At 41.7% G+C, this 59,738-nt stretch overlaps 1 long non-coding RNA gene across 1 annotated transcript; it reads right to left on the bottom strand.

The window, feature by feature from the left end:
- Positions 1-12,692: 12,692 nt before the first annotated feature.
- LOC109892716 (uncharacterized) lies at positions 12,693-39,125 on the bottom strand. The gene is made up of 4 exons (XR_004210285.1): positions 38,004-39,125; positions 37,167-37,218; positions 15,489-15,544; positions 12,693-14,916 (listed from the first exon to the last, which is right to left on the bottom strand). It is a non-coding gene; the product is annotated as an uncharacterized LOC109892716 (long non-coding RNA).
- Positions 39,126-59,738: the final 20,613 nt, after the last annotated feature.

Raw genomic sequence — 59,738 nt, 5'->3', positions numbered from 1 at the left:
CGCTACAAAGTATTAATTTAAAGGGGCTGAATAATTTTGCACGCCCAATTTTTCAGTTTTTGATTTGTTAAAAAAGTTTGAAATATCCAATAAATGTCGTTCCACTTCATGATTGTGTCCCACTTGTTGTTGATTCTTCACAAAAAAATACAGTTTTATATCTTTATGTTTGAAGCCTGAAATGTGGCAAAAGGTCGCAAAGTTCAAGGGGGCCGAATACTTTCGCAAGGCACTGTACATGGTTGGAGATGTTGGTGCAGGAGGCTGCCACACTGGGCACCCATGGAGCAGTTGTTCTGGGGGGTTAAGTGCCTTGCTCAAGGGCACAACAGCAGGCAATGGCATCTAAGATTTGATACCAGCAACCCTGCAGTTTTCCAGCTCACTTCCAGACAAGTATTTCTTGTCAGACCCTGCATTCAAACTGGCAACCCTCTCTAACCGCTAGGCTACCTGCTGCCTTGTAGGCCTATACTTTATCTCAATGAGAATAACCCGTATTACTTTCAATGAAAGAAAAGTGCTTGTCTTATATATTTGGGGTTCTATACAGTCTCAGAAAAACATTTATGTTAGGCAATTGTGTGCATTGTGTGGAATTCAAATGCCAAGAGTTTGTCAAAACATGTTGAGTGTAATATATTTAACTTGCACAAGATGGCGCCAGAGCTCTTTCTTAAAGTGAAAGTTATGCATAGCGCACTGCACCAAAAACCAGCACAACTGTATTCATCACAACTAATTGGGAAGATCCCAACTTTCTTCTGAAGTTATTATCCTGACATATTTTCAACAGTGAATTAACCCTCTGACCACTAACTCATTTCCGTGCCATTATACCCCTTTATCCACTCATGCCACTGTCTTTTAGGGAATTATGCTTGGGCCTTTTGTTCAAAACATTATAAATCATGATGTGTGTCAAAGGCATCACTTAAACACATTTGAATGCATCATCCTATGTGTCAATATACATCCAGTCCCGCCAGCACAAGCACTTGGCGTATTAAAAAAAAACTGCTATACACTACAGTAATAATCTGCTCTGAACCGTACAGTACGTTGTATGAACAGTACTGCTGCTTTGTCTTATCTCCAGTAGCACTGACTGGATGTACAGTAGGCCTCAGTGAGCCTGTGAAGGACAGAGACATCTGTATATCCAACTATTCTGTTCCTACAAGCTGCTGCGCACAGCGCATGGTAAGAGCACAACAAATGCACACACACACAAGCCACAAGTACGTGGCAAACCGTGTCCATCAAATAAAGTTTAAAAAAATTTGCCACATGCTTCGTAAACAGGTGTAGACTAACAGTGAAATGCTTACTTATGGGCCCTTCCCAACAATGCAGAGAGAAAGAATGTAGGGAAATATTAGAAAAGTAAAACATGTTATATAGAAGTAATAATAAATACACAATGGGTAATGATAAATGTAACATATATTTGACATACAACTAGGAATAAGGGACAGATAATAAACAGTAGCAGCTGGTTACGTGATGAGTCAAAAACGTTAGTGCAAAAAAAGGTCAACACAGATAGTCTGACAGATTGTCTGGGTGGCTATTTGGTTAACCTCTACGGTACAGGACGGTTGAATTAACATGCACTAATGTGATTAGCATGATGTTGTAAGCAACAAGAACACTTCCCAGATCATAGACATATCTTATATGGGCAGAAAGCTTAAATTCGTGTTGATCTAACTGCACTGTCCAATTAACAGTAGCTATTACAGTGAAAAAATACCATGCTATTGTTTGAGGAGAGTGCACAACAACAAACTTTTATTACGGCAACTGGTTTGAAACATTCACCTCTGAAGGTAAATCATGTAAATAATGTACTCAAATCATGAATCTTGCTCTGATTTGTCATCCTGAGGGTCCAATAGATAAAATGTAGCATCGTTTTGTTTGATAAAATCTATTTTTATTTTCAAATGTAGGAACTGGGTTCTACAGTTTGATCCCCTGCCAAGCAGTTGCCATAACAAGCGGTGATGCAGCCAGTCAAGATGCTCTCAATAGTGCATCTGTAAAACTTTTTGAGGATCTGGGGGCCCATGCAAAATCTTTTCAGACTCCTGAAGGGGAAGGGGTGTTGTTGTGCCCTCTTCGCAACTGTGTTGGTGTGTGTGGACCATGATAGATCCTTAGTGATGTGGACACCGAGGAACTTGAAGCTCTCAACCCGCTCCACTATAACCCTATCGATGTAAATGGGGCTCCGTTTCATGTAGTCCATGATCAGCTCCTTTGTCTTGCTGTCATTGAGTTGCAGAGGGAGGTGTTCAGTCCCAGGGTCCTTGGCTTAGTGATGAGTTTAAAGGGCACTATGGTGTTGAACACTGAGCTGTAGTCAATGAACAGCATTCTCACATAGGTGTTCCAGTTGGGAAAGGGCAGTGGGGAGTGCAATAGAGATTGCATCATCTGTGGATCTGTGGGGCGGTATACGAATTGGAGTCATTTAGACAGATTATCTTTGTGTTCTTGGGCACAGGAACTATGGTGGTCTGCTTTAAACAGTGGAGGATCCTTAGAGGAGGAAGGGAAGGACCATCCTCAGTGAATTTCATAAAAATGTAAATAGTGAAACATTAAAAAAGTTATCCTTTTTAGATAACACTATATTAATATAATCACATCACCAAATAATTGATTAAAGCATACTGTTCAGCAAATAAGGTCTACAGTAGCCAACCTCTCTGGGATATGTGGGACGGTATGTGGGACCTTGCCAACAGCCAGTGAAATTGCAGGGAGCCAAATTCAAAACAACAGAAATCCCATAATTAACATTCCTCAAACATACAAGTATTTTACACCATTTTAAAGATAAACTTTTTGTAAATCCAGCCAGTGTCCAAATTCAAAAAGGCTTTATGGCGAAAGCACACCAAACGATTATGTTAGGTCAGCACCTAGTCACAGAAAACCATAAAGCCATTTTACAGCCAAGGAGAGCCCTCACAAAAGTCAGAAATAGCGACTAAATTAATAACTAACCTTTGATGATCTTCATCAGATGGCACTCCCAGGACTCCATGTTACACAATAAATGTGTGTTTTGTTCGATAAAGTTAACAGCACTCTGTAGGGTAGCACCTCGGTGTAGCCGGAGGACAGCTAGATCCCATCCTCTTCTGGATACACTGACTTCAATACAAAACCTAGGAGGCTCATCGTTCTCACCCACATCCATTGACTTACACAGTAATTATGACAACTCCCGGAGGAAGTCCTCCAACCTATGAGAGCTCTTGCAGCCTGAACTGACATGTTGTCCACCCAATCAAAGGATCAGATAGTTAATCTAGTACTGAAAGCATAAGCTACAGCTAGCTAGCACTCTAGTGCATAATATTTGGTGAGTATTTGACTCAAAGAGACGAAATACAATAGATGAACAGTTTGGAATAAAATTAAGGAGAAGCAAGAGAGATAGCGAGAGTGAGAATATTTTGTATCTTTAATTTAGCTAGTGAATGCTGCTATCTAGTCCAACGCTCTAACCACCTGATTACATTGCACTCCACGAGGAGACTGCCTGTTACGCGAATGCAGTAAGAAGCCAAGGTAAGTTGCTAGCCAGCATTAAACTTACCTTATAAAAAACAATCAATCAATCATAATCCCTAGTTAACTACACATGGTTGATGATATTCCTAGTTTATCTAGCGTGTCCTGCGTTGCATATAATCGGTGCGGTGCGTATTTGCGAAAAAAGGACTGTCTTGCTCCAATTTGTACAGAACCATAAACATCAATGCCTTTCTTAAAATCAATACACAAGTATATATTTTTAAACCTGCATATTTAGTTAATATTGCCTGCTAACCTGGCTGCTAACCTGCTAACCTAACATAAGTCTAACCTATTTAGACTTATGGATGCCACCCGTTAGATAAAATACTGGACGGTTCCGTATTTCACTAAAAGAACAAACGTCTTGTTTTCGAGATGATAGTTTCCGGATTCGACCATATTAATGACCTACGGCTCGTATTTCTGTGTGTTATTATGGTATAATTAAGTCTATGATTTGATAGAGCAGTTTGACTGAGCGATGGTAGGCACCAGCAGGCTCGTAAGCATTCATTAAAACAGCACTTTCGTGCGTTTTGACAGCAGCTCGTCGCTGTGCTTCAGGCATTGAGCTGTTTATGACTTCAAGCCTATCAACTTCCAAGATTAGGCTGGTGTAACCGATGTGAAATGGCTTGCTAGTTAGCGTGATGCGCGCTAATAGCGTTTCAAATGTCACTCTCTCTGAGATTTGGAGTGGTTGTTCCCCTTGCTCTACAAGGGCCGCGGCTTTTGTGGAGCGATGGGTAACGCTGCTTCGAGGGTGGCTGTTGTCGATGTGTTCCTGGTTCGAGCCCAGGTAGGGGCAAGGAGAGGGACGGAAGCTATATACACTGGCAATACTATAGTGCCTATAAGAACATCCAATAGTCTAAGGTATATGAAATACAAATCTATAGAGAGAAAATGCCCTATAATTCCTATAATAACTATAACCTAAAGCTTCTTACCTGGGAATATCAAAGACTCCTGTTAAAAGGAACCACCAGCTTTCATATGTTCTCATCTTCTGAGCAAGGAACTTAAACCTTAGCTTTTTTACATGGCACATACTGCACTTTTACTTTCTTCTCCAACAATTTGTTTTTGCATTATTTAAACCAAATTGAACATGTTTCATTTTATTTGAGGCTAAATTGATATTATTGATGTAATATGTTAAGTTAAAATACATGTTAATTCAGTATTGTTGTAATTGTCATTATTACAAATGGTAAAAAATTATATTGGCCGATTAATCGGTATCAGCTTTTTTTGGTCCTCCAATAATCCTCCAAGTCCTCCAATCCTCCAAGTATCCTCCAAGTATGCAAGTTCCCTCCAAGTATCGGTATCGGCGTTGAAAAATCATAATCGGTCAACTTCTAATTACCACTACACACAGTCTACATTGTTATCACCATATTAGCTAACGTCAAAGTCAACATAGCTTAAAGAACTAATGTGTTAGTAAACCTGATACAATCATGCAGAATAGTTAGCAAGCAGTTTAGCAGTTACAGAGGCGGGCTCCGGTGGTAGTAAATTAATAAAACCAAAAGCTTACCTTGACTTGGAAGAGTTCCAGTGTTGGATAGCCAGCTAGTTAACACAACATCCCTTTATGTTTGAGCTGGTTGTTTGAGTAGGCTTAACTAGCTATTAACTGTAAGGTTGCAAGATTGAATCCCCGAGCTGACAAGGTAAAAATCTGTCATTCTGCCCCTGAACAAGACAGTTAACCAACCGTTCCTAGGCTGTTATTGAAAATAAGAATGTGTACCTAACTGACTTGCCTCGTTAAATAAAGGATTTTTAAAAAAGGTGTACATTTTTTATTATTTTATTTTTAAAAATCTGCCAAATCGGTGTCCAAAAATACCGATTTCCGATTGTTATGAAAACTTGAAATCCGCCCTAATTAATCGTCCTTTCCGATTAATCGGTCGACCTCTAGTAGTTATCATATGAATTTCTGGCTTGGAACGTTTCTTTTCCTCCTGGTCACAGACAGCTTATTTGTTGTGTGCTGAAGTCCACAAGGGAAGGGAAAAGGTGAGAGGAGCAGAGCTCTTAGATGCGAGAAGAAATTATACAATGAGCAAAATGATCATGCTGTTTGTATGTGGCTGCTATGAAAGTGAACTTTGTTTGCGTTTGATCGGGTGTGTATTCATTCCGTTAACTCTGTTGAAAAACGTTTCTTCAACGGAAGCAAACAGAACAAATCAGGGATAAACATACCTGAATTTGTCCAATAGAATCTCTTGTTTACAACTTGTTGGACTAATGATTACCCCCTAGATCAGCTAAATGCATGTTAACCATCATTGTTATGTGAGCTGAGTTGCATTTTTTTTATTTATTTGTGAAATAAAGATTAATCGAAAGGCTCTGTGTCTATGGCTTTGGTGCAGATGGGGTACACGATAGAGCACAATATGTTTAATAAAGCCTCCTTTATTTCTTAAGTTGCGTTTTTAGATCATTAAAAGGTTACTTGTCTATGGTTGATGATCTCAGCAGGTGTGGGATGCAGGAGGCCCGTGGGCTTAATTGTCCCCAACTTCAACTCCATTGAATTATAATATGCAAAGTCAAAGGTAAAGTTGAATAGACCAGGGTTTGGTAGTGTTAATGTACTGTACTTTCAAACTGCTTGTTTGTGAGCATGCACACACACACACACACGCACGCACGCACACACACACACATACACACACACTGATCTTATCCCTCTCACGGTTATTTGCTTTGGCTGAGTTTTTCTTTTTAGCTTCATTTGTAACAGTGAGAAGCTTGTGTTTTGCCATGTGCAGATGATGTCTTGTTGTTTTTTTATGTGAGATCCCTTGTGGCCAAAACTTCAAGAGAACTGTCAGCAGATTCTGATAAAATGTACAAGCACGGTGTTTGCTTTACTCATCAGAAATCAGTCTCCTTTGTGTGGAGCAGGATTTGATTCCCCAGCCTGCTAGTACAGGAGGGTCTTTTGAGTTCAGAACAACATTTCAAAAAACAGACGGCAGAAGCCCTCTGTGAGCTCTCTCTCTCCCACCACGATTCAAAGGAATGAAAAAGCCCACCATCTTCAGTGGAGCACCTCAACAGCTTGAAGAATAAGAGTTATTTGTTATTTACTGGCTGGTAATACTGTACAACTTCATTATTGTTACATACATACTTTGTAAAGTCGATTATAAAACAGAACTTTAAAGGTCAACTCCACCACTTTTCAACCTAACTGTCATTATCTCCAGCACAATACCGTGTCTACATATGTGAAAATGGCACATTTCTATCTTTTGTAGAAAAAATATAAAGTTTAGAAGTTCTACCTGATGAGATAATCAAAGGTTTAAACATTTTAAAAACTTATTTTCAAACATGGGGACGTGGGATCCAAGAAAATACCTGCCCCCATCTGTAAATATAAATTAAATTGTTAAATTACGAGCCTAGTTGATTTAGCCAAGGAAAAAACAGGAACCATGATTGGCTGAGATAATGGATGGGCTGGACATTCGTTTGGATTTGTCTGCCATGTAGCATGCTTCTGTTTATAACGTGAGCTGCTCAGTATGTATTGATAATCCTTCCTACCGCAGCTTTTTTTAAAGATATAACGTTAGCCATCAAGAACTACAAAAGTTTTACAACTTTTCTTAACAACATTGATGCCCTGAATTTAGCAGTGGACGGGTCACAATTGTCTAGACATGTACACATGTTCAGGAAATACAATTAATGGCCATAATCTCCCCCAGACCCACCTGGCTAACTTGATGGGTCATGTAATCATCTGGCGAAGTGGAGTCTTTTGTTTAGACATATAGCTTGCTAGATAAACACTGAACTTGCATAATTCCAACTCATACTACTACCGCGAATACAAACTGATTGTCAAAGCTGTGGTATGAATCTGCATGTAGCTAAAGCTAACCAGCTGGGTTAAATGTTAGCTAGCTAACAGATGTAACACATTTGGGTAAACCACTAGGGCAACTTATGAAGCCCAATATTAACCCACATAAATTCCAACATGGCAACCACATGTGGGGCCAATATGGATGTTGAGGACAAAACTTTGTGGGTCCCTGTTGGGTATCCCTCATAGGGCCCGTGGGACAGCCCTCCATTAACCCATATGGGCACCACATGGAAATGTTGGCTGGGATGTAGACATTGGTATGGTGCTAGAGATAATGAATGTGAGGTTGAAAAGTGACGGAATTGACCTTTAACAGTTCGTTCTGTACAATCAACTTTAGAGATATGCATTTCCTGTTATTCATGAATGATTTGATCACTCATGAATAATAATTTGTTACCTCACTAGGTGATGTGTTCATGACACATTGAAGCATGTAGCCTATAAATGTGAAGATATGACTGCTTTGTGTCTTGTAATACTTACAAGGTCTTTATTGTTTTGTATGTAGTATATGAATACTTTACCAAGTCAAATTTACTGTGGAACTGTGTATAAAGAGGTTCTTCTGAGTATCTTAGAACATATCCACTGTACGCATGATATGAACAAGTAGAAGTTTATGATGCTTGAGATACTGTATATCTAAAGGATGTTTATGACAATTACTTTATATTCTTACTGAGATTCTTCTATAATCTAGGGTTAAAAAACACTCTTATCTTTCACCTCAGTAACAACACAATGCCCAGTGAGGGTGTGATCTGTGAGAAATGGTTAAATATTAGGAGTAATGGAGATGATGCTAGCAGCAGGCTCTGGTGGACTGGCTAAGCTCTGTGCTTTGTTCCCAGATGTATCACCCTGGGTGGCGGCGGAGGAGCGAGTGTTCCGAGCGATCAGAGTTGAAGAATTAGGATGCAGCTCCCATCGTCAGAGCCGAGGAGCTGTCTGCTGCCTTCCCAGCAGCCCCTGGGCCAGTGACAGGGAGATGGATGATATCTGCAGCCTGGCCGCACTGCTCCCTGAGCACAGTCTGGCCATGCGCGCGCACACACACACGCACGCACGCACACACACACACACACACACACACACACACACACACACACACACACACACACACACACACACACACACACACACACACACACACACACACACACACACACACACACAATTAACCTAGGATATGTGTGCCTAATTCACCTCCACCAGGTGTTGCCTGGGCAACCAATGCACGCTCAGGGGATATACAACTTGAAGGGTTTCTTATACACTGAACAAAAAATATAAACGCAACATGTAAAGTGCTGGTCCCATGTTTCGCACAACAACAACAACAAAATGTTCACAAATGTAATTAATTTTGTTCACAAATATGTTTGCATCCCTGTTAGTGAGAATCTTATCCTTTGTCAAGATAATCCATCCACCTGAAAGGTGTGGCATATCAAGAAGCTGATTAAACCCCATGATCATTACAGAGGTGGACCTTATGCTGGGAACAATAAAAGGCCTGTCTAGTATGTGCACTTTTGTCACACAACACAATGCCACAGATGCCTCAAGTTTTGAGGGAACATGCAATTGGCATGCTGACTGCAGGAATGTCCACCAGAGCTGTTGCCAGAGAATTTAATGTTGATTTCTCTACCATAAGCCGCCTCCAGCGAATTTGGCAGTTCGTCCATCTAGCTTCACAACTGCAGACCACATGTAACCAGGCCAGCCCAGGGCCTCCACATCTGGCTTTTTTACCTGCGGGATTGGCAGGGGAAAAAACTGTAGGTAAAAATACCTCCCAAGTGGGTGGGTCTACAGTTGAAGTCAGAAGTTTACATACACTTAGATTGGAGTCATTAAAACTTGTTTTTCAACCACTCCACAAATTTCTTGTTAACAAACTATAGTTTTGGCAAGTCGGTTAGGACGTCTACTTTGTGCATGACACAAGTCATTTTTCCAAAATTGTTTACAGATTTATGTATCACAAATCCAGTGGGTTAGAAATTTACATACGCTAAATTGACTGTGCCTTCAAACAGCTTGGAAAATTCCAGAAAGTTATGTCATGGCTTTAGAAGCTTCTGATAGGCTAATTGACATTATTTGAGTCAATTGGAGCTGTACCTGTGAATGTATTTCAAGGCCTACCTTCAAACTCAGTACCTCTTTGCTTGACATCACTGGAAAATCAAAAGAAACAAGCATACTTCCCAAAGTTGTGGCGAAATGGCATTAAGGACAAAAAAATCAAGGTATTGGAGTGGCCATCACAAAGCCCTGACCTCAATCCCATAGACATTTTGTGGGCAGAACTGAAAAAGCATGTACGAGCAAGGAGGCCTACAAGTGTATGAGTGTATGTAAACTTCTGACTCACTGGGAATGTGATGAAAGAAATAAAAGCTGAAATAAATAATTCACTCTAATATTACTCTGACATTTCACATTCTTAAAATAAAGTGGTGATCCTAACTGACCTAAAACAGGACATTTTTACTTGGATTAAATGTCAGGAATTGTGAAAAACTGAGTTTAAATGTATTTGGCAAAGGTGTATGTAAACTTCCAACTTCAACTGTATGCCCTCCCAAGCCCACTAATGGCTGCTCCCCTTCCAGTCATGTGAAATCCATAGATTATGGCTGAATGAATTTATTTCAATTGATGGATAATATACAGTTGGCTGGGTTTTCCGTGCATCAGCAGGAGAGAACAGCTATATCTGGTAAGACGATGGGTGAGGGTTTGTGTCTACTTTTAAATAATAGCTGGTGCGCGATGTCTAGTTTTAAGGAAGTCTCAAGGGATTGCTCACCTGAAGTAGAGTACCTCACGATAAGCTGTAGACCACACTATCTACCAAGAGAGGTTTCATCAATATTTTTGTAGCCGTCTATTTACCACCACAAACTGATGTTGGCACTAAGACCGCACTCAACGAAGCCATAAGCAAGAAAATGCTCATCCAGAAGCGGGGCTCCTAGTGGCCAGGGACTTTAATGCAGGCAAACCTAAATCTGTTTTACATCATTTCTACCAGCATGTCACATATGCAACCAGAGGGAAAAAAAACTTGAGAACACCTTTACTCCACACAAAAGAAAAGACGCATAGAAAGCTCTCCCTTGACCACCTTTTGGCAAATCTGACCATAATTCTATCCTCCTGATTCCTGCTTACAACCAAAAACTAAAGCAGGAGGTACCACTGACTCGCACAATGCAGAAGTGGTCAGATGACACGGATACTATGCTACAGGACTGTTTGACAAGCACAGACTGGAATATGTTCTGGGATTCATCCAATGGCATTGACAAGTATACCACCTCATTCACCGATCATTAATCACATCGACTACGTCGTCCCCACAGTAACCATACGTACATATCCCAACCAGAAGCCATGGATTACAGGCAATATCCGCACCGAGCTAAAGGCTGGAGCTGCCGATTTCAAGGAGGGGGACACTAATCCGCATACTTATAGGAAATCCCCATATGCCCTCAGAAGAACCATCGAACAAGCAAGGCGTCAATACAGGACTAAGATTGAATCCTACTACACCGGCACTGACGCTCGTCGGACGTGACAAGGCTTGCAAACTATTACGGACTACAAAGGGAAACCCAGTCATGAGCTGCCCAGTGATGCGAGCCTACCAGACAAGCTAAATTCCTTTAATATTCACTTTGAGACAAGCAACACTGAAGCATGCATGAGAGCGCCAGCTGTTCCGGACGACTGTGTGATCACAATCTCCGTAGCCGATGTAAGCAAGACCATTAAACAGGTCAACATTCACAAGGCTGCGGGGCAAGACGGATTGCCAGGACGTGTACTCAGAGCATGCTTGGACCAACTGGCTCGTGTCTTCACTGACATTTTTTTTACCTCTCCCTGACCGAGTCTGTAATACCTAGATGTTTCAAGCAGACCACCATAGTCCCTGTGCCCAAGAAAGCGAAGGTAATCTGCCTAAATGACTACCTCCGCGGAGCACTCACGACGGTAGCCATGAAGTGCTTTGAAAGGCTGCTCATGACTCACATCAACACCATCATCCCGGAAACCCTTTATCCACTCAAATTCACACACCGCCCAAACAGATCCAAAGAGGATGCAATCTCAACTGCACTCCACACTACCCTGGCAAAGACCTGGCAGTGTGGTGCCAGGACAACAACCTCTCCCTCAACATGAGCAAGACAAAGGAGCTGATCATGGACTACAGGAAAAGGAGGGACGAACACGCCCCCATTCACATTGATGGAGCTGTAGTGGAGCGGGTCGAGAGTTTCAAGGTCCTTGGTGTCCACATCACTAACCAACTATCATGGTCCAAACACACCAAGACAGTCGTGAAGAGGGCATGACAACACCTTTTCCCTTTATGGAGACTGAAAAGATTTGGCATGGGTCACCAGATCCTCAAAAAGATTTACAGCTGCACTATCGAGAGCATCCTGACCGGTTGCATCACTGCTTGTTATGGCAACTGCTTGGTATCCGACCGTAAGGCACAACAGAGGAGGCCAAGCTTCCTGCCATCCAGGACCAATATACTAGGCGGTGTCAGAGGAAAGACCAAAAAATTGTCGAAGACTCCAGTCAGTTCTCTCTGCTTTCTCTCAGCAAGTGGTACTGGGTTGCCAAGTCTAGGTCCAACAGGCTCCTTAACAGCTTCTACCCCCAAGCTATAAGACTGCTGAACAATTAATCAAATGGCCACCCGGACTATTTACATTGACCCCCCCACCCCCTTGTTTTTACACTGCTGCTACTCACTGTTTATTGTCTATGCATAGTCACTTTACCCCCACCTACATGTACAAATTACCTCGACTAACCTGTACCCCCACATGACTCAGTACCGGTACCCCCTGTTATTTTATTGTGTTATTTTTTTGTTTATTTAGTGAATATTTTGTTAACTCTTTTTCTTGAACTGCATTGCTTGTTAAGTGCTTGTAAGTTAGCAGTTCATGGTAAGGTTGTATTTGGCGCAAGTGACAAATAATATTTGATTTGTTTTCCGTATATAAACTGTAATTCAGCAAAATCTTTGAAATCGTTGCATGTTACTTTTATATTTTTGTTCAGTATATATGACCAGGGTTGAAAATATACAGTAGGCTATAGAGATCCCTAGAAATACCAAAAGACACAGACAAATGTGTAATATTAATCTGTTTATTTTCACACATTTTGTAACGACATTTTACACTGTTTGCATTCAATCATTTGCTTTCTTTATAACACTATTCTCAAAAATGTAAAACATGTATTTGAAGAAAAAAAACATGTTTACGTGACAACATAATAAAATACAATATATTGGACAAAATCATATGCTGTAAAGCTCAAGCTATAACATATGTATCTCAAGAAGCATTACATTATCACTATATAGTCATAAAGGCTCTTACAAAGAAAAAAGCCAAAAGTACCAAACATTACCCAAACTCCCCTTGTGTGTTTGTGAGAGAGAATAAATTTGTTCTTGCATTTTGGATACATGATGTGCACTTGACATAAAGTGTCTAGTCTCTAGCCATTAAAGGCCCAGTGCTCTTTGCGAAGAAGCACATTTTTTTTCTTCTTGACCATTTTACTTAAAAAATAATCACAGTAAGGTACTTAACTGTTACCTACAAATTATTTTTGATATTGAGAATAAAACAGCTGCATTGGACCTTTAATACATATACAGCGCATTCGGAAAGTATTTCCATGAGAGTTCCTCTGTGAGAGTTCCTCTGTGGAGATGGGAGAACCTTCCAGAAGGAAAACCATCTCTGCAGCACTCCACCAATCAGGCCGTTAAAGTAGCTAGATGGATGCCACTCCTCAGTAAAAGGCACATAACAGTCCACTTGGAGTTTGCCAAAAGGCACCTAAAGACTATCAGACCATGAGAAACAACATTCTTTGGTCTGATGAAACCAAGATTGAACTCTTTGGCCTGAATGCAAAGAGTCACTTCTGGAGGAAACCTAGCACCAATCCTACGGTGAAGCATGGTGGTGGCAGCATCATTCTGTGGCAATGTTTTTTCAGTGGCAGGGACTGGGAGACTAATCAGGATCGGGGGAAAGATGAACAGAGCAAAGTACAGAGAGATCCTTGATGAAAACCTGCTTCAGAGCTCTCAGGACCTCAGACTGGGGTGAAGGTTTACCTTCCAACAGGACAAAGACCCTAAGCACACAGCCAACAATGCAGGAGTGGCTTCGGAACAAGTCTCTGAATGTCCTTGAGTGGCCCAACAAGAGTCCAGACTTGAAAGTGATCAAACATTTCTGGAGAGACCTGATAATAGCTGTGCAGCGATGCTCCCCATCCAACCTGACAGAGCTTGAGAGGATCTGCAGAGAAGAATGGGAGAAACACCCCAAATACATGTGTGCCAAGCTTGTAGCGTCATACCCAGGAAGACTCAATGCTGTAATTGCTGCCAAAGGTGCTTCAACAAAGTACTGAGTAAAGGGTCTGTATATTTCTGTAAAAGCAATATTTTTTACTCATTGTCTGCAGAAATGTCTAAAAAACTGGTTTTGCTTTGTCATTATGGGGTATTGTGTATAGATTGATAAGGGGAATTAAAAAAAAAATGTAATCCATTATAGAATAAGGCTGTAACATAACAAAATGTGGAAAAAGTGAAGAGGTCTGAATACTTTCCGAATGCACTGTATACTTAGAAACAAAAAGGTGCTATCTAGAACCTAAATGGGTTCATTGGCTGTCCCTATTGGAGAAACTTTGATGAACTATTTTTGATTCCAGGTAGAACCCGTTTGGGTTTCATGTAGAACCCTTTCCACAGAGGGTTCTACATTGAACTAAAAAGGTTCTACCTGGAACCAAAAAGGGTTCTCCTATGGGGACAGTCAAATAACCCTTTTGGAACCCTTTTTTAAAAGAGTTTAGGTTTGTGTGTGTGTGTGTGTGTGTGTGTGTGTGTGTGTGTGTGTGTGTGTGTGTGTGTGTGTGTGTGTGTGTGTGTGTGTGTGTGTGTGTGTGTGTGTGTGTGTGTGTGTGTGTGTGTCTGGACAGTGTACGGAGTGCGAAGGGTCAGGGGGTGCCTCACCCCCAAAGCCCCTTGGGACATCTTGTCCTCCTTTCGCTTGTCCTCTTCTTCCCTCCTTCTCTCTTTCCCCCTTTCCTTTCTCTGCCTGTTCTCATTACCCTTACCTGCTGTCCTCCTCTCCTCTGTGTCGCTGACTTTCCTCTTGCAGTAAGCTCAGCCCGAACCCAGTGGCCCTGTCGCCTGGGGAACAGCCACTGCATACCAATGACAAGGGGAGAGGAGGAGAGAGCGTTCGGCTCTGCTCCGTCTGAGGAACGCCGCCCTTCAGCCACCCCGTCCCTTACACCTTGGCTACCTACTTCTTTTCGTCCTGGGGAAACAGAGACAGAGAGGGAGAAAGAGAGAGAGAGAGAGAGAGAGGGAGACAGAGAACACAAGAGAGAGTGAAATAAAGAGTGAGAGGGAAAGAGAGGTACATTTAAAAAAAAAATAGAAACAAGAAAAAAGAGAGAGAGGGAGATAGAGGCAGAGAGGGGGGACATACATCAGTGTTTTAAGTGACTGCAGTGGGACGGGGCAGACTAAAGGTTGTCTGGTGTCTCCCTGTGCACAGTGGGCATCTAGTTCTGCAGAGCCACATGCCCCAAACGACTCTGGCTAATTACCCAGCTCTAGGCTGTCTGTCTGGCAGAGCAGCAGCCAACACCCTGACATTTCTACTGACTCATGGCGAGACAATGCGCAATGTGGACCAAAATGGAGGAAAGTATAATTAAAGCACAGAGACTAATATAATTAAAACACAGAGACTAATGTCTCCAAATGTAAAATAATAATATGGCTAAACTGAGGGTAAGGTTCGAGATGTTAATGAAGTAAATAGTGTCCTTATTCTTGGCAGACCAGTCACTGTTTTACAGTGACTGGGATTTGGTCTCTTACCTGTGAGTGAGCATACACTGAGAGAGAAAGAGAGGGGGGGGGGGGCTCCACAGTACCTAAACAAGAAAGGATAATGACAGCAATTAGTGGGAGAAGGAAAACCAGGAAAAAAGGATGTTAACAATGACTGGAGGACGAACATTTCAGGACCATTCCGGGGAAAAAAGTCATTTGGATTCATATATCTGAGTCACACGAACATTCAGGCAGAGTAATTCACATCATAACCATTCAGTGTGTGAAATATGAGTTTATTTTAAATATATATATATATATATATATATATATATATATATATATATATATATATATATATATATATATATATATATATATATATGTATATTTGACCTTTATTTATTTAACTAGGAAAGTCAGTTAAAAACAAATTCTTATTTTCGATGACGGCCTAGGAACAGTGGGTTAACTGCCTTGTTCAGAGGCAGAATGACAGATTTTTACATTGTCAGCTAAGGGATTCTATCTTGCAACATTTCGGTTACTAGTCCAACACTCTAATCACTAACCACTAGGCTACCTGCCGCCCCTGCCGTGAAATATGAGTAAACAGATTGTGTGTCCATGTGACCAACTATGCATGGGTTGGGCAGTGCAGTGCACTCGAGAAAACACAAGGAACTTCCTCTGTCATGATTTCTTTGTAGTGACACAAAGGAAGCCAGAATGCAGGATTTGAGTGTGTGTGTGTGTGTATGAATGTGTGTTTGTGCAGGTCTGTGTGCAGTATCTCTGGGACTAAGTCTACAGTCTCTTTATTGACCACGTCCTTGCCGGGTAAAAGGTACATTCATTGGCCCAAGTGTCTGGTGGCCAACTAACCAACGGGTTAAAAGCATTTCTCTGTGGCGACACAGCCAAGCCAGCTGTAGGTCACATTCAAGTCCCAGAGTCTAATTATCCCAGCCAGTTGCGGTTCAATAACTCCAGCAAGCCTGCAGCAAGATACCGCGTTTCCGTGGCAACACCTCTGACGAAGTGAGAGGCAGGGAGGCAACCGTGGATGTGTGGAGGAGGGAGGGAATGGGGGGGGGGGGGTACCCGGCTAGAATGGGCCGCACTTACATAGATAGAATGCACATATAACACATGCACATAGACATGCACTCACACATGCACACACAGACACACACTCAGGCAAACCTAAAGTGCCAGTGGACATGCTAAGGTCTGTTAGTGAACAATAACCATATATTCAATACCACTGTCTAGACATCAGTGTCTCTATACTCCATCCCTATGCCTTTGGTTAAAACGATGTCTCAGTGCAGCCAGAGGTAGATACTGTCCATTTGATACTGTGTTCACACACCAATGTTCAACTTACTGTAATGAACTTTATTCCTGGCCACCACTGGCCTGAGCATAAAAGGAAAAACTTGGCCCTTTGTGTTTTTGTGCCGTTGATTATGGTTATATTGTCTAAAGTGCTAAATGGTATATTGTCTCTAGCACTACATTCCCCCCCAAATGGATTATAACAGAATATTACATTTGCTTTCATGGGGACGAACACCGGGGTGTGTGCGGGGAAGTGTCATTTGTGTGCTCAGGTGACTGGCTGGCTTCCTGCCGCAGTGTCTGGAAACTCAGACATAGTGCCCCCCCCCCCCGCCACACCCCGTGCCTCAGTGGTCCGTCCCCTCCACCCCCCTACTAACCATGCAATCATACACACCTGCTGTTCCCCCCCAACTACCTGAGATAAGAGATCCGCTGGGCTGCAGCTCCACAATGCCTGACAATCAAGGGTAGAAAACAAGACGATAATTCCTTTTAATCCATGATTTCTGTGTCAACTCTGTCCAATCAAAATGTGCCCTCTTTAGAATAGAATGCAATCTTTTTCTTCACACACCCTTGGTCTGTCGGCGAACACTCTTTAATTTAGAATAATCTGGAACCAGGGTTTATCCACGGCTGGTCAGGGATGGAATCAATCTTTTCTGCTGCAAGAAACTGATGACTAACAGAGACCATGGAACTACATATTGAAAGATATTTATGTAACAAATGCCTTGATGAATGTGGTTCGCAGTATATCACACATTTTTGCTGAGCCAGAGAATCTGAATGCTGTACAAAATGTCACACTGGTTGTTAAATGGAAATAGAAATGGATAGATGGTTGGAGTTTCACTGAATACATTTATTGTGTCAGAGGCATATTTGCTCTCCTTTTTGTTAAACTACACTATCCAGGCCTCTTCCTAAATGTCTGAATGCACTAATATGTCCAATATGTCCTAATATGTCCAATTCCAATCCATATTACTAGAGATTTATATGGTTTAATTACCCTAAATCAGTGGTTCCCAACCTTTTTCGGTTACTGTACCACCAACTGAATTTTGCTCTGCCCGGAGTACCCCTGAAGTACCCCCTCATGTGCATTTTACCAGTAAGCCTATGGTGTCATGAGTCTTCGGTTGTCACTAGTTACCACAGCTACATAGTCAAAATTGGCAATATCTACAAAAGAAATGCATGATTTCTTAATTTAAGGTTAATGTTAGGCATAAGGTGTGGTTAGGGTTAGGTTTAACATCAGATTTTAAGAAGATAAATTGTAGAAATAGGCAGGATTTAGCCATATGTATGACTGTGTCTGTGATTGTGGTAACTAGTGATTACCTAACTGTCACGCCCTGATCTGTTTCACCTGTCCTTGTGCTTGTCTCTACCCCCCTTCAGGTGTCGTCCATCTTCCCCAATTATCCCCTGGGTATTTATAACTGTGTTTTCTGTCTGTCTGGGTCAGTTTGTCTTGTTTGTTCAAGTCAACCAGTGGTTTGTATCAACACCTGCTTTTCTCCAGTTGCTCTTTTTTTGCATCCTGGTTTTGACCCTGGCCTGGCCTGGCCTGACCTGACCTGACCTGACCTGACGCTGAGGCTGCCCTGTGCCTTTGCCCTTACTCTGGATTAACGACCTCTGCCTTACCTGACCCTGCCTGCCGTCCTGTACCTTGGCCCCACTACTCTGGATTATCGACCCCTGCCTGCCTTGACCTGTCGTTTGCCTGCCCCTGTTGCAATAAACATTGTTACTTCAACACAGTCTGCACTTGGGTCTTACCTGAAACCTGATACTAAGTCTTAGTACCCCTGGTTGGAAACCATTGCTCTATATGGCAAAATGGTAAGAGGGGATTTTGATACATGACATAACACAATGTAGAACTGCTGTTGCTGATGATCAATGGGAGAAATTACAAGACAGTATGTTTACCTCTTTAACTTGAGGACCCACCTCCACAGTGGTTCAAGATATCTCATGACATAAAGTCAAAACCAGCTTCAGACAAGAGTTCTGTCCTACTGTACCTTCTGTCTATATTTGCTTCAAAGGAATTAATTAGCATACCTCTTTTTTTTAACATAAATAATATAAACGTTTAAAAATGTTTTTGCTGATGTCTAATGATACACATAAAGTGCCATAAGGTATGAGGTGGTTTCTTATTTGTCAGCACTGATAGTTTTCCCCTGCTAATTTTCAATGTTTTCTTTGTTCATTTTCTTTTTGCAGAGTAAACAAACACTTCTCCATCAGAGGTCATCAACCTTCAACATATCAAAACGAGATGAGGGAGGGAGAGTTCATTGTTTGAATTGTCTAAATTGTCAGGGATTTTACACTACATCTCAGAAACCTGCAATGTTTGAGCTATTCATTTATTTCAATGTGTCTGTCTTAAATTCTATCTTTATCCCTCGTTCTCATTTGATGCCGTAGAATCCACAAAACAGAGGAAGACAATAGAGGAAGACCAAAGATATCATTTGCAACTTGTAGCCTGGAGATGACCAAAAGTCATGTCCAGAATTTTCTTTTACTCTATTTTTGGATTCTCTTCATGCTGTAGTACAGTATTTTAGCCTTTGAGGCTACTGTACTGCATTTCAATGCCAAATAAATCCATCTAATTAGCACCCGTTTCTAATTGTAAAATAACTTGAAATTTCACAAAAGTTTTCTAGGGCTAGGCTGTTCCCTATTGAACAGTGTTAAATGCTAAAGTCCTGTGGGTTGCTGAGATGATTTCACTGTGTAATATATTTATGTATTGACTCCTTCAGATGAGAATATGGGTTGAGAAGAGCAGGGCAGCCAGCCTGCTTTGTTAGTGTTGTGGGAGCTAGCAGCCTAGCGCTGAGTTGAAGATTTCATCAGTGGGTTTCCGATGAGTGCTAGCTGCCTCCGTGCCTGCCAGGCTTTGCCACGTGTCAGACACATCCTAATAAAACTGTCTAACTGTTTTGTGGGCACCAGCTCTGCACTCGCTGCGTCGTGTCTGACTGCTTGGTATTCATGGGGGCATGGCACTCACTCCTTTAGCTGTTGCTGGGGGCTCTGTGGCACAGACACAGACTGATTAGTTGGCATCAGCACTGTTCACTATGAACACCAAACAGGGAGTAGATAGGGAAAAAACATAATTAGTGAGTGTGTGTGTGAGAGAGAGAGAGAGAGAGAGAGAGAGAGAGAGAGAGAGAGAGAGAGAGAGAGAGAGAGAGAGAGAGAGAGAAAATCAATTGTTTTGAAACTGCATTTCTTATGTGGGTAATTTAGCAGAAATGTGTTCTTTATAAAAGCAAGCTGCTTCGGGAAAAGCAGAAAGTAAAAAAATGAGGTCAGCTGTTAGGGTGAATTAATTTACACCTCTTTAACAGTGAGATCAGTGTTAAGGACAGGGGGAATTTGTAAGAGTTTGTAATTGGAGTGTCTTGGTCAAAAGTTATTTGATTTTGTATAGTGACAAACAATGTGTTTTCATTTGACATCCTATCTGAAATCTTCTCCATCTCCCTGAATTAAGATGAATTCCTGAGGGCCTTTCCTTTATTTCGAGGAAGTCGGTAATTTGACATGGAATAAGGTTTTTAAAAAGCCTTTACACATGAATGAAACATGACTGAAATAAGTGAGGGCTAGAAATTCATCAACTATGCAATGCAAAATACTTCTTTTTGTATTTTCTATTATAATATATAGGTAAACTGCTTGAACATCACCTAGTTTCCATAACAATCTTGTAGATCTTTATATATAATGTTGGTAAATAAATCAAACCAATTTAGAAAACAATATGGTAAACTGTTTACATGGATAAACAATGTTATGTGCTGAACAAACATGTATTATAATTCCATATAGTGTATAATTTATAGTGCAAACACAGTAATTCATAAAAACTGTTTATTTAAAAAAAATGCTTTGTCTCATACAGTTAAGATTGATGATAGCAAATGTTTCCAATTGCAGAGTAATTGAAGAGTATTGTTATTCCTAACTTCAGGTTTGCTGGGTTGTGGTTCTTAACATGTAATTGAGTCTTCAGGGAAACTTATTTCTATCAATTTAGTTTCAAATCATAAAGCAGTTACAGGGATGGTCCAATTAAAGCATGCTTTCAGATGACGTCATACAGCATTGAAGATGAAGTTGAAGAAATATCTGTCTGCTATATAGTCAGGTCCATAATTATTGGCACAATTGATAAAGATGAGCAAAAAAGACTGTATGAAATAAATAATACAAATACTGAGCTATAATGTATGCAAAAAAAGTGAAGTGAAATTATATCATTTTTATACTAATACAACAAATAATAAAATACATCTCAAAAAGATAACGACACAAACTTTTTCAAAAAATGATTTTTTTTGAACACATTAGGAGGGATCTTAGATCATCATCTTTCCAGATCCTTGATATCCTTCGTCTACCCTTATGGACTGCCCTCTTCATTTCACACCACAGGTTTTCAATGGGGTTCAAGTCCAGAGACTGACCATTTGGATTTTGTGGTCAATTAACCATTTATTTGTGAATTTTGATGTGTGCTTGGGGTTTTTGTCTTGCTGGAAAGTCTTTCGGAGGCAACCAGGTTTTTGGCTGAAATGTCCTGGTACTTGGTAAAGTTCATGATGCCATTGACCTTAACAAGGGCCAACAGGACCAGTGGAAGCAAAATAGCCCCATAACGAAGATGCACCACCATATTTGACTGTATGTATGAGGTACTTTTCTGCATATGCTTCCGATTTTCGAAACCAAACCCACCACTGGTGTGCGTAGCCAAGGGTTCTATTTTCATGTCATCTGACATGGCCAAGATCTTTGGCATTGAAAAACGAAGCATATGCAGAAAAGTTCTTCATACACCTACGGTCAAATATGGTGGTGGATCTTTGATGTTATAGGACTATTTAGCTTCCACTGGTCCTGGGGCCCTAGTTAAGGTTAATGACGCCATGAACTTTACAAAGTACCAAGACATTTATTGCCTAAATAAACGAGTAATTTCATAAATAAAACAAATATATTGAATAGCTCTTGAAAATATGGGCAACCTTTTCCCCTCCGTATCCACAATGTGCGTAAATGAGGCCCATACAGATGACTTGCCTGTAGTTTTTTCCTCCCTGTACTCTCTTTCTTTCAGTTTCTTCTTCGCATCAGCAAAGAATGACTCTGTGTTTCAGAAACTGACTTTATATAGATTAGGGGCTATCACTCTATCCCGCTGCAGAATCCTCCTCTCCCGTACAAGTAGCCTATTTTACTCTGCGTCATTTGCAGTGGCTAGTTTTCATAAAGCGAATACCATTATGCAGTTTTGTCACAAAATTATTATTTATTTTGACACATTATGTTCGATGAAAGGGGAGCCCCTGACAATCATTTAAGATAATAAAATATAGGCTACATTACAGTAGACAAACGGAAAACAAAGACAAAAATCTTTCTTCAATATAATAATTCAGAAGGTTAAACTCATAAAACTGTCGTCAACATGGTTTTATTTTGTAGTCTTACTGTAGGCCCGCCAGGCTGGAGTAGATGTGCTCAAAGATGCCCTCTGATGGTTCGCACAAGCATTAACGGCAACAGTGGCTGACAACAAAATACTATGACGTCACACACTGTAACGTGCAGTACCGTACCGTGGCATACCGCAGTGTATCGCCATATGACGCAACTACTAAGTGAGGACCCACTGTAAGGGCGATCATACATTGTACACATAGGGATGTGAGCGAGGGCTAAATCATTAGTAAAGCTCATCAAGAAAGAAACCTACGTTTTAATTTCACTACCAACAATGATCTCTTTCGGTCCCCCTTCCTCATCCCCCTTTTCTCTCTCTGTCTTCCCCTTCCCCCCTTTCCCCATACATCCTGATGTGTGTAACATTGATGTCAGCAGCTGTTCCATCCCGACTCCACCCTTGGCAGGCACATTGGGTTGCTACTGTAGTCGCTCATGCCCTCCGCCAGCGTCCCAAGAGCCTAACCCGTGATTTTTCATGAAGAGAGCTCACAAGTTAGGGTCTCAGGGAGCAGGAGAAGTACAACAGGGTCCTGGCACTGAGGAGCCGCACACAGTCAGTCAGTCGGACAGGGGTGTGAGCAGCATGGCACCCTTCTCTCACTACCACCACCCCTTGGTGCCTCCCTCCTGCCCCAAAACCACCTCCACGTGTCTGTCTGGCCAGTGTCCTGTCCGGTCTGACCACTTGGGTAATGTGCTGAAAGGCTTCGTCAAACAACAGTCGCCTGCTGTGGAAGAAAAAAAGTCCCCATTTTTCCCCTCCTTCACTGCAGATAACTTATTCCTTCATTTCAGAGAGCTCGAGTAAAAGATAAGCTGAATGCTCCGCACACAAAGAAAAGCAAAGACAGATGTATCAGAACACACACACGCCACAAACACAATAAACTGTAACACCACAGAAACACGATAATAATAGCAGAGACAAAGATGAAGAAGGAGATATGAGAGAGGTCAAAGAGAGGAAAAGAGAGGAATAAGGTTCGCTGGAGACGATCAGAGTTACATTTTCCAAGTCGCAGGGCAGAGCCAGCCTCAGACAGGCGAGCAAGCACTCTCTGCTCTGCGCTAACTAGCCTTTGTGCTGGCAGAGGAAAGCCCCCCAGCCAGGCAGACAGTCTTGCCTCTTTGTCCTCTGAGCGTCGACATGCACGCGGATCATCAGTCTACATCTCCCTCTCCCCCTTGGGATGGATGGCCCCAGTGCTGACCACTGCACCGGACCCTCCAACCCGTCGCCTGCAGTGACCACTGCACCGGACCCTCCAACCCGTCGCCTGCACTGACCACTGCACCGGACCCTCCAACCCGTCGCCTGCACTGACCACTGCTGATCACCACAGCCACCGCCAGGGAGGAGAGCTGACCACCTGACGGCCCCAGTCTGAGGGCTTCCATTACGGGGGTGACCCGGAGACTCTAACCCCCCCTCCATGGATAGCCTCAGTCATAAATGAAATAATGAGAAAATGTATCATTACGTGATGCCGCCACTCTCTTGGCTGACCAGTTTTTGCGGAAGTGGCAGGTAAAAAGCGATACTAACCAGAGTAAGATAATAACAAAAGAAACAGAGCAGCGCATCTTCCAGAACTCGTGCTCCCCCACTCCACGCCTCTAACTGCACCCCCCTCCCCCCTTCACACACACTGCTGTCTCTACTGCTAACAGTCTCCCCCTGCTTTCACCCAATCCCCCTCGCCCCACTGCCATGGTGGCGAGCTCTGCACGGTACAGAAATAAGTTGTCACCACCACAGAGCCGAACAAGAAGCCACATTCAGTCACAGAGCTTTCCTCTCATCACAAATACAGAGTTCAGACACACACAGAGTACAGACACAGGCGGTGGTAACCAGAGCCACACAATCATATTGCCATGAAAGAAACCAAACTGCCCTGTCATGAATCTTAACAAAGCACCGCAACCAAAACATTTACATGTCATTTTCACCCCTTGTTCACCCTATACAAACCCTCCTCACCCCTCCCCCTCCCAACTCCTCCCACAAATAGTTAGATAGATGCCTTTCTCAGGGGAACGCGGAGCAAAGCGGACGTTTCCGGAAACGCGAGTGTTCTTTCTCGCGCCTCGCCTCACACACTCCTCTGTGTCTCTGCCGACTACGCCTCTGTCATCTATCTTTAAGCGAGGGATGAGGGGGAAAAGGAGAGAAAAAGTAGCAGGGAAAAAAGAAAAACAGAAAGGGAGATGCTGAGGAGTCCGGGGCTTAGCCAGACGCAGGTCAGTGAGGTGGGACACCTCTCCTCCCCCTCCTCCACCCCCCTCCCCCCTTCTCCCCCTCCCCTCACCACTTGCATCATAAGCTCCATCTCACCTCCCCCCTTAGGCTCCAGGACCACCAGTCGTGTCGTGACAGTGATCTACCCTGTTTTTTCCCACGTAGGTCCAACACCAACACCACAGTGACAACAGGGCCATCAAAAGAAAATGGTGATGCCAAAACATTTTGTCTCCCAAAACACTGCCCACATGCTATTCCCATCACCCCCTCCTCCCCATCCCCAGGTCTCTACCTGTCTGCTCGTCTCTGTGACTCCCGTCTGTGGCTGCTCACTCGCCCAGAGTGGTACTACGCTACGGCAGCGGGAGTCTGCAGCTATAGCCCTCCCTCTCTCTCTCTCTTTCTCTCTCTCTCACTCCCATACAACCTCGGCTGGCGCACACATTCCACCTGTGCTGATGATCAATTCCAACGCCTGGCTGGTTGGCCAAGGAGCAGGATGCTCTAAAGTGGCTCATGCTCTCACACAACAGACACACAACACAAGGCATAGTGACATATAACACAGAGTACGGACGCCATCACAGACATGTAAACACAAAACTCAGACATAGTCATCGACAAAACAGTAGTACACAGACAAATTGACAAGGACAACAGACCAAAAACTCCAAGAGATACTGTCACAGTCCCCCATTACACAAGATACAGACACCAGCACACAATGACAGGGTCACCTAACACTGAAAACTGACACTGCCATAATATTATGACCTAAGCGCTGAAGCGTGTACACCGTCAGATGACAGTCTGACAGGAATGTATTTCCTCAGTCAGACCATACAAAGTATACCATAATAGCTTTATAAAAATATTCAATAGATACTCAATTAACAGCACACACCTATAGAGATGCTGAATGACACACAAGCAGAGAAAAATCACAGAAATCACAGGACATGATTGTTTGTGAGATTCTCTGCTTGGATAGGTTTTGGACAGAAGTGGCTATCTGTTTCTCTCTTTCTAGAAGCCCGTCTATCTATGCCCTTAAGACTCCACACCACATCCACACTACAGTGCTGCAGCTAATAAAGGAGGACCTTCAGCAAAACCATTCCGTCATACTGTAGACGCCCTGCTGAATACTGATTAGTTAGAGACATATAGTCTCACATAGGCTATCTGTACGTCTTTGTCCTGCACACTCCAACAGTGTTCAAGCTTCACTGTCCTCCCCATCCGAAACACTAAAATGATATGAGACAGCAAATGGAACGAAGTCATAAGACAGAGCAAAACAAAGGAACAGACAACGTGTTTTTTTCTCTCTATCTGAATGAGATCTGCCCTTGGCTGCTCATCCTAAACTCAGAGCCCCCGATCTATCAACCTCAACACCCTGGATGGATTAGGGTTGTGACTCCGTACGACAAAGAGGGGAAAGGTAAAGGGGGCCTGCAAATATCATCATTGATTGGTTATTTGCTTTTATTCAAAACTGCGAAACCCCCACATCATGGCTTTGCTGCAATGCAGAGATCCTTCAGAAAAATCACTTGCTTCACACACAGGCATCTGTATTTGAGCTCAGAACAAGGTCAAGACTAAGAACGTCAACAGTTATCTTCCTTCTGTAGCCAACGTCACTACCATGGCAATGTTGAAGTCTATATGCGAGTGGGTAAGGGTTAGTCCATTGGCTCATAGCAGGCCTGGTGATGGCAATGGTGATGCTGGGGGTAGGGGTGTATGAGAGAGGGGAGAGAGGACAACGGGTGGGAGGAAGAAGGGGAGAGAGAATGAGAGGAGGAAGGGAGAGGGGAGAGAGGACTGGTGATCAATCAGCTTCATTACAGCCGTGTCACTGTAAAGTCTGGAACTACCGCTGCCCCGCCTCGCAACACACACACACACACATACACACACCACCGTGCTTCCTTAGACGCTCCAATCAGCGAAGAGCTAACCCCCCTCCAACACACACACGGCTAGACATCACGCTTTGACCCTCCTCTCCTTCCCCCTCCTCCTATTCCCTCTCCTCCCGTTTCCCCATATCCTCTCCATTTTTCTAGTCTAGACTGTATAGCGAATCTTGGAATACCACGGTTGGTCATTTTTTAACTGGCTGAGGAAACGTGTACAATGTCATAAACATGAATGACCCTGGGTTGTCTTTAATAACTTAATGTAAAAATCTAAAAGATGAAGAAATGTGAGTAGCAGGCTGGTACAATAAATACATCTCCTCAAGCCTCTATGATGCAGCACTGATATAAAAGAGAATGTTGTCATGACAGGAGTACAATGATTTACACCACAGAAATAACCAGACTGTTCTATGTCTCAAAGAACCCCAAAAAGAACTTGCAGCGGAAGGCAGTACAGACAATGACTTTGAGAACCATTATGCACTATCAAAATGCTATGACACCATCCATTTTACAATAAGTCTGAAATCAGATGACAGTGTCTTACGACACGCGTCAATCACAAAGGTTTCCAGGCAGGAAGACAGACAGACAGACAGGCAGGCAGGCAGGCGGCACCAGTGGTGGCAAACAGGGAATGTGAGTAGCACAGTGGGGGGTGGGAGAGGCCAGAGATTGAGATGCACAGCGCCTCCCTAGCCTTTCCCTCATCTCATCAGCCAGCGGGACATTAATGACGATCATGTCTTGTCACACTAGCTGACTGGCAGTCGAGGCGGCTGGGCTGGTGGGGCCCGTCAGAGGACCCTGCCCTTGCCCCTGCTCTTCTCGATCAATACCATTGATCTGTCCCAGGGGTCAAGGGGCAAGAGCATATCGATAGGGGAGAGTGGCTGACGCAGCAGCAGGCCGAGGAGAGAAGAGGAGGATGAGAGGATAGGAGGGGGGGGGGGGGGGGGCTGAATGAATCCAGACAGATCAATGACACACCCGTCTGCCATGGATGTGTTATGGTTATTCATTTGCCATTAAACGAACCACATTAAGGGGATATCTCGTCTTAAGGAAAAATACTAGCAGCCATGCAGAGACCTCACCAAATCACAGTCTGCTACAGCCATATGAAGTGGGGAATTTGTAGAGAATTAGTAGCTACCTGTCTGGCCAGTGACACCAGTGGCAGGATCTAGTCCCTCATGTTTTTATTTTCTATCAACGTCTCTGGTGTTTACTGAGGGCAGAACCAGCAGACCAATGGCCTTGTTGAAAGGACCCTCACTCAGATAAAAGCATGAATTCATTGAATGTGCTTATGTGTGTGCGTGCATGGTTATTATGTCCAACAATAGACTTACTGAAAATACTCAAGATACACTTCTCTTAATAGGGTTGATTTTTATACACATGCGTAGTGGCTAAAAAATATTCCACAACGATGACATCAAGAGCCATTACTTTACTAATTACTTTTTTTTTTACATTACTTTTGCTAATGCAGCTGGACCTGGCTTAAGCTAAGAGAGATTTGATATTCACACATTTCATTCCTGTGTACAGATGACATAAAATTGAGGGTCCTCGCTATCTCAGTTCCTTGGGATGTCCCTACCACATTGAAGTTTACATTTAAAATCATTATGGTAAGGATTAGAGCTAAGGTTAGGGTTAAGGTTAGGGCTTAGCGTAGGGACATCCCAAGGATCCCGGGATAGCACAGCAACAACCTTCAATTGATACAGTATGTGGCAAGAAATAAAGATAACTTGTTTTGATGGTAAGTTGCATTTCATTAGAAGACAATTACATGCCTCCTCCCTAATATAATTTGCTTGGAAAACATTTCATCTTTACAATTTTGCCTGGCATAACACAAATTAAGTAAATAAATGTTGCTAGCATGACCTAGGATGCAGGATAAATCCTTAATACAATGAAATCAGTCCAAGGATCTTGGCGCAACAGGCTTGTTACAGAGCTCTCTCAGTCAGTGTGCTGTTCTGTTATTAAGGAGGCCTTGGTTGGTGCAGTGAAAGCATAATCTCTCTTTCTCCAAGTCTCTCCTCTCCTATCTAATCCCATGATTTATTTGTCCAACCTCCCATAAATGGAGGCGCAGCTGGAACCAATGACTCCTACCCTGCTTGGCCTGGCCGCTGAGCCAGCTGGACCAGGGAGTGCTGAGACAGCAGAATTCTCCAGGACCACGTCCTCTTCGCCTCGGCCCCACTAGTTAGATACATCTGGACGACCCATTCAGTTCAGAGGTGAGGAAAGATGGAGAAAAACTGAACTCTTAAAATAAACTCTGGGCTCCGGCCCAACGCAGCTTGGCTCCTCTAGTCTGTTTAATAACTGTGTGTGGAGGGTTGAGGAGGAACAGTATGAAGCCAACCAAGGCTTTTGAGTACCTGGCTGTAATTTGGAAAGCGTATGTGTATAGGACATACTACAAAATAATTATATTTGTTTCTGAAAAACTCAAGTGAAAAGTGAGAAGATAGATCAACAATGTGTCTATAAATTGGGATTGGAATTAAGACATACAGTATTTCACGTTAGGTCTCTTCCAAAAATTCAGACATGGTTAATTGAACGTTATCCACATCATTCAGAACATGAACCTAGATCCTTTCACTCAGTCTGAGCCCCAGAGGGCTAGACTGACTGAAGTGCAACACTATAGTGGTTGACTGGACAGAGCAGAGCAGTCACCACACAGAGATCCCACCCCAGCAGGAGAGTCAGCTAGGAGGCCCCATGCAGATAAAAGGCCCTTCCTCTTGGGGTTTCCAGGGTTTTAGCAGGATCAAGCTAAACAACACACTGTCAACCTGTTGGCATTGTGAGTCGTCCGGGGCTGAGGGGGGTCGTTGAGCCTACATGGAGAGGCCTCTCACGCTCTTCCATTGAACACCCATTAATATCACTCTACATTTGTTTGGCCCCTAATTGATAGCTGCTAAGTCCCTTTCACTGGGCAGCCTGTGTTGATAAGAGGCTCCATCAGCTGAGAGGCTCTCGGAGGCCCTATAGGCTAGCTGTTGAGATACTGTTGCAGGGTCCTTAGCTTAGTGATGAGCTTTTTGGGCACTAGGGTGTTGAACGCTGAGCAGTAGTCAATGAACAGCATTCTCACATAGGTGTTCCTTTTTATCCAGGTGGAAAAGGGCAGTGTGAAGTGCGATTGAGATTGCATCATCTGTGGATCTGTTGGGGCGGTATGCGAATTGGAATGGGTCTATGGTATCCGGGATGATGCTGTTGAAGTGAGTCATGACCAGCCTTTCAAAGCACTTCATGGCTACCAACGTGAGTGCTACGGGCGGTAATAATTTAGGCAGGTTACCTTCGCTTTCTTAGGCACAGGGACTTGAAACATGTAGGTATTACTGACTCGGTCAGGGAGAGGTTGAAAATGTCAGTGAAGACACCTACCAGTTGGTCCACGCATGCTTTGAGTACACATTCTGGTAATCCGTCTGGCCCCACAACTTTGTGAATGTTGACCTTTTAAAGGTCTTGCTCACATTGGCTACCGAGAGCGTTATCACACAGTCGTCCAGAACAGCTGGTGCTCTCATGCATGCTTCAGTGTTGCTTGCCTCGAAGCGAGCATAAAATGTATTTAGCTCGTCTGGTCGGCTCACATCACTGGGCAGGCCAAGACTGGGTTTCTCTTTGTAGTCCATAATAGTTTTCAAGTCCTGCCACATCCGACGAGCGTCAGAGCCGGTGTAGTAGGATTCAATCTTAATCCTGTATCGATGCTTTTCCTGTTTGATGGTTCGTCTGAGGGCGTAGCGGGATTTCTTATAAGCGTCCGGATTAGTGTCCCGCTTTTTTTACTGTAGACTAAGAAAATGGATCCACATATGCATTTTGTTCTGCTTTGTGGTGATCTGACTCATTTTACAAGCTGTGAACGACTGCCAGAAAGAAAGAGAGAGCCAGAATCAGAGCCCTGATCTTAGTAGACAGACCTTCCAAGGCTGGGGCAGGTTTAAACCACAGACCAGACCACATATCACTACTCCTCCCCATCGTCATTGTAGAGGACAAGGGCCCATAGATTATAACTAAGTCTCAGTGCATGGAAACATATAAACATACAGACTGTTCCCTCCCATGCTGAATAGTTTAAACATTACAGCAGTCTGTCTGTCTGCTGAAGCAGTTTGGGGAATGGCCTTGGTTCCAGGCAGGTAGTTAGGTGGGATAATCAAGCCACTAAACCCCTTGAGAAAGGCACTTAACCTGGTTGAACCTGGGAACTATATTATGCAGTGCAAATGGATATGTAATAAAAGCTGTGGGCGATGTCAGTTGTTTTCTGGAACAAAAGCATCTGCTAAACAGAGAATCTCAGATTTATTATGATTATTACATTTCATACTTGATGTTTATGTCCAACTATCTGGGCCTCAAAGTGTGGCTGGGATTTGCCACTCAGCTCACAGGAGATTGGTTGTGATAATGTCAACCCACATGAACAAATACTTACTATAGAATTCTGTAGTATACTGTAAAATACCATACTACACTGTAGCATCCCTCGATCATAGAATCGTAGAATACTACAGTTAATACTACAGTATACTACAGTCTGCAAAGAACACTACAGTAATGTCTGAAATAAGTTGTTTTACTATAGTAATACTACAGTATTTAATTTGCATATATCCCAAATTGTGCCGCCCATAAGTGAAAAACCTACATGCCAAGTATAGAGCATATTTTGTTCCCTACAGGTTATAGAAAAGAGCAGAAGCTCTGAACTATCCATTCCGACCGGAGTCTTAGAGGTTATGGACAATTTGCTCTTTTAGAATTTGTCCAGTAGATTCCCTCAAGGAGAAAGCCCCCACTTATATGTCAAAGATAATAAAACAAAAACACTATAGTAAATAATATCGTTACCTATACTACAGTCTGCAAAAAGACTACAGTAATTATTATAGTATATGCTACAGTTGTTTTTACTATAGTAATACTACAATTATTGTATGCTACAATTATATCTGCAAAACACTATAGTAAATACTACAGTATACTACTGTAGTAGTCCACAAAACACTACAACTGTGTTCAAATACCCATACTAACATACTTACTATACTATACTACATACTATACCACATACTATATACTGTACTATTATTTAATTTTATTATACTGTAAATGAACAGTCTCCTTTCAGTTGGGGTGTACTAGTGCTTTGCCTGTCTACTGGAAGTTGATGCTGTTGCTATACAACTTCTTGCTAGTTTGTTAGCATAGCTAACAAATTACTAGCCAGACATCTTACGACTTATTTGACAGTGTCCATTGAGAACGCACAATGACTATACCACTTAGCTAAGCTAAGAATGACGTGAATAATCAAGTCAATAAACATTGGGTAGTTAGTTAGATAGCATATAGTTAATACTGGCAAGTTGGACGTACAAGTAGCCAACTAATGTTAGAACAGTAGCTAGCTAACAAACCGGTTGTCACACTCTGACCTTAGAGATCCTTATTTATTCTCTATGTTTGGTTAGGTCAGGGTGTGACTCGGGTGGGAGAATCTGTTTTCTATTTCTTTGTTGTTTTTGCCTAGTGTGGTTCCCAATCAGAGGCAGCTGTCTATCGCTGTCTCTGATTGGGGATCGTTGTCTCTGATTGGGGATCATATATAAGTAATAATTTTCCGTTTTGGTTTTGTGGGATGTTGTTTTCCATTTAGTATCTGTGCCTGACGGAACTGTTCTCTTTCGTTTTTGTATTCGTTATTTTTGTTTGAGTGATTCTTGACAATAAAGATCATGAACACTTTCCACACTGCTCTTTGGTCCACTCTTCCTTGTGACGATGAGCGTTACACCGGTACATAAAAGCAACTGCTGTAATGATCGGCGGTTCATAAGGCTAGCGTAGCTAACAAATTGTCAGACAACATAACGCAACTTATTTGAAAAGGCATTACTTTATTACATTGCTGAACATTTTCTTAACAATTGTCATGATTAGTTAAAGCAATGAGTTTGGATCTGCTCATCGGACTTCGGCTGCATTTTCTTCAAATCTGAAAATGTTGTGAAGCCATGCCCATTTTCTGAAAAATTGCATTATGGGCCCCAAAAGCTCAGAAATAGTTTCCACTGCTTGTATACTTCATATTTTGGCGAATTCAGTACGACATTCGGGATCTTTTGGCATACTAAGTATACTATGACCAATAAGCATACTACATACTCAATTTATGTCACAAATAGTACAGATAGTGCTATAGTAAACTATAGTATATTGACCTAAAATATTTTACTGAGTTACAATTCACAAGGAAATCAGTCAATTGAAATACATTCATTGGGCCCTAATCTATGGATTTCACATGACTGGTAATACATATATGCATCTGTTGGTCACAGAAACCTTTATAAAAAAGGTAGGTGAGTGGATCATAAAACCAGTCAGTATTTGTGTAACGGCGTTCTTCGTTTGTCGAAAGAGAGTCGGACCGAAATGCAGCGTGGTGGTTAATCATGACTTTAATTTAAAAAAGTGACGATACATGAAATAACTTAACAAATACGAAAACAACAAACGGAAAAACCTGAAAACCTAATTACAGCCTATCTGGTGAAACTACACAGAGACAGGAACAATCACCCACGAAATACAAAGTGAAACTCAGGCTACCTAAATACGGTTCCCAATCAGAGACCACGAGAATCACCTAACTCTGATTGAGAACTGCCTAAGGCAGCCAAGCCTATGCTAGACACACCCCTAATCAGCCACAATCCCAATGCCTACAAAAAACCCAATACGACAACACAATAACCCATGTCACACCCTGGCCTGAACAAATAATTAAAGAAAACACAAAATACTAAGACCAAGGCGTGACAATTTGGTGTGACCACCATTTGACTCATGCAGTGCGACACATCTCCTTCGCATAGAGTTGATCAGGCTGTTGATTGTGGCCTGTGGAATATTGTCCCACTACTCTTCAATTGCTGTGCAAGGTTGCTCGATATTGGCGGGAACTGTAACACGCTGTCGTACACGGCGATCCAGCCTTTCCCAAACATGCTCAATGGGTGACATGTCTGGTGAGTATGCAGGCCATGGAAAAACTGGGACAATTTCAGCTTCCAGGAATTGTATACAGATCCTTGCGACATGGGGCCGTCCATTATCATGCTGAAACATGAGGTGATGGTGGTGGATGAGTGGCACGACAATGGCCTCAGGATCTTGTCATGGTATCTGTGTGTATTCAAATAGATTTAGTCCATCCACACCAGACGCAATCAGGACACGCAAGTTGAAATAGCTAAATGAACTCTGAACCAACTATATTAATTTGGGGACAGATCAAAACACATGAAACATTCATGGACATTCAGCTAGCTAGCTTGCTTTTGCGATCTAATTTGTCCTGGGATATAGACATTGGTTTGTTATTTTACCTGAAAAGCACCACGTCCTTTTTTCTTGTTGAATTTTTACCCATTTTGAGTCACCAAAATTGTGTGTTCTCTACTCCGATAATTCATCCACAGATAAGAGGAAACCTAGTTAGTTTCTAGTAATCTCTCCTCCTTCAGTCTTCTTCTGACTTTATATAGCGGTTGGCAACCAACTTTAAGGTGCATTACCGCCACCAACTGGACTGTGTGAACCTCAGATCATCTTTCAATCCCCCACGTGAGTACAGAATATACTGTACTCCTAAAAACCAATGAGGAGATGGGAGAGTCAAGACTTGCAGCGCATCAAGCATCAAAAATAGAACCAAGGTCTATTTTAGCGCCTGGCTACGCAGACGCTCGAGCAGTTTGGATTAAATGATTGAATAACATGTATGTATACATTTATGTTGAAACACTTGCACACGCAACGTGGGTGGTGTGGTCAGCATCTTATGGTAGAGAAATTAACATTAAATTCTCTGGCAACAGCTATGGTGGACATTCCTGCAGTCAGCTTGTCATTTGCACGCTCCCTCAAAACTTGAGACATCTGTGGCATTGTGTTGTGTGACAAAACTGCAGATTTTAGAGTGGCTTTTATTGTCCCCAGCACAAGGTCCATCTGTGTAATGATCATGCTGTTTAATCAGCTTCTTGATATGTCACACTTGTCAGGTGGATGGATTATCTTGGCAAAGGATAAATGCTCACTAACAGGGATGTAAACAAATGAGTGCACAACATTTTAGAGAAATAAGCTTTTGTGCATATGGAAAATGTTTGGAATATTTTATTTCAGATCATAAAACATGGAACCAACACTTTACATGTTGCATTTATATTTTTGTTCAGTGTATTTTTTCATGTGGGAAGGCCCTGGCCTGCACTGGAGTCGCCTTGACTGACGGAGGCTACGAAAACACAGGAACGCTCAAATGACTCAGGGAGCAATATGAAACCAGGGGAAACTGGTTGTGTGAAATAGGTTCCACCACAAAATTATGTCTTGGTGAGAAATTGAAATTGACCTTTAGCAATAACAGAATAGCTTGACAGTATTAGGATGTAAAACGTAACAGATTCCCTTGCTGCGAACTCCATCACCAGCAGTAAATGGTGAATTGCTGTTTTAACAGAATACAAATTATATTAGATCTATTACATAATGGCCTTACAAAAAACACATCCACACGATAGCAAGACACTATAATTCATTTTCAAAAGCATGAAGAATTGTGCATTCACTGTATTCCCTCTGCAGATAAATCAGTCATTCCTTTAATATGCTATATATTCATGGATAGTGAAAGAACAATTTTAAAAATCCTTTGTTTGCTCTGTGCTTTTTTTGTGCTTGGGGAGATACTATACAGTGGATGTCTAACATTACAGATCCCCTGTGTGATTGACGCAGTGTGGTCATTCCTCCCTCCCTACCAGAGTGGATGACAACCACTCTAAAAATACACAACTTTTCAACCTAACACTAACTGAAGGTTTTTTGCCCCTAAAGGCAGACTGACCGTGGGTCTACTGGCATGAAAGGTCAATTAGAAGCCTGTGTAGGGAAAGGAAAGTCTATGACACGATACCCATTGTCACCTCACAAAACACTCCAACAATTCATTCTAATGAGAGCATACAGATAAAACAAAGCGAATCTAATTGTGGATCATCATGAGACTTGATATTTGTGTTTTCTTCAAACAGCTGCACATTTAAAATAAGAAACAGACATAACTCTCTTTTCCCATTATGTAATACATTTAGGTAATTTACTTCCTATATTTATCATCTTTTATCATGCACACTTAAATTAAAATAGTGCACAGAGAAAAAACATTGATGGTGAGATTTTGACATCATGGCCCTCAAAAACAGTTGGCTAATGTAAACCAAGCCACGCTATGCTTTGAAAGACATGATGAGGGTCATCTCTTTGCTTGATGTCATGAGTGTGCTCCAAGGAAAGCTAGAAGGTTGTACAGTTAACTCCCAGGGTGTCATTCTAAACCATACAACCTACTACCTCAACCCGGATGCACACATTTTCAGTAGGCCTTCTTCTTGTCTTGTCCTCTACTTCCAAACCAAGAACAATTGTATCTTCTGAATTGTACTGTAGTCTCCTTTTCCATTCTGGAGGATAAGGTTGCTTCCATTAACATAAAAAGTTTGGAATATGCTATTAAATAAAACTGAAACATTATGGTTCATGCTTTGTTAGAATAATCAAACTGTTCTATTCTGCCTGGAACTCCTTAACACCACACAGGACACCAAATATCTATTACCGCAGGATTAGTCATTTTATAAATAAAGGACATCAAAGAGACAAAAGTTACCATTCAAAAAATATGTTGTTCACACCACAATGACAGAGACCCACAGAGGCGAGCTTGTGATGTCAGATTTGCCACAAGATCGGATCTACGGGTTTTTGCCAAGTGGTTAGTTGGAAAGTATCAAAATAAATATGTTAAATTACACAGAAAAATACAACGTTACCCTATGCCACAAACCTGGGCCAAGCTGTGTCCAAAGATGTTACTTTATGTATGAGTCTACTGTACCATGCATGCAACAAGCCGTCAAATCAAAATAATGTTGTCGATAGGTTGATGTCCACCAAAACCTCTGGTATGTCATCCTTACACTATCCTAGTCAACAATAAAGTGAGGACAATAAACGCCCTCAATCACTAAGTGGATAAATTCAGATAAATGTGTTGAATCGTATATATAAGCATTGAATCTGAAGTGTTTTGAGCAGAGCAGAGAGCTGTTGGCTACAACACAGGAATTAAGCTGGAACAGCACAATGGAAAGGACCAGAAAAGACCGCAAGGACGAATCTCCCAGAAACGATCTGAAAACATACTGTACCTGTCTAAACTAAGTAAGATCAAAATGAATATAGCTACAAAACCGAAATAACGTAAATTATATATTGATTGAATGTACAGATGAGACGGCAAAGATAAAGAATGACTCCACAGATTCTCGTCTGGCCTATAGACATGTCACAGAGGCCATGTTGAGGAGGGGAACACAACACAATGTCTGTGCCACATCCAAGGCCCACAGTTAAAGAAACTGCTGTTGGATATTTTGGTAAATCAGGATACACATAACACAATGTATTGTAGAGGGTAACTTCTTTCTGAAGGTAACTTACCTTGTTGATTGTGTGCCTTACACGGTATGGAGTAATCTCACTCTCTTCCCATCTGAAAACACAAAAGAAAATTACAACATTAATAGGCTTGAACAATACCGGCAGTTTCACACCCTACTGCACGGCCTCGTGGTTCCTGAAATGGCAGGATTAAAATCAATAGCAACAGTACAATAAATTACCTAACAAAATATTTGCAACTGAAAATACATGTTGGTGAATAATAAAGCAACGAAAGAAAAAGACAGAATGGCTTCACAAAAACCCTGATAGTACCGACAATTGTATTGCAACAGTATTCTTTCCATTCTTATACTGGTAATGTCAAATCATATAAAAGCAGATTCCATTTACAGTTTCAGCCGCTCATGAAAGGAGCATCAAATGCTTCATCAGTTCCCTCCCAGATAGAACATTTGCATGGAATTCCATTTTTCAGTGAGAATAATAATAATGTTGTGGAGGAGATTTATCTCCCCGTCTAGTCCCCAGAGAGACACGCCAGGGAGTCCTGCTTTCCTCCTGGCCATCATGCAGCACTGAGGCGTAGGCTGTGGCAAGAAGATAGGATAGGTTAGCCCAACTAAGCCTAGATAGCAGCAGCAATCGAGAAAATCATGGCAAGGAGCTGAATAAATCTGCCCGGGTGAACAGGATGCCATGGCGAATGGGATGCCAGTGTAATGGAGCATGCCATGGTCACCTAGGGTTAACGGTGCCAACTTCAGAGTTCCAAACACATCAGAATATTCCTGGCCGTGGCTGCATGGCCGCAGTGCGACAAAGCCAGGTATAGAAACAGAACAGTGCGAGTGTGCCAGTGCCAGTGCCACTTACCCCCAGATCTCTACTAACCATTTGGCATTCATCATCTCTATTTGGTTTGGATTGTTCTGACCTCTCTTTTGTACGCGGCCGGAGACAGACAGACAGGAAGCAGGATTGAGCTTGAATCAAAAATAGATGAAACGTGGTGCCATGCAAAAAAGCATCCGCTTCTGATAAAATAAAAGTCAAGCTATGTTTTTGTGCCCATCTCCATTGGCAAGTCGGGTTAATTTCAGCACCGCACCATCCGCCATTTTCTAAGCAAACACAAGAATGAAAGAAAGACCAAAAAAGAAAGCATAACCCTTTGCTGGCATCGCATTCTCTCTTTCTCTTCCTCCTTGCACCATAACAAAACCTTGGCCGAGGGGGTCACATGGTTTCCTACCAGAAAGCCACAGCATTTCCATAAAGCATTCTGCTGACATTGTGAAGACATCTTTTGTCTAAATCAAAACCTTGGCCAGCCCAGCCTGCCCGAAAATTTGGCACCTTCAAGGGAGAGGGAGTGCAGAGGGAAGGGGTGGTGTTAGGAGTCATGGCAACCCCTACCTGGCAGGCTGCCCATCATCTCGAGGTGGGGAGTAGCCGGGTCTAATGTGGTGTCGAGCAGGAATGCCTGGAGCCTTCCAAAGTCAATTTAATGTTCATGTTGGGACCTTCCATTTCGCCTCATATACGGTACCAGTTGCCTTTTTGATAGAATAAACGAAAGGGCTCCACAGATGACACCTTCTGTCCCTTGCGCACATGTGCGCAAACACACACACGTGCGCAAATACACACACACACACACATACACACAGAGAGCTTGGAATATACATTATCTACAAGCCTTAACATTCATGTATAATATCATCTGTACTAGGTCTTCTCTGCTGTCTGTCTGGTATGTATAACCGGGCATTGGTCCTTCATACAGCTCTTCTCCTCATGTTCTCAGCTGTAAAATGACATTTCTACCATTTCTACTTCCAGCTATCACGACAAACAGCAAGCCTGCTGCTGTGGCTGGGAATGTACATGGATTGTACAGATAAAGTCAAAACTATCCTATGTTGCTGTGTCTCTCCTGTAAAAGTTCCACAAATAAGTAGCAGTGTAGAAAGTTTCTCCTTTTCTCTCTCTCTCTCTCTCTCTCTCTCTCTCTCTCTCTCTCTCTCTCTCTCTCTCTCTCTCTCTCTCTCTCTCTCTCTCTCTCTCTCTCTCTCTCTCTCTCTCTCTCTCTCTCTCTCTCTCTCTCTCTCTCTCTCTCTCTCATGCACACAGGGAGGCCTTGGTACAGTAGGAACACACACACAATTTGGCCATGGGTCCTCCTTCGTACAGTACAGTAGGAGTAAACACACACACACACACACAAAGTCAGGCGGTTCAAGGCAATAACTCATGCATATGACATCTGACTCACACAGAGCCAGCCATCCACCAGGGAGGAGCTGTAATTTATGCCCCAAAAGCCTATTTTACATGTGTTTCCCTCACGTAACGTAGCCTTAAATCAAAAGTGCTGAGCATCTGCCATGTTTCCTCACCTCCGGTAATGATTTTTTTTAAACACATACGCTGAGAGCCTGAGACTGTCTGGGACTGACTGACTGACTGACTGACTGACTGACTGACTAACTGGCTGACTGGCTGGCTGGCTGTGGTGGGAGGGAGAAAGGGAGTGCCAAAACCAAACCAAAATGTTTTTCCCCTTTTCTTTTAGGAGGTAAATGCACATGGCTTCATATCTCCCAGCCTGTCTAGTAACATGGTGATGATATCTCCCAGCCTGTCTAGTAACATGGTGATGATATCTTCCAGCCTGTCTAGTAACATGGTGATGATATCTCCCAGCCTGTCTAGTAACATGGTGATGATATCTCCCAGCCTGCCTAGTAACATGTAGTAACATGGTGATGATATCTCCCAGCCTGCCTAGTAACATGTAGTAACATGGCTTCATATCTCCCAGCCTGTCTAGTAACATGTAGTAACATGGTGATGATATCTCCCAGCCTGTCTAGCAACATGTAGTAACATGGTGACGATATCTCCCTGCCTGTCTAGTAACATGTAGTAACATGGTGATGATATCTCCCAGCCTGTCTAGTAACATGTAGTAACATGGTGATGATAGCTCCCAGCCTGTCTAGTAACATGTAGTAGTAACATGGTGATGATATCTCCCAGCCTTCATAGTAACATGTAGTAACATGGTGATGATATCTCCCAGCCTGTCTAGTAACATGTAGTAACATGGTGATGATATCTCCCAGCCTGTCTAGTAACATGTAGTAACATGGTGATGATATCTCCCAGCCTGCCTAGTAACATGTAGTAACATGGTGATGATATCTCCCAGCCTGCATAGTAACATGTAGTAACATGGTGATGATATCTACCAACATGTAGTAACATGGTGACGATATCTCCCAGCCTGTCTAGTAACATGTAGTAACATGGTGATGATATCTCCCAGCCTGTCTAGTAACATGTAGTAACATGGTGATGATATCTCCCAGCCTGTCTAGTAACATGTAGTAACATGGTGTCGATATCTCCCAGCCTGTCTATTAACATGTAGTAACATGGTGATGATATCTCCCAGCCTGTCTAGTAACATGTAGTAACATGGTGTCGATATCTCCCAGCCTGTCTAGTAACATGTAGTAACATGGTGATGATATCTCCCAGCCTGTCTAGTAACATGTAGTAACATGGTGATGATATCTCCCAGCCTGTCTAGTAACATGTAGTAACATGGTGACGATGATATCTCCCAGCCTGTCTAGTAACATGTAGTAACATGGTGACGATGATATCTCCCAGCCTGTCTAGTAACATGTAGTAACATGGTGATGATATCTCCCAGCCTGTCTAGTAACATGTAGTAACATGGTGGTGATATCTCCCAGCCTGTCTAGTAACATGTAGTAACATGGTGACGATGATTAAAAAAATAAATATCAAATAGGGCCGACACACACAAATGTATGAGTAGTGCCAACTCATAATACTGTTATTATTGCCAGTGCTGCCATATAAGCTAAGTATTTGACACTTATTAAACGTCAAGCACAGAACTTTAACCAATTTATTACAATGGTTTATTACAGATTTAGAAACCATCTATAAACTAATAATTGTATCCATTAAAAAGCCATTGGGTCCAGGCTCTATCATTTCTAATGACTCCAGTCCATCAGCTGATGGGTCAGTCAGTGTTGTGGCTGGGACCTTTAATAATAACCTCAGTATTAATAAGAACTGCAAACAAAGGGCCATGCAGGGCCCAGCCAGGGTCTCATCTGCTCTGAGCTCCGTTCCAAACAGACTAAGCTGAAACTGTCCAAAACATACCTCCCACCCCCCCACCATCGTGCCCCTCATCCCCACTGAGGGGGTCATCTCATATCCTGAGAGGCAGGAGGCCAGGATCAAAGTTCAAATGAGACCAGAGAGGAAAAAAAGGTTTCCCTTGGATGGAATATACCATCGCAAACCAGACAGGGGTGAAAAATCAGACGGACAGACAGTAATGTGAAACAGTTGAGCTTCAGGGTAGGGAAGAGGGTTGAAATGTGGGAAAGAGGCAGAGATGTAAAGTACTTAGGTAAAAATACTTTAAAGTACTACTTAAATCGTTTTTGGAGTATCTGTACTTTACTAATTATATTCTTGACAACTCCTACTTTACCACATCCCCCCCCCCCCCCCCAAAATTGACTTTTTACTCCATACATTTTCCCTGAAACCCAAAAGTACACATTACATTTTGAATGCTTAGCAGGACAGGAAATGGTCCAATTCACACACTTATCAAGAGAACATTCCTGGTCATCCCTATTGCCTCTGATCTGGCGGCCTCACTAAACACAAATGCTTTGTTTGTAAATGATGTCTGAGTGTGCCCCTGCTAATCCGTAAATTAGAACAAACAAGAAAATTGTGCAGTCTGGTTTGCTTAATTTGAAATGATTTATACTTTTACTTTGGATACTTAAGTATATTTTAGCAATTACATTTACTTTTGATACTTAAGTATATTAAAAAATATATATTTTAGACTTACTCAAATAGTGTTTTACTGGGTAACTTTCACTTTTACTTGAGTCATTTTCTATTAAGGTATCTTTACTTTTACTCAAGTATGACAATTGAGAACTTTTTCCACCATTGGAGAGAGGAAACCATTAGATGTGGATTTTGACATTCACTGCATTTCTCTAATTGTAATTCATTTGATGTGAACTACCAAAACAATATCACAAGATGACTAAAAGACGACTATGTTGATCAAACCTTATACATTATGTGAGTGAGCTTGTACTTACAAAAAGCCTCTCTGGTGAAATACTAATTTACCCTTAACATATCAGCACATTTCTGAGGCATGCCATTTGGTGTGAGAGTGAAATGTCAAACATGATTTTTTACACGGTTTGTTAATCTTCACCACAAGCCAGCGCTACAGGCAGCCTTCTCCAAAGGCTCACCATGGACAGTGTTTTTTATGTCTCAAAGCAAAGCACCCTTATCACCACTAATTTAATGATGTCTCCAGCCATGACAGAAAACATACAGCCCACAGGTTAATCCAGATGAAGGTTCACACTGTCCTGTCCTGTACTCTGACTGGGTCAGGCTGAGGAGAGGACTGTACTGTATAATCATTCTCTACACAGAGGGCCACGTTGGTTTATGTGTGGTTAGCATAGGTTACAGCACAGGCAACAGGTCTGTTTTGTGCTCCCTCACCGTTAAAGCAAGAGGGAGAGGCTGCAGTGTAAAAAACAAAGCAATCAAATCCGTTCGAGCATTGAAAAAAAACAAATCTTCGGCCTTTCTCTTGAGCCTTTTTAGAGATTGACAGCTTCTCAGGCAGAGAGAGAGAGAAAGAGAGAGACTGTCTGAGACAGAGAAAGAGGCTGAGGTTGTTTTCCCTGCAGAGGCCTTGCCTTGCTCTGGCCCCTCTTCTTAAATGCTAACAGAGGTTTGCCAGGCAGTCAGCCAAGACGATGACTTTGCCTGACCTGCCTGTCAGTCGATCCTGCTGCCTAGCGCCAGACTAAACACTGACACTTTCGACAAGCCTCATTGGCTGCAGCTGCCCTCTCTGGGGCCAATCAGCAGGGAGGGGAGGGATGAAGGACACGGACCAGGGTTCTGAGTGGTGGGGAGAGGAAGAGAGTTGTGCAGAGATAACAGACACACAAAAAATCCAACCAACCAACCTAGATAGGTACAGCATCGAAAGAAAGAAATATCACACGACAGGAACAACAATCAATCTGGACATTTTCTTCCTGACAGAATGACTTTCTGTTTCCTGCTATCAAGTTTTTTTCACTGAAATGAGACATTAATAATTCAGGGTAGGTTGTCTAACAATGAATTGGTCCGGGGCCACAGGGTGTCTCTAGTGGTAAATGTCCACTGATAGTCCCTATAAAATGACATTCACCTAAAACAAAGCCTAGTCTTTGGGGAAGGGATGGTATCCAATTAAGATACGCTATACAGTAGTAGCTTTGAGTTAAAGTCATTACACGGATGTAGAGATAGTAGATGCTTTTGCAAAGGCAGCAAATGTTGAAGGCAGCCAAACAATAACAAAATGAAAGGGCATCAGTCTTTGAATAGCACCGAATTGATTACCTGGCCTGGGCTGGGCAAGCCTTCAGATAGGACCGCTATCAGACCTTGTGCTTTTATACAAGCGTTACTAAAAATGATCAATACCTAATGAATTCCAAACACCAGGAGTTTGGAAATCAAATATGTCCTACACGTGCGTGCACAAAGTCCTCTCAATGGATCGATGGATACGGCATAACACAAAGCTGGAGAAATGCATCGTCTTAATTGACCTGAGCCATTTCAAATTAATTCAAAAGACAATTCAAATTGATTGGATTTCTATTGCCCCTTTCATCCTGGGATCTCTGAGAGCTTTACATTGTGTCGCTGACTCCCCTCATGAACTGGCATTGCGTTTTAATTACCAAGGCTTCATATCACAGCTCCCAGGCATTACAACATTAGAACAAGGACACTGGAAAATGCTCATCTTTACACATAGCCATTGGCTTAAAAGCCCAGTGCAAATCAAAAATATGATTTTCCTGTGTTTTATATATATTTTCATACTATGAAGTTGGAATAATACTGTGAAATTGTGAAAATTATGAAAATGTAGTTTTGGTGTAAGAGCTTTAGTGTAAGAGCAAATAAATAGACCAATAATACAAGAGTTCCAAACCTCTGTAAATAAGAGCATTTTTTTCCTTCCCACTCAGACCACTCCCAGACAGTCCTAGCTAAATTCTTGCTTGAGAAATTGCGCTTTGCTAAGAAGCTATTTGTTTCTTTTTACCATTTTAATTGAAAAAACACTTACAGTAAGGTACATAATTTTTACACAGAATTGATTTGATATTGCGATCAAAACAGCTGCATTGGGCCTTTAACATTTAAAAAGTGGTAGGCCTGATTGAATTACGAAAGGATTGAGATAAAACTCCAGTATTGCCACCGTATGCAATGTAGTTACAAAGTTCCAGACTGATGGGCCAAAGTCTGCCCGGTAATATGGAGATATGGGAGATGCTGCTGCAGGATCGAGTGATGAAAGATTTACCAAGATGACTACAACTTTTTATGTCACAAAAAAATTGATGGAGGCAATGTGCTATGGCACTTCCATATGGAACATTGGAAATAATTAATGAAATGGTACAAATCTGAGTTATTACATTTCTTATCACAAAAAGATTTCATCTTTAAAATCATACACTGTTACTAGAGCTATCCCATATCCTATAAGGTCCTATTGTGGTAGCGTTAAACAGGTGCTGTTTATAAGATTATGTCAATTATTTCAACCCATTAACTCCTTTCTGGAGTCCAGAGAAAAAATGTTTAAAATATGTTTAAAACATCAAACAACGTTCACTTCTTTATCCCACCAGATATTTTCCACAGGCCTCTCCAGACAGACAGACAGACAACGTTCACTTCTTTATCCCACCAGATATTTTCCACAGGCCTCTCCAGACAGACAGACAGACAGACAACGTTCACCTCTTTATCCCACCAGATATTTTCCACAGGCCTCTCCAGACAGACAGACAGACAACGTTCACCTCTTTATCCCACCAGATATTTTCCACAGGCCTCTCCAGACAGACAGACAGACAACGTTCACTTCTTTATCCCACCAGATATTTTCCACAGGCCTCTCCAGACAGACAGACAGACAGACAACGTTCACCTCTTTATCCCACCAGATATTTTCCACAGGCCTCTCCAGACAGACAGACAGACAACGTTCACCTCTTTATCCCACCAGATATTTTCCACAGGCCTCTCCAGACAGACAGACAGACAACGTTCACTTCTTTATCCCACCAGATATTTTCCACAGGCCTCTCCAGACAGACAGACAGACAACGTTCACTTCTTTATCCCACCAGATATTTTCCACAGGCCTCTCCAGACAGACAGACAACGTTCACTTCTTTATCCCACCAGATATTTTCCAAATCAAATCAAATCAAATTTATTTATATAGCCCTTCGTACATCAGCTGATATCTCAAAGTGCTGTACAGAAACCCAGCCTAAAACCCCAAACAGCAAGCAATGCAGGTGTAGAAGCACGGTGGCTAGGAAAAACTCCCTAGAAAGGCCAATACCTAGGAAGAAACCTAGAGAGGAACCAGGCTATGTGGGGTGGCCAGTCCTCTTCTGGCTGTGCCGGGTGGAGATTATAACAGAACATGGCCAAGATGTTCAAATGTTCATAAATGACCAGCATGGTCGAATAATAATAAGGCAGAACAGTTGAAACTAGAGCAGCAGCACAGTCAGGTGGAAGTTGAAACTGGAGCAGCAGCATGGCCAGGTGGACTGGGGACAGCAAGGAGTCATCATGTCAGGTAGTCCTGGGGCATGGTCAAACAGAGCCTCTCCAGACAGTCCTCCAGTCCTGGGGCCTGGTCACAGGCCTATTCCAGACAGACAGACAGACAACGTTCACTTCTTTATCCCACCAGATATTTTCCACAGGCCTCTCCAGACAGACAGACAGACAACGTTCACTTCTTTATCCCACCAGATATTTTCCACAGGCCTCTACAGACAGACAACGTTCACTTCTTTATCCCACCAGATATTTTCCACAGGCCTCTCCAGACAGACAGACAGACAACGTTCACTTCTTTATCCCACCAGATATTTTCCACAGGCCTCTCCAGATGGACAGACAGACAGACAACTTTCATTCTTTATCCCACCAGATATTTTCCACAGGCCTCTCAGACAGACAGACAGACAGACAGACAGACAGACAGACAGACAGACAGACAGACAGACAGACAGACAGACAGACAGACAGACAGACAGACAGACAGACAGACAGACAGACAGACAGACAGACAGACAGACAGACAGACAGACAGACAGACAGACAGACAGACAGACAGACAGACAGACAGACAGACAGACAGACAGACAGACAGACAGACAGACAGACAGACAGACAGACAGACAGACAGACAGACAGACAGACAGACAGACAGACAGACAGACAGACAGACAGACAGACAGACAGACAGACAGACAGACAGACAACGAACAGGCTGTAATCTACTGTATTAAGGATAACTTTTCATTTGGCAAGCAGAGTAGGCCGTTTCCATAATGATACCTTCTCTCAGCTTGTCCTAACCAAATGCTTTCCCCAAAGATAATCCCCTTCACAACCTCTCATTATCAAAGCAATTGACTGACAATGGAAAAAGGAGCACTGGAAATGACACAAATTAGTGTACGACTTTGGAAAAAAATATTACCCATCTAAGACTGTAATTAGGCTCTTTGCAAAGCAATCAGACACAATTAGGAAGTACCAGTCAATAAGGTAAAACTCACAAGCCGAGGGGAGATTAGTTAATATTTTATTGTTTTGAAATGACTATTTGTGCTATTAGATGCCTTTTCCCCAATCCCCTGTAATGCGAAGCCCATTGTTTAGGTAGGGCCTTAGTCTTTCCAGCTGCTGCAGTCAGTTTCTAGGCTAATTCTTCTGCCAAAACAAGTGGTAATGAGCAGCCAGCCAGGTGAGTTGCAGGTGAATCAGCTGTATTGCCTCACAATGAGGAAAACCATTAGGCTGTAATTGGCAGTCTTAGTGCCTTCGACTGAGGACGTTCTGTAGGTATGATCAGAATGTTTCACATTACTGTGTTGCTGCTGGCACAATTTCTCAGGTTGCCAAATAACTATTTCATGTACATTCCCATAGCCAGGTTTTGGTGTAGTCTACCTCCATAGCTTGGTCTATGAATTTGAGAGTTGTTTCATTTCTCCAGGCCCAACACTTTATTTTTTACAGAAACTGAGGTGGGGTGGCGGCTTTGTTATTGTTTAAATTAAGGATTCTAGTTTTTAAATGCAAAAATAATTTGGACACACAAAAACAATAATTCACCGTCTACTGTCAAAAACATTGACCAAAATATGTACACTGTATATCGCAAGCTGCCTGAAAGTCTTACAAAACCCACAAATAATGTAGGTTACAGAGAGGATTGGATTCAGGTTTTTATTTCAGCACCAATCTTTCTGTGCTGTCTGAAAATACCACAATAATGTTGGATGTGAAAATAAAGCTCCTACCTCTAAATGCTCCCTGATTTGAATACTCATGCAATATGCATTACATCTCACAACTACTTCATGTTTTGATGGTCTACATTATGTTTCTCAATTCTTACACAACAGAATTTGGTATTTAGATATTTGTCAGATATTGCTGAACTTTTCCTTAACAAATAACCCCACACACCTCTCACTGTATGACAAATTCACATTATTTCTGCACTGCAAAAAAATATATAATCATTCATGATAATAAAATCACAATGATTTTTATCCGCAAGATAAGTGGGAAATTGTTTTCGATAAGGGACAGGACCAATACTATTTCAGCTAATTGTTCAGGAATATAGTATGGTAAACCATTGAGTTCAGGAATATAATGTGGTAAACCATAGTGTTCAGGAATGTTTATCAGGAATGTAATAAAGGAGAAATGTTTGTAAAACAAAAATGAGAGTAATTTAACTATTTCGAGAAATGTTGTTGCATCAACCAGCATAAAGTAAATAACTTAATTCTACATGACGTGTTGCAGGGTAAAGACTAAACCCTAAGGTTAACATGCTGTAGGAGGGGGCCCATGCCGAGCATTGGCTTAAAGTTCACGTTTGTCCATTGGAATTAAAAAATGTGTCTTCCATTATCATCATCTCTCTGGCCTGGCTTTAGCCAAGGTGACTGACATCCATGCACGGCCTGGAGCTACTGGTATAGCGGGAGACACTCAGAAATAAGTGTTCCTGCTTAAAACATAACATGTGGCTCCTCACCAAGAAAGCCATATACAGTAGCCTATGCAGGGAAGAAGAGACAGAAGGAACAGAGCAGAGTAGCACGTGATTTAGTCAGTCAGTCAGTGTAGTCAGCCCAGGTCATGGACGATGATTCCAGGCCATTGAGGTTTAAAAGAACTAGAGAATGAGTCCAAGATGGCAGACCGTTGCTTTCAACGTAATCTATTCATGTTTGCAAATGCCGATTCCTGGACCATCTATATCAGGGTTGCATTCGGTTTACTCGGCCCAACTTCACATGTGCACTAGCACTCAGTGCGCACAGGGAGCAGAGCGAGCAGCAATGACGTCATCACTTCATCCAAAAGCATGGCAGACATTGGATGAATATAAAATATTTATACAGTATCTTCGGCTGTGAGTAAAAAATTATAATATAAAAATAAAAAATAAAAAGTTTGGCCTCAGCGATAATTAGTTGAATAATTCAATGGATGTTTTGTGCAAAGGTAATTACGATTGTCTTATTCTGAATTTTCTAATCTGACTTCTCTATGGGGCCATCTATGAGAATTGTCTTTCTGAGTCGGACTTTAAACTGCAGTATCGAAGCAAGACTGTAGGTGCAGTCGAAAGCGTGCTTCCAGACCGGAACCCTGGCCCCTTGTTGAAGGCAAAGCAAACAGGATGGGACAGAGCAGAGGATTATACTGCAGCCCTGGTGCTTCTACTGGGGCCTCCCCTGCTGCGCTACATGTTCACAGCTCCTTTTGTCTGCTGTTAACCCGTTAAATCCCACGGAAGAGCCCATTCAGGCTGGTGTCACACACCCCGGGGGGCCATTTGGCATGGAACAATGATCTTAAAGGGGTTACATAGTATTGCCACTGATTCCCCCCCCCCCTTTTTGTTTCCTGGGAGGCTTGTATATTCACTTGTTATTCTTATGAACTGCCTCAAGTCGTCGTAAATACCTATTACAACAAACGCACCCCTAAAGAAGGGAGTGTTCTCCTGGTAAGACAATAGGCACTCAATCAACACCCACAGTCATTGATAAGAACACACAGAGGGTATTCAGTGGTATCTCACAGTTGTTCATGATTGTTCATGATTTGTTTTAGTGTGAGGGTTGGAGCATTGTAAGCTGTGCTCTGGGTAACTATGTACAAAACAGAATTACTGCAGTAGTGCCCTATGGAATTCTGTGTGTGAGTGTATGATCTGTGTATATGTGTGCTCTGCAAGAATGTGTCAACACTGCAGAATTACTATCCAAGACATGATTGTATGTGTGTGTGCTTGTAAGCAAAATGATGGACACTACAGGAAAAGTCTAATTTTAAAAGTCTAGTTTACTACTATCAAGGTGTGTGTGTGTGTGTGTGTGTGTGTGTGTGTGTGTGTGTGTGTGTGTGTGTGTGTGTGTGTGTGTGTGTGTGTGTGTGTGTGTGTGTGTGTGTGTGTGTGTGTGTGTGCCAAAGACAGAGAGCTGTGCATGGTGTTGTGGGTACAAAGTGACTGGTAGAAAGTGTAATTACTGCAGTAATGCCCTCCATGATTGATGATGTGGGCCCCTGCAACAGCCAAAACCAGTACATTGGGCCAATGGCAGATTTCCCTTTTTAAAAATAGCAGCTGATGTGAACAGGGCTGAGCACAAAATGTCTCCCAATCTGTATTTATATACAGTGTACAGAGCACATACGGGTAACGGCGGCCAATTAGTGCTTCCCCCTCAGCCACACACACCACAACAATATATGTGCTGTAATGTATGTCAATGTGTGGTTCTGTGTGAGTGTGTATATTTGTGTATATGCAAGTGTTTAAATGTCTGGCTTATATGAATGTAAGTTAAATGATTGTTATGAGAATATAGCATAATTGAATATATACAAATGAATTTCAAAAGATTTTGGTATGAAGTTCTTCAAATGGGTCAGTCTGGACAAATTTGAGAGTAAAGAAATCTATTTTAATTATTGGAAGAACAATATAATTGCTACAATGCTAAGTATTTAAGTGTGAAATGATCTGAAGTGAAATATGATAGACTATTATAATGCAATGGCTGTGCAAATGTATTTGGCAGAACATATTTAAAAAAGTAATTGGTTAGCTCTGACAATTCCTTTGATTTTCACACTATTTTGTAATTTCGAGATTACCCATGTAATATTGTAAAATGGATGTACACAAAGAAACTAACTCTAATTGACCCAATATTTCTCAGTCAGAGGAGAAGAACAGCTTTGGCTTTAGAGGCCAGTCTGGGACTACACAATACCCCTGTGACTGCTGCACTGCACTGCTCTGTGCAGAATTATTGGAAGGTCTTTTGAAACATTCTTGAAATAAGTGAAGTTCACATTGCAAGTCAAATACTATTTACATTACTGCACTGCAGTATGCATAACCAATTCTCTGTTTTGATCTCTACAATCATCCCCCCACCCACACACCAACTCCATTTTCAGTTGGAGTGCACTTGTCTCCAACCCAATGGCACCTTTTAACTACGATTGAACCAAATGCCTTTTCGCTGGCAACTGTGATGGACCTTTTTTTCGCACATGGAACCTGGAATAGCAATCAGGGTCCTCTGTCTATCCAAGTCATTTTGTCTTAACTGCAGGGCCAGATCTAGCCATTTGGGAGCCCTAAGCAAGATTTGGTTGGGTCACCCCCCACCTCTCTGGCAAAACATCTTAGTGAACCCCCTTCTTGACGGTGGAGAGAATTTTTTGTTCATAATAGTTAACTTTTATTCTAACAGGGAAGACATATCTTTTACAAATGCACCCTTTATTTACAACATAAATATACATATTATACTCAAACTATATTTAAATATACACATTATACCCAAACTATCAATATATATATATATATATATATATAGTTTGGTACACACACACGCTACCGGTCAAAAGTTTTAGAACACCTACTCATTCAAGGGTTTTTCTTTATTTTTTACTATTATCTACAATGTATAATAATAGTGAAAACATCAAAATTATGAAATAACACATGGAATCATGTAGTAACCAAAAAAGTGTTAAACAAATCAAAATATATTTTAGATTTGAGATTCTTCAAATAGCCACCCTTTGCCTTGAAGACAGCTTTGCACACTCTTGGCATTTTCTCAACCAGCTTCACCTGGAATGCTTTTCCAACAGACTTGAAGGAGTTCCCACATATGCTGAGCCCTTGTTGGCTGCTTTTCCTTCACTCTTCACATCCCAAACTGTCTCAATTTAGTTGAGGCCAGGTCATCTGATGCAGCACTCCATCACTCTCCTTCTTGGTCAAATTGCCCTTGCATAGCCTGGAGGTGTGTTTGGACATTGTCCTGTTGAAAAATAAATTATAGTCCCACTAAGCCCAATCCTGGTGGGATGTCATATCGCTGCAGAATGCTGTGGTAGCCATGCTGGTTAAGTGTGCCTTGAATTCTAAATAAATCAAAGACAGTGTTAATAGCAAAGCACCCTCACACCATAACACCTCCTCCTCCATGCTTTACGGTGGGAAATACACATGCGGAGATCATCTGTTCACCTACACCGTGTCTCACAATGACATGGAGGTTGGATCCAAAAATCTCCAATTTGGACTCTAGACCAAAGGAAACATTTCCACCGATCTAACATCTATTGCACGTGTTTCCTGGCCCAAGCAAATCTCTTCTTCTTATTGGGTTCCTTAAGTACTGTTTTTTTTGCAACAATTCGACCATGAAGGCCTGATTCACACAGTCTCCTCTGAATAGTTGATGTTGAGATGTGTCTGTTACTTGAACTCTGAAGCATTTACTTGGGCTGCAATTTCTGAAGCTGGTAACTCTAATGAACTTATCCTCTGTACATGGGTCTTCCATTCCTGTGTCGATCCTCATGAGAGCCAGTTTCATCATAGTGCTTGATGGTTTTTGCGAATGCACTTGAATTATTCTACAGTATAGAAAATAGTAAAACTAAAGAAAAACCCTTGAATGAGTAGGTGTGTCCAAACTTTTGACTGGTACTGTATATATAAAAAATACAAAAACAGTAATGGGAAGCACAAATAAATCATCACATATCACCCAGAAGAACAGTTATATTCCTCCACAATAAGTCCCAAATCAATACTTGAAATTGTCCGAATGGCACCAGAACATCAAGATGAAATGTATTCTGAATTTTGTTCCAGCAATATGGTGTATTATAACTAAAAGCAGATTTACCTAGATCATTGGAGACCCTAGGAACCTTAAGAGTTAACCAGTCGTGTGAAGGGTTAGGCAACTCAGATGTCTATACTTCAACAGCAAAGTTAGTTATGAATGACATTTATGAAGTAGGGCCTTGTAAACAATAAGTAATGTAGATATCTATGGGTCGTTAGCGAAGTCCAGCCAACGTTTTCATACAGGATGCAGTTATGAGTATAGAAACTGTCACCTGTAACAAAATGAAGGGCACTATGGTAGATGGCATCCAAAGGTTTAAGAATAGTAGCAGCTGCAGTTTGATAAATAATATCACCATAATCAAGAACAGATAAAAAGGTTGACTGAATAATTTGCTTCCTGCTGAGTAGAGAAAGGCACAATCTGTTTCTGTAGAAAAAGCCTACTTTAAATCATAGCTTCTTAACCAGCTCATGTTTTAGACATCATATCCAGATCAATCCAAATTCCTAAGTATTTATAAGCAGGAACATGTTCAATAAGATAACCATTTAATGAGTGAACATGTAGTTCATCTGAAACATTCTTACGAGAGTTTGAAAACAACATGTATTTCGTTTTGCTCGCATTAAGCAAAAGTTTTAAAATCAGCAAGGGATTCCTGCATAGCAATAAAATCTGACTGTAGTTTTGACACAGTCAGATCAACAGACAGGGCAATAGCATACAGACTGTAATAGGGTCATCTGCGGCAGTGTAGCCTAGTGGTTAGAGCATTGGACTAGTAACCGGAAGGTTGCACAGTTCCTAGGCCGTCATTGAAAATAAGAATCTGTTCTTAACTGACTTGCCTAGTTAAATAAAGGTAAAATAAATCAAATAAAAATATATATATGAAGTTTTTAACAGATTGACCAATAGTGTTTATATAAATAGTGAAGAGAATAAGTCCCAAAATCGACCCCTGTGGTACACCTTTATGTACATCAAGAAGACTTAACCCCATTAATCATGATGGCCTGAGTTCTGTCACTAAGATAATCATGAAACCATGAACAGGCGTCATAGCTCAGGTCTATCAAGGACAACTTGTGCAATAAAATCGCATGATCAACACTATCAAAAGCTTCTGACAAGTCCACAAACAAATAGCACATTTCATTTTAGTGTCTAAAGCATTGACAAGAACAATAACAACTAAAGTGGTTGCTGTAATAGAGATAAAGTCATTTTAAAGTACATTTCCTGCAATTCTACACGTTTTGCCACAATATGTAGAGAAAAGGTTGCCATTTCAAAGTACGTTTTCAATAATTCTACACATGTCGCCATGGGGCAGAGAGAAAATTGAGCAATTTTATAACACAATTTATGCAATTCTATTCATTTTTTCATGAGTCAGAGAAAAATAAATCTGTTTTACAGCAAATTTTCTGAAATTCTACCCATTTCACCATGAGATGGAGATAATTTCAGCTTTAAAGAAAATTTGCTGCAATTCTATACAATTTGCTATGACTGATTTCAAGTGCTACCGGAAGCTCCTAGTTCCCAGTGGGAATTATTTTTGTTTTGTGTTTTGGGTCTTGGCCCCATAGCAGCCTGGGGCCCTAAGCGACCGCTTATGCCTGGAGCTGGCCCTGCTTAACCCGACATTTGGATATGAAGCCTGACCCAAAACCAAGGGGCTCAAGTATGCCAGAATATTCTACATGTAATTATTAACAGTGTGTTAACTGTCCAAACTATTTGTTTTAGCTAATGGAATGGATATTGAAATGCCCAACCATTTTTCCACAAGTTTCCACAAGTAGAAAATACCATGGAATGACTTGACAGAAATAGCTGATGTATAGGGCTACATGGAATTTTTAAAGTACTCTAATCATGCTTATTATAAAGCACATAATTGTAAAATTTATGATTTTATTTGCCACTATATACCTCAATTTACATCAAACCTTTTATTCTTTATGTTAAGATATACTGCTTACATCAACAAAATAAATAATATTTACTTCTCACATCTGTTTACACAGACCTATCTATGCCCTCACAAACCACAATGTATCATGTCTAATATTTGATAAAGCCAGGTTGGTGTTCTCACGCAACCACTTCCAATGAAGGATTACAAAGAAAACATGCCAGAAGAGAAGTATATTGTACCTACGATAAGAAAAATGGCATGCAGCTCCACACAGTTACCATGCAAATCTAGCAAGTTAAAATATAATAATAATTCCAATATACTTATTATTTGAAAAGAAGATTGAGAGAAAATATTTCCCATGGATTACCAACACCACTTTAAGCAGCTCAAAACCAAACGCAGCATTAAGGTGTGCTCACAGAGCCTAGCGTTGAGTCCCTTTCTCTACGTTAGTGTTCATTTCTCTCATTGGTATTTAATCCGGTCGCAGCTCCCTGAGCAGGTGAAGTCAGCCAAAGACTTTCCCACGGTCCGGGAGCAAATCCTCCGCCCCGAGCCCTTCCTCAGGGGCGGCCATCTGTCCGTTCTGTTTGGTGTGTGTTAGGGGGAAAGCATCAGCTGCATGACCAAATTCAACGTTCCAACACTCCCCCTGCCTGCCTGCCTCCCACTCTACCCCTATCCCCCTGCCCTCTAAAAGACATCAAACAAAACAAACTCAATGGTCACAGCCCAGGCCCTAAAAAACTAAAACAAACAAATGTGATTGCTATTTTTTAGGTATGTGACTTATCACCAAAAAATATTTTCACGTAAAAATGTATGTTATTATATAATTAGAGAAGGTTCAAATAAACAACTATACAGTGGCAAGAAAAAGTATGTGAACCCTTTGGAAATACCTGGATTTCTGCACAAATTGGTAATCAAATTGGATCTGATCTTCATCTAGGTCACAGCAATAGACAAACACAGTCTTATTAAACTAATAACACAAACAATTATACGTGTTCATGTCTTTTTTGAACACACCGTGTAAACATTCACAGTGCAAGGTGGAAATAGTATGTTAACCCTTGGATTTAATAACTGGTTGACCCTCCTTTGGCAGCAATAACCTCAATCAAACGTTTTCTGTAGTTGCGGATCAGACCTGCACAACGGTCAGGAGGAATTTTGGACCATTCCTCTTTACAAAACTGTTTCAGTTCAGCAATATTCTTGGGATGTCTGGTGTGAACTGCTCTCTTGAGGTCATGCCACAGCATCTCAATCGGGTTGAGGTCAGTAGTCTGACTGGGCCACTCCAGAAGGCGTATTTTCTTCTGTTGAAGCCATTCTGTTGTTGATTTACTTCTGTGTTTTGGGTTGTTGTCCTGTTGCATCACCCAACTTCTGTTGAGCTTCAATTGGTTAACAGATAGCCTAACATTCTCCTGCAAAATGTCTTGATAAACATGGGAATTCATTTTTCCATCGATGATAGCAAGCTGTCCAGGCCCTGAGGCAGCAAAGCAGCCCCAAACCACGATGCTCCCTCCACCATACTTTACAGTTGGGATGAGGTTTTGATGTTGGTGTGCTGTACCTTTTTTCCTCCACACATAGTGTTGTGTGTTCCTTCCAATCAACTCAACTGTAGTTTCATCTGTCCACAGAATATTTTGCCAGTAGCGTTGTGGAACATCCAGGTGCACTTTTGCAAACTTCAGACGTGCAGCAATGTTTTTCTGGGACAGCAGTGACTTCTTCCATGGTGTCCTCCCATGAACACTATTCTTGTTTAGTGTTTTACGTATCGTAGACTCGTCAACAGAGATGTTAGCATGTTCCAGAGATTTCTGTAAGTCTTTAGCTGACACTCTAGGATTCTTCTTAACCTCATTGAGCATTCTGCGCTGTGCTCTTGCAGTCATCTTTGCAGGACGGCCACTCCTAGGGAGAGTAGCAACAGTGCTGAACTTTCTCCATTTATAGACAATTTGTCTTGCCGTGGACTGATGAACATCAAGGCTTTTAGAGATACTTTTGTAACCCTTTCCAGCTTTATGCAAGTCAACAATTCTTAATCTTAGGTCTTCTGAGATCTCTTTTGTTCTAGGCATGGTTCACATCAGGCAATGCTTCTTGTGAAGAGCAAACTCAAATTTTGTGAGTGTTTTTATAGGGCAAGGCAGCTCTAACCAACATCTCCAATCTCGTCTCATTGATTGGACTCCAGGTTAGCTGACTCCTGACTCCAATTAGCTTTTGAAGAAGTCATTAACCTAGGGGTTCACATACATATTCCAACCTACACTGTGAATGTTTAAATTATGTTTTCAATATAGACAAGAAAAATACAATAATTAATGTGTGTTATTAGTTTAAGCACACAATGTTTGTCTATTGTTGTGACTTAGATGAAGATCAGATCAAATTTGACCAGAAATCCAAGTAATTCCGAAGGGTTCACATACTTTTTCTTGCCATCTGGTTCAATAATAATGTTGTATTATACAATACAATTTTTTTTTTAAATATATAAAGTTGGTCATCCATTTTAGACAATAAAAAAACGAAACAATTAAAGAGTACAGCCAGTTCCGCAGTCATTTGCTCACATTATGAATCTATTAATTGTATTTGACAAACTGAGGCTAAAACTTTTAAGTTAAATTCTGGGGGTGAATCCTCATTAAGAAGCTATCCCTGCCTTTCAAAAAAAGAGTTCACCACATAAACCTTGACCTTTGTTCTCTGGGAAGATAAATCATCTATGCTGCTGACTTACACAGAACAATACCCTTCCCGCAAACAAAAGCAAAGCCACTTAAAAGCAAGAAGAAGAAAAATTATATCTCACCTCCTCATCACAAAATATTTTACCTTGAATTTTGTTTCGCAGTGATCATGTGACGCACTTTCCTTTCCTCTCTACTACGCACCCCGCCGCCCCCATCCCCAAACGTATCCCCCTATTCCTATTTTTTCCTCAAACATGCCATGTGTTATAATTTTATTTACCACTCTGCTGCTGCTGTGGATATGGTCCTCGCCCCAGCCCGGCCCGCCCGTATTTTAAAATGCGTGACATTGCCTCAGAGGGAGCATGAGAACGGAGCTTCCTCAATAGCGGGGTTCCCATACCCGGCCCGTAACCATGGAAGCAGATGCCTGCCCTCCCGGTCCTCCTTACCTCCTGGCAGCCGTGGGCTTTGAGCTGCTCCGGCACTGAAAAGAAGGGCCCGCCTGGCTTTCTCCTCGCCCTGACCGAACTTGCACCGCTCCTCAAAAGGAGCCATTGAACAGGTCACTGGTCTAGACTTGTTTGCACGGTCCAGGGAGCAGCCTTGATGTAACCCTTGCTCTCCCCTCACTCTTTCTCTCTCCTCTCCTTCCACTCTGCCTGCCACACCAGCCGCCGAGCGACTGCAGACTGTGGAAGGGTGGCGGGGGGGACATCGGAGACGTGGATTTGAAAAGGAGCCCGTCCGATTTTGCCATTGTGCCTTTTCATTCATCGATCGAATGAATATCGAACCTTCTGTCCGTGCATGTGTGAAACAGATAGCTTAGCAAGCATTTTTTTTCTGCTCAGGTCTGGTTCGTGTTGTGGGCCAGATCAGTGTTTATTTTTCCGTTCTCTCTTATAAGACTAATTTTCCTTTCATCTCTTTTTACTGATGCTCCAACAGAACCATTATTCAATCATTGACTAACCTTATTTTAGCTTGTTATAACTGATTTAGATAATAGCGGTTATCTAATCATTTCAGTACAACTCACTGGTATAATTTGTCCTCCACTATATCTATTGATCTTGTCAAATTTTGATATTGTGATTTTAATGCATTCCCCCACCATTAATTTAGATTAATAATTATGAATCCATGGTAAATAAAATGACTCATTAGCATCAGTTATTATCACTATGATGAAGTACAGAGAAATAGCTGAAATTGTATGTAGTTACAAAAAATATTTTAGTTATAAAAATATATTTTTATGTCCTCAGTATTCATTAAAACATAATCATTTCTGATAATATTTCTAACTTCACATTTTTACTCTTTAGCTTGTTTTCAAAATGGTCACATCAATTTAAAGTGGTATTGTATCTCCTTTGCCTCCTTCATATTGTAAAAAGGTGAGTAAGTTAATGATTGCATATTCATACTGTGCATATGAAGATTTTTATTATACTTTGTTTAATGATGTTTTATAAGTATTATTTGTTTGCATCATAAAAAAATGTGGAAACAACGCTTAAATAATAACTATTTTCAGCTTTCCGCAATCAACAGTAAATCACAAATGGCAGTCTATCCCAACATAAAAGCCCAGACTAAAACAACTCAAGATAATGATGGTTTCAACACAAACAAAATTACATCTGACATTTATGTAGTTTGTGTTTTCAGTTAGACTAACCTCCTGCTGTGCGTATGTTTATGTGTGTGTTTGTGTCTGTCTGTGTGTGTGTGTGTGTGTGTGTGTGTGTGTGTGTGTGTGTGTGTGTGTGTGTGTGTGTGTGTGTGTGTGTGTGTGTGCATTAGGTGGATTAGCTCTCCCAAACTCACCAATAGCCTTAGCAAAAGAGTGAGAAGATCAATGTCAACATTTCACCGTTGCTCACTTGAGGATGTGTTCACAATGATCTGCAGTCCCATCAGCACAAGCTCTGCTTGCACATGTACTACATTTTTGCCACAACTTTTTACCTCTTATTTTTGACTCACTAATGAGTTTGCAGTCAAATGTAAAAAGTAGGAATAGACTTCTAGGCAAGATTTTTTTTTGTAAAAGGTTGACTAGGGCCTCCACAAAACCTCCACACATTCACATACAGTATATGCGCACACGCACACAAAAGCACCCCCCCCCCCCCCCCCCCACACACACACACACACACACCCCCACACACATACATAATTTGCTGCTGGCACTCTGTTCTTTATTTTTACTCTTTTTGTTCTTCTTCTTATTATTATTATTATTTATCCTGATGCCTAGTCACTTTACCCTGTCTTCATGTACATACCTACCTCAAATACCTCGTACACCTGCCCAGTGATCTGGTACTGGTACTCCATGTATATAGCTCCACAGTGATCTGGTACTGGTACTCCCTGTATATAGCTCCACAGTGATCTGGTACTGGTACTCCCTGTATATAGCTCCACAGTGATCTGGTACTGGTACTCCCTGTATATAGCTCCACAGTGATCTGGTACTGGTACTCCCTGTATATAGCTCCACAGTGAT

This window comes from Oncorhynchus kisutch, linkage group LG6 (assembly GCF_002021735.2).
Source record: "Oncorhynchus kisutch isolate 150728-3 linkage group LG6, Okis_V2, whole genome shotgun sequence".
NCBI lineage: Eukaryota > Metazoa > Chordata > Actinopteri > Salmoniformes > Salmonidae > Oncorhynchus > Oncorhynchus kisutch.
The sequence above is the reverse complement of the archived record's forward strand: the minus strand, read 5'-3'. Positions and strand labels throughout refer to the sequence as shown.